The 70650-nt window shown below is 48.1% G+C and overlaps 2 protein-coding genes across 3 annotated transcripts in view; both read left to right on the forward strand.

Annotated features, from left to right (window-relative positions):
* The first annotated feature begins 2352 nt into the window (after positions 1 to 2352).
* Positions 2353 to 54038, forward strand: GRK2 (G protein-coupled receptor kinase 2). The gene is made up of 21 exons (XM_056850790.1): positions 2353 to 2465; positions 22388 to 22464; positions 26402 to 26475; positions 29022 to 29123; positions 30930 to 31004; positions 31479 to 31540; positions 32246 to 32297; positions 32972 to 33063; positions 35766 to 35865; positions 36766 to 36844; positions 37014 to 37144; positions 38872 to 38966; positions 39693 to 39800; positions 40022 to 40088; positions 44698 to 44798; positions 45465 to 45531; positions 48265 to 48360; positions 51011 to 51173; positions 51470 to 51606; positions 51817 to 51930; positions 53543 to 54038. Exons 1-21 carry the CDS (start codon positions 2353 to 2355, stop codon positions 53711 to 53713), a joined length of 2076 nt encoding a protein of 691 aa, XP_056706768.1. The 3' UTR covers positions 53714 to 54038.
* A 9701-nt stretch (positions 54039 to 63739) lies between these two features.
* Positions 63740 to 70650, forward strand: part of ANKRD13D (ankyrin repeat domain 13D) — a 21780-nt gene continuing 14869 nt past the window's right edge. Inside the window, exons 1-7 of one of the 2 annotated variants that reach the window (XM_056852241.1) lie at positions 63740 to 63905; positions 67074 to 67209; positions 67813 to 67937; positions 68599 to 68644; positions 69774 to 69917; positions 70024 to 70213; positions 70607 to 70650. The exon at positions 70607 to 70650 is cut by the window's right edge and continues 41 nt beyond it. In XM_056852241.1, the coding sequence (XP_056708219.1) occupies positions 63816 to 63905; positions 67074 to 67209; positions 67813 to 67937; positions 68599 to 68644; positions 69774 to 69917; positions 70024 to 70213; positions 70607 to 70650 (775 nt within the window). In that variant the 5' untranslated portion in view covers positions 63740 to 63815. The remainder of the gene's footprint in view (positions 63906 to 67073; positions 67210 to 67812; positions 67938 to 68598; positions 68645 to 69773; positions 69918 to 70023; positions 70214 to 70606) is intronic. The other variant, XM_056852242.1, reaches the window with a different exon arrangement.

Consider the following 70650-nt stretch of genomic DNA (forward strand, 5'->3'; position numbering starts at 1 on the left):
ACTTTACAGTGGCAATACAATTTATATTTACAATCTTACATATGCAAACGGTCCTTTTTCTGTATAAACCTTTAAGAATATTTCCATTCCCCCCCCCCCCCTGGAGATTCAGAAGCTGCGGGTGAGGCCTCTGTAAATCACACACATTTTGGTTCTGAGCTACTTGGGAACGTATAACATTACTTTTTTGTATAACATTACTTTTTTGTATCGGAAAGTGGAACTTCAGACTGGAAATTCCCTTGTATTAAATAACACCAGGGTATAAGACTGTATTAGTACTAACCACACATTGCTAGTTTAAAAATTAGAAATTACCTCCACATACGTCGGAGTGGATGTAGAACAGTAAAACAACTACGCTTAATTCATGCAAGGAAACCTTTACGAAGGTGGGATAAAGGAGCTGTCCAATACTTTCTCAGTCATGAAGCTGAACCTGACTGCATCCAGTACTTGGCAGAAACATAAAATGCTAACCAGACTTATTGTGTGGGCAGAAACATGCCGAATATTGTGGCACTTACCTTCCAAATGACTCAATCAAAATACCTTCTTTCTGCCTTGAGAACAAGATCTCAGAAGTCTGCAGCTGAATTTTAATTCTATAATATTATTTGAAGAGTTAAATACCAGACAGCAGACCTTTAGAGCATGTAAATATTACATCATGCTTTTTTGGATTATAAGGGAACGTGTCCTTTATTTGAAGCGTTCCTTAGCAGATTGCACTGGCGACTCGTTTCCCCAATCCCCACTATCCTCCTGGAAGTAGCCCTTTCCATTTGCCTTATTTTTTTATGGTTGCCAACTCTGGGTTGGGAGATTCCTGGAGATTTAGGGAGCAGAGCCCGGGCAGGCCATGGTTTGGGGAGAAACCTCAGCAGGGTATAATGTCCTTTCCAGAGGAACTGATTTCTGTAACCTGGAGGTCAGTTGTAATTCCAGATCTCCAACCACCACCAGGGGAGGCATATTCAATAAATATTTTCCTGAGAGAAAAATTATGGATGTATATGCGGATGGCCAAAATTGCAGTATCTTTACATGGTAAAGATACGGAGGAATTTAAATCTACATGGTCAAAGGCCGCTGCATATTGGGATAAATCGGCAAAAACGGATCTTAAAAGTCTAGTTAACGAATTACAGTACAATGTGATTTTAAGTAATGTATAATAAGTGAATTTTTTAAAATATTGCCACAACGTTCCCTCAGAAGTCCAATGGTGAAGGGCACTTTATTTATTTATATTATAGAACGCTTCAATTGTTCTGTAAGTGGGGGGTGGGATTTGGATTCAGGGCGCAATGGTATTTTTATATATGTATCCGCAGATAATTCATGCTCTGTATATGTATATGTATTTTTTCTTTTATATACTTTTTTTTTCTCTTTTCTTTTTTGTATTCTTTGTATGATTTATTATAAAAAAGAAATAAAAAAAATTTAAAATAAAAAAAATAAATATTTTCCTCTGTCACACGTGATGAAGAGACTGCATAACTTTCATTTAATATCTAGGACAAGCGGGTAAGTACCCCTTCGACCGACTCTCTGCTGCACTGAACCTGAAGCAGCCGCGAGCCCCAAGAGGCCGGTCAGGCCTCGGAGCGGGCCTCGATTTGAGCGCCCGCGGCAGCGCATCGCCTCAGGCCTCTCAACGGCCTCAACCCCGGCCTAGGCCGGGAGAAGCGCGGGTCCGCCCGCGGCCTCCAGGGGGCAGCACCAGGCGGCGAACTGGAGCGCGCAGCAGCAGCAACAGCCGCCGCGCGCGCTCGCGCCTCTGGTCGCTTGGAGCCCGAGTCGGAGGCAGCGAGGGGCGTCAAGCGTGCCGGGCGCGGGGCTCCTGGCGCCTGCAAGGGAGGGGGAAAACGCCGCACAAAGGGGCAGGGGGAGGCGGGAAGAGGGCGAGCGGCGGGTCCGCCACCCCCACACACAAAGCGAAAGCACTGACAGGTCAGGCAGCGACCGAGCTTAAACTCCCGCCCCCACCGACTCGGATCGGCGTTGACAGGCAGCGAGCGCGGCGGCGGCGGCAACCTCCCCCCCTCCCTCCTTGCGCACGCGCACACAGAGCCCCGGAGGAAGGGAAGCCGATCGCGGGGGGTGGGGGGGGCGGCGGCGGCGGTTTCTGTGCCCAGGCATCATGTGGGTCTGTTTGTGAGCGGGGTGGGGGGGGCCAGATCCCCTCTCCCTCACCCCCCCGTCAACACACACGCGCGCGCGCGCGCCCACACAGACGCGCGCGCGCACCCCGCGACGGGGAAGAGGAGCCGCCGCCGCCGCCGCGGGAATCCTGTCAGACTCGACTGCGAGGAGGGAAAGCAGAAGAAACCGTTCCCCGGCAAGATGGCCGACCTGGAGGCGGTGCTCGCCGACGTGAGCTACCTGATGGCGATGGAGAAGAGCAAGTCCACCCCGGCGGCCAGGGCGAGCAAGAAGATCGCGCTGCCCGAGCCGAGGTGAGGCGGTGAGGCGGTGAGGCGGGGGGGGGGCAGGCGCGGGGCCCCGCGGGAGAGGCGGCCTGCAGGCCGGGCGCGCGACCGGGGCGCGGGGGCGCGCGCAGCCCCCACCCCCACCCCGCCTCTCGCCTCCTGCAAGAAGGCCTCCTGACCCACCTGAGGTGCGGGGGGGGGGGGCGGGCGGGGAGGGGGCTCCAGCGACACCTGTGGCGGGGCGTCGCAGCGGGCAGGGGAAGGGCTTGCCAGGGTGCCCCGGCTCGGCTTCCGGACTCTTCCCTCGGCCGGGTGTTATTGATTTCCCTCACTCCTTAGGGCAGCAGCCCTGGCGCTTCTAGTCCTGGAGGAGCAGCCCCTCCCCAATATTACCCCGACGTCACAATCTCCCCCTTCCTCTGTCCCCACGTGCATGGTTATACCCCAGCGAAAAGTGAAGCAAAGGCATGAGGCTCTGTGTGCCAAGAGCACGTTTTCCTTTTCGGAGCTGTCCTGCATCAGTGCTGCGGTGAGTTACGAAGAGCCAAAGGACAGATCCCAGCTCGGGCAGTGCCTGAAGTCATCCTCGTGATGCCCTTAACCGCTCTCTCGGCGCAGTCTCCTGTTTTCAGTATCCCCTGTGCAGGGGGTGGGCCGTTCACTAGCACACAGAACAATCTTGCATCTCACTTCAGGCACCGAGCTAGGAGGGGAGGGGGAGACGTCGATCAGTATAACCATCCAGTGGTGGTGCAGACTGGCATTTCAGCTGCAAATAGCACTAAGGCCCTCGTTCGCCTTGTGGCCTCTGTGAACTCAGTGGAGAACGGGGGCTGCCCTCACAGCAACGCAAGTCTGTGTAAATGCAACGTGTAACCATTGAAGCACAGCTTTTCTCAAGGCAAATGAGGGGAAAATGCATACGGGCCAGGGCCACGGTCAAGGAAAGGCTCAAGAGAAAGGCAGGTTTCAGATCTCTTCCCTGCTCATCAAGAAAGGCAGGTTTCAGATCTCTTCCCTGCTCATCGAGTTGGGACAGATGGCCACACTTTAGTTAACTCTACTTCCCAGCAAGGGTTACCAAGGGCAACAGGGTTGGACCTAACAGGTATCATGCACTGTCAACAGGTGGGCAAAAGCAGGCCTCTTCTCCCTTTCCATGTGGCCTATCGTACTTACCCCCCCCCTTTCCAGCTTGGGGCCCTACCAATTGAAGAAGTCTGGTCAGAGAGAACCTCCCATTACTCCACCCCGTGGAAGGAAGGCTGTGTAGTTGCTGAGGAAGATCAAAAGGACCCGTGGTGCAAGCCCTGAACGCTGCCATTTCAGCGGCCGAAGTAGATCTGTTGCCATGACAAAAGCTAAACGTTCCAGTAGCCTTTGTGCTCTTCACATGAATGCTGTTTCAGTATGGAAGTACCCACATGAGGACTTTGCCCAAAGTTCCATAGCTTTTGGAGAGATGGGGGTAGCAGAATGAGGGCAGCCGCGTAACCGATTTGCTTCACTTGCTCTCTATCTCCAGGGCAGCCACCGTCACCTGACTCACTGTTTTAGGACTGTAGTATAATCATATTTGTCCTTCTTCATTGTGTTTCTGACTTGCTTGCCCCCCCCCCCCAATCTCTTGCTATGCCTAATCCTGGCAGAGTTTATGCTTTCGCTGGTGTGTCAAGTACTGGCTTGATGTTGCCCAGATTCCAAAGCAGGCCTTTGAGATTTGCCTGTGAAAGAGGGCTCTTGAACAGTGACAGCTTCTCTTTCCGGGAGTGATATGGTCAGTGGAGGAAAGCCAGGCTGTACCCTAGAAGTCAACTAGCAGTGGTTCTCAACTGGTGGGACTCGGAATTCTTATAACAGTTACTCAGAATTCATTCTCCCCTATTCCTCTGTCCATATGAAAGTATGACTTGCTGTCTCCTGCTGACTCTACCTGCCACAGATTATACATCTATGGCCTTTTGCCATGCTAGTCGTAACCATAGACACTCAGCGTTCTCATGATCCTACATTCCCCACTGCCACCAGCAAGTGTCTTTGATGTGCCGTGTCCTGCCAACCTTACCTGCCAGGGATTATCTGTTGTGCTTCTGCAATTTATGTCCTTAAAGGTTACCATAAATGATAAACCTAACAACAGGATGCCTTTAAACATATAGATGTCCTTCTTGGAAAAAATGGGCTTTTTGTTTGTAGCATGGCAGGACCCAAGAGTGATTGGTGAGGTGTTAAGATATGAAAGATTGAGAAGCACTGGACTGGGAAACATGAGGTCTGCAGTGAGATCTTGTCCCAGCAGATATGTCAGCAAGAATGGCGAGGATACCACAGGGATGTCCATGGGAATATGGCTTTGTTTGGGTCCAGAATATCTATCTGAAGCAGTTCCTGCAGGAAAATCTATATATCTATTTCCCAAGTGTAACCCCTATCTGCAAGTACCTAAATGTACAAATCGGGCCCACACTTATCCAAAACAGACTGTTTGCAGACTTGGGGAACCTTCTACGTCTGCAGAAAAATCTGAAAAGTTTAAAAAATAACATGGGGGGTTAAATCCCCCCCAAATTAAATATTGTTAAGAAGTTGGAGAGGGGCCCAGCAGGGGCTGCAGCGGTGGAGTCTAGGAGCTGCTCCAGGGTTGTCAGCAGCAGCAGACACCTGGAGCCGCTCTGGGCTTACAGCAGTTTACAGCTATTGCTGCTGCTATGGCCAGGCTCCAAGGTGAGTCAGGCCAGATGGTGATAGGAAGGGGAGATGGGATCCACCACCCCCACGAGTTCTTTCTATTTGATAGGGGGAAATTTGACGTGCTGCTTCTGCCCATTTTCCTTTGGGACCCCCTCTGAGTTTGACCCTGGATGCTTCATTCTGGAAGCCAGAAGAAAAAGAGAAAATGGCCAGAATTGGCTTGAGGGGACTCTGATGGACAGAGTCCTTTTAATGTGAACACACTGACCTAGCAGACTATTAATCAATGTCCATCCTGTATCTCATGAGCAAAGAAAACGGGTTAGAGGAGAGAGGTGATGAGCAGAACTGTATGCACAAATGTGTGAAATAAGCAAGTATCCATATATTTTGGATTTTGCATAGTTTATGGGAAGAAATACGTGTATGCACCATTTTTGTTCCTGACTTTGATCCATACTATTTTTGTGATCTTGGCACAAACAAAGCCTTGCTCTTGAGGATACAATGTAGTTGTTCTTGAAGACGGTACTGCTTACTCTCAGGCACACCACCAAATAGAGAGGCTTATGGGACCGCCATGCCACATGGCCCCAGCACACTCTGCCTTTCATCAACATTTCTTCATGGGCAGTTCCTGTTTTTCACCTGTATCTCAGAATTTAGGGGAATTTACCAAAAGTGCTGAAGCCAGGAAGAGGGCTGCAGACTCCCTGGGTAACCTTGTGCAAATGCATGTTCCAGGGCCATCCTTAGGCGACCATTCAAGGTTTGGACTACTAAAAAGACAAAGCTTCTAAGCAGGTGGAACATTAGCAAAAGGGCTGCACGGTATGTCTAAGGGATCTTCCTTTATTTATTTTACATTTGTTACTCTTAAGGAATTCAAAGACAGCATTTTATGCTTGCATATCCCTCTCCTTAAGATAGGTTAGGCCAACAGACAGAAAAACTCGATTTCAGCTGCTCGGTGAGTTTTGTAGTCAGGCAAGGATTTGAAGTGGAGTTTTTTGCGTGCCGGTTTGATGCTCAAGTCCACACACTACATTGTCTCTGTGTATTAAAGACTGGGACTGAGTGGCTCTGTCTGTACAGACACTGTGAGAGGGGGAGAACTTAAACAGAACTCGAGGCTGCTCCTCATCAGAACCGGTTATCCTCCCCTCTGCCAAGAGATCCAAGATGAAACCATACAGAGCAGAAACATGGGTCAGGAAAGGAAGCTCTCTGTAATTCCTATTATGGAGCTCCCTCTAAATGTGCTTCCTGCCCTTGCAACGCTCTGACTGGCTCCTTCATGCAGTGTAGCAGTGGTTTGTTTTTCCTTTGTCCCTCCCACCCCAGTCAGAGTGCGGCATCAAAGAAGAGCTGTGTGCGTGTGTATGTCTGCTGCTGTCAGGAAATGGTGTCACCTGTGGGTGTAAACCAGTTAGATGTGCTTTAATGTAAGCCACTGCAGCACAGAACATGAGAAGGGGCAACTCATGTCTCGACTTCAGTAGCTGCCGCTTTCTAACCTCCTTCTGCATATGTTAGAGCCAGAGTTGCCTGACACTTAAGAAAAGGCAGAATCCATTGGGGGGTGGGGGGAAGAGACTTCTAAACTGGTCAGTGTTACTGCAAATTGTTGTTGGTTGTCCTGTTAAGGAATTGAACTGCTTCCTGTGCGTTTCTTTCCTTTCTCTTTGCTTGGCTACGAAGGCAGCCAGTGTTCCCCAAAGTATTAGAGCCAGGCTCTGGAGACTTCCAATTCACAAGAGCTTTAAAAAAAGGGCCATCCAACCCTGTGCTCTGGTGCCCAAGGATGCTTGCAAGCAACTTCCACTTCCTCCCCATTGGCCTTTCAGCAAACAAGAGCATTGTCAACAGCTGGCTGATTATTTTTAGTAGTAACTGCCTTTCATTAAGTATCTGTACAAGAAGAGCTCGGCAGCCAACATTCTAGATAACCCACTGCTGTATCTAGTGTTATACATTACCGAGTGAAAAACTGAGGCAAGTATTAAGTAGCCACAATCAGTTTGCTTAAACCTTCAGGATCTAATCCTCCTCCAGAGTGGTAAATTGCAATACTGCAGTCCAAGCTCTGCTTACTACCTGAGTTCAATCTTGACAGAAGTCAGTTTCAGGTTACTGGCTTAAGGTTGACTCAGTCTTCCATCCTTCTGAGGTTGGTAAAATGAGTACTCAGCTTGCTGAGGTAAAGTGTAAGTGACTGGGGAAGGCAATGACATCCCACCCAATAACCAAAGTCTGCCTAATAAATGTCATGATGTGACATCACCCCATGGGTCATGTCGCATCATGACCCAGTGCTTGCACATCATGACCCGGTGCTTGCAATGACCCGGTGCTTGCACAGGAGACTACCTGTCAAGCAGCACTTACTTTTCCAATGTCTACAAGCAAAAGGACATGCGCAGTTGCTAAGAGCTAAATAAGCCAACCAAAGTTGTAATCCGTGTGATTTTTCTAGCATGCCTGAACAGGTAGTCCCCTTCATCTTATGAGAACCATCTTTTGACATGTTTCCTTGCCTGGTTGTATGGAGTAGATTCTTACCACAGGTGACCAGACAAGCTTTTCCCACTTGTGTTTTTTTGACATTGATTAATTCTCTTGAAGTTAGAAGACCCGGTTGGGTTCAGGCCTCTGTCCTGTAGTGACTGCCATCAAGGGAATAAGGCTTGTGGCTTGTCTACCTGACCACGATACTGTGAGGATACCCAGAGCATGAGCATTAAGCTTTTTTGCACACAGAACATTTTACGTAATAATATTACTATTAGATCTCCCCCCACCCCAGGGATGGTTGTCATGGAGATACTAGAATATTATTGCAGTCCCATAGCAGCACCAAGCACCAGAAATGCAGCTGGCTATCCTTCTTCCGTTGAAAACTCTGTCTTTCCTTGTACAAGAGAAATTGCTTCTGTTTTACCATCCCCTGAGAGAAAAGCTCTCAGACCAGCCTCCTGCTTTATCAGCAGACTGCAGAGATGAGGTTGTTGCCATCCACCCCCATTTTACAGCCTAGACTAAGCAGTGAAGTAAAGAACCCTTTCCCCCTAGCTCTCTAAGGACAATGCAGTTGCCTTCGTGTGCTAAGGCTGTAGCCCTCTTTGTATTTCGATCAGCATTTAAGGCCGAATGAGGGCCTGTTTGAACATTCAGGAAGAAGTGGTAAAGCCTTTTTTGGATTGTTCCTCTTCAAGCTGCATGGAAGACATTGCATGTTTGAATGCCTCCCTGCATATAGAAAACTAGCATGCATATCAGGGTGAACAACTGCATCTCCAACACACTCATTTTGTATGTGAAGGGATTTCCCTCTCCCCTGAAGCCCAACAATTCAACAACTCACCACTCAATTCTGAAAGTTGTGTAACTGTCCCCAAGGGTTTTTTTTTATGGCTGTTTCTATCACTAACAGAAAATACAGTAAGAAAAAAGAGACTAGCTAGCACAGTAGGTTGACATTACAGTCACTGCTCTTGTGCTACAATTGCTGTATCAGCCACACCGATTCCCCTCACTGCTGCAACTAGCAATAATCAGCATGAGGAACTGTACAATCAGGATGTGAACTGTGCATGTCAGAAGCACTGACTCAGCACAGTTGTATAGATATGGAGGGCATCGTGATTACAATCAATCACACATGGAAGGAAACCCCTTTAAAAACCAAAGGAATTCCTTTCAAGTAAACATGGTTGAAGTCAAGCTGTTGAAAAATACAAAAATGTTCCATTGCATTTTGTGTGATTTCTAAATAAATATGGCTAGAATTCAGGTCAGAGAGTGCTGAGGTATTTTTGAAAGGGTTTTCACAAGCAGAGCACAAGTGTTTGCACCTGAAAGCCCCTGAAAAGCCAAGCTGCCTGGGGGGAGGGCGCTAAACAGTTTCTCCATAAAAGCTGGCTGTGTGTGCACCACTTCATAAATTAATGTCTACTAGGGAAATCCAGTCATAGTCCAACTTGAAAAGAGGGCTGATGGTTTCAAGGCTGAGCCCCAGTCCTGCGTAATACATTAACCCAGGAAGACACTCTTAACAGTTAGACCACCTACTGCATTTTGCAAGCTGCCAACTTGGAATGTTGAAGCTCATCTTTGAGATAATTGGTGTACTTTTCAACCCCTGAAAAGGCAGGTTCATTCTTAAGCAAGAGTACTCTTATGTAGCTTCTCGCTTAGCATCTTGGGTCTTTCAGCATCACTTCCCTCCCCTAGATAAACATTACATTTACTAGAATGGATGGATTCAGAACAGCAGGTCCACAATTCCACATATTAGTCCTCTTACCTCAAGCCTAGGAGCCTACCCATTTACCCTTAACCAGACCTGCTCTTTCTTGCTGAAGAAAGAAAGGCCAGTATTGTCAGATGTCAGACTTCAGATGTCAGACTTCAGTACCCCAGTACCTCAGCAATAAACTTTACTCCAGACGTTGCAGAGAGTTTAAAGATTTATTAAGAAAAGCTAACGGGTCAGTAGGTCTAACGAACTTAAGGTCAGAATGCAGGTATGGGGAATACAGGGCATCTTTATAGGGAACATACAATACATTTGGTTACATCATTGGTAGGACATGAAAGGGTAAGTTACATCAAAGGAAGAGTATTTGTCACCTTGAGAACAGATAGCAATTTTACCATTGGAAGGCTTACTTTGAAGTGGAGATGGCTGCCTCTGGTCTTCACACCGATTCCTCAACTTCCCACGGGAAAGGAAGTGGCTTTGATACTAAACATATGCTTATCCGGGGCCCGAATGGATGCCCTGGCTGACACTCTGCCTCCCCAAAGATCCCTCCCCGGGATATCTCAGTTTGGCGGGGTAGTGCCGATGGAATTCCACTACCAGGGTGGGGGCTTGTACGTGCATAGCTGACACCCATTCATCGTGGCTAGAGTTCAGGTGTTTCCAATGCACGAGATACTCCAGCTGGCCCCTCCGCACCCGAGAATCTAATACCTTGGAAATCTCAAAGTGTTGTTCCCCCTGCACCATGATCGGGGTCGCAGCCGCGGGTTCAGGGTGCCATTCAGGTGCCGGTACAAAAGGTTTTAACAGACTTACATGGAATACCGGGTGTACCCGCTGTAAAGTTTTTGGCAGTTCCAGCTCCACTGTAACCTCATTGATAACTCGGAAGATTGTGAACGGCCCCACAAACTTCTGACTCAGTTTCTTGCACGGACGTAAAGATCTGAGATTCTTGGTGGAGAGGTACACCTTCCCTCCAACCTTTAATTCCCATTGGGGTGCCCTGTGTTTGTCTGCCTGCACCTTGTACCTTTCCTTCGCCTGCTCCAAATTTTTTACCAGCCAGGGCCAAGTGTTCCACACTGTGTTGGCCCATACTGATACTTCTGGGGGGATCGCCGCCCAGCGGAAGGGGTACAGCCCCTAAGGGTCCGAAGTCCATTCCGTAGATCGCTTTGAACGGACTTATAGCAGAGTGTACCGAGTTATTATAGGCATATTCTGCCAACGGCAGCAGGTCGACCCAATTGTCCTGGTGGTAATTCACAAAACAACGCATGTAACATTCTACCACCGCGTTAACCCTTTCGGTTTGCCCATCCGTCTGCAGATGATAGGCTGAAGACAAACCCTGTTGCACATCCACAAGTCCTAAAAACGCTTTCCAAAATTTTGACACGAACACGGACCCCCTGTCACTCACGACCTTCCGCGGAAAGCCGTGCAATCTGAAAATCTGGTGCACAAGTAAGCGAGCCAATTTGTGCACAGAGGGCATCCCCTCGCAGGGGACGAGATGAACTTGCTTCGAGAAGAAATCTGTAACCACCCACAGCACCGTCTTGCCCTGGCTAGATGGGAGGTCAGTTACAAAATCCATCCCGATTACCCTCCAGGGAACCTCCGGAGACTCTAGGGGCTTGAGTAATCCAGGGGATTTCCCCATTAAGCGTTTGCTCGTTGCACACACAGGGCAAGATTTTATGAACACATCGATGTCCTGGCGCATCCCTGGCCACCAGAACTGGTTTCTAACCAGGTGCAAGGTTTTCACAAACCCAAAATGTCCCCCCGTTTTGGAACTGCGGCTCCATCCCAACACCTCCCTCCGCAACTCCGTGGGGACGTAGTGTTTATCCTTGTGGGTGCCTTCCCCTAATAGTACCTGGGATGGGAGTGACTTCTCCCTCCGCTCTCGCTGAAGAGCCTCCCCCCCACCTACACTTGAACGCCTCTGGGAGCTCTTCCGGGATTGCTAAGGAGCGGGGGGTAGATGCAGGCAACCCCTGAGGGAGGACCAGGACCGACTCTACTGCCCTGTCTCCCCGCTCTCGTTGAGAGGACTCCCTCTCCCCCCCTGCGATAGTGCCCGGAGGATCCCCTGGGATCGCCGGGGATGGGGGAGCAGAGGCAGCCCTCACCTGAGAGGAGTCAGGGACAGACCCTCTCGCCGCTGCGCGGGATTGGGCTCTGGTCAGGACTCCCACGCTACTCCCCTCCATAGCCAAGCCCAGTGTTCCCGGGTAAAAAGGGAACCCACCGGCCGCTCGACTCGACATTCGTATTGTGGCATCCGGGACAGCCCGTCGTCCAGGCAGTTGTCCTTTCCGGGCATGTGTTTAATGGTGAAGTGGAAGTTGGAGAAAAAGTCTGCCCAGCGCAGCTGTTTGGCCGACAGCTTCCGCTGACCCAATATAGCCTCAAGATTTTGGTGGTCCGTCCAGACCTCAAAGGATTCTGCTGCCCCCTCCAGGAACTGCCGCCAGACCGTGAGGGCATGCTTAATAGCCATGGCTTCCTTATCCTTAATCGGCCAGTTTAGCTCTGGGCCGGAGAATTTTTTCGAAAAATAGGCACAGGGTTTAAGTACCCCTTGTTCATCCCTTTGAAGGAGCGCGCCTCCCATTGCCTTTTCCAAAGCATCTACTTGAAGGGTAAATGGCTTAGAACAATCTGGGTGAGCCAGAACGGGCTCGGAGGTAAAGCGATCCTTCAGAGTTTCGAATGCCGCCTGACACCGGTCGTTCCAAAGCAATTGGTAATCCGTCAAGGTGGCCTCCTGCCCCTTACCCTTGGTTTTGAGTAGATCGGTGATCGGTAAGGCTATTTCGGCAAAGTCCTGAATAAAACCTCTATAAAAATTTGCGAACCCCAAGAACTGTTGTACTTGCTTGCGAGTCCTGGGGGGTTCCCACTCCCGTACCGCCTGCACTTCTTCAGGATCCATAATCAAACCTTGGGGGGATATAACATATCCGAGAAAAGACAACTGGTTTTGGTTGAACACACACTTGGACAGCTTAGCATATAAATTATTATCCTTTAAGAAACGCAAAACCTCCCGCACCAAACCCCGCTGTTCCTCGGGGTCCCTGGAGTATATCAGAATATCGTCCAAATAAACGATTACCCCTTTAAACAGTAGATCATGGAGGATCTCATTAATTAATTGCATGAAACACGACGGTGCCCCAGAAAGACCAAACGGCATTACCATAAATTCAAACAATCCATAACAACAAGAAAAGGCCGTCTTTGCTTCATCCCCCTCTTTGATTCGGACCCGGTAGTAGGCTACTGCCAGGTCACGCTTCGAGAACACACAGCCCTCCTGGAGACCACTCAGGAGGTCCGTGTCAGCCCTTGGCCCACAGAACCAGAAAACACCACAAAGTCATATAGAGTCCAAACAGATGGCTTTTACTGGTCAATTAGGCATACAGTGCAAACGAATAAAATGACAGCTATGAGAGGCTCACTAGCTGGGAGATATTATAAGGCAGGAAAGGCGGGAGATTACACGTACAGGCTGAATACAGTTTCCCAGGAGCTGGGTTCCCAGGCCTAGGCATGCGACCTTGGGGGGCAGACAATACAACGCAGAGACAGAGGCAATAACGAAACCGAGATAGCAGCCTGACATTCTGCTCCCCTCAAGGCCCCCTCCCAGTTCGCAAGGGGGCTGGCCGATCTGGGTAAGCACTGTGAAAGGCGTCGACGAGGTCGGGGGCGGAGACATCCCGTGCGCGTACCCATTCGTCATAGGCAGGGGGGAAATGTTTCCAACGGACCAAATATTGCAGGTTGCCATGGTGAACACGGGAGTCAAGGATCTTGGAGACTTCGAAGTGTTCCTCCCCCCCCACCATGATGGGTTGCGCAGGAGGTGGGTCCGGATGCCACCGTGGAGAAGCAACATGGGGTTTGAGGAGGCTAATGTGGAAAACAGGATGCACACGCCTCAAGGATTTGGGGAGAGCCAGTTCCACTGTGACAGGGTTTATGACCCGGGTGATGGGGAAAGGGCCAATGTATTTAGCACTGAGCTTATGGCACGGTTGGGTGGAACGGAGATTTTTGGTGGAAAGGTAAACCAAAGTACCCACTTGCAGATCACCCCCGGGGGAGCGATGTTTGTCAGCTTGTGCTTTGTATTTACGTTTGGCTCGGTCGAGGTTGCTAACGAGCCAGGGCCAAGTGGTACGGAGGGCGTGTGCCCAGGAGGCAATGTCGGGGTTCCCCTCCCCCTCTATATCATCTGTAGGAGCGATGGGACTGAAATCTTGTCCATACACAGCAAAAAATGGGCTAAAGCCTGTGGATTGATGCATGGCATTATTGTAGGCATATTCTGCTAAAGGTAACAGTTCTACCCAGTTATCCTGGTGGTAGTTAACATAACAGCGTAAATAACATTCAAGTACAGCATTGACACGTTCAGTTTGACCATCAGTTTGAGGATGGTATGCACTAGACAACCCTTGTTCCACTCCCACCAACTTGAGGAAAGCTTTCCAAAACTTAGAAACGAAACCACTGCCGCGGTCACAAATTATCTTACGCGGAAACGAATGTAAACGAAAGATATGCGTCACGAAGAGGCGTGCCAGTTTCTGAGCAGAGGGGATCCCTGCGCATGGAATCAAATGTATTTGCTTAGAAAACAAATCAGTAACAACCCACAACACAGTTTTACCCCCACTGAGAGGGAGATCAGTCATGAAGTCCATAGCAATCACTTCCCAAGGTTTGCTGGGCGTTTCAAGAGGTTGTAGCAGTCCCGGGGGTTTGCCCTGCGATCGTTTCGCAGCGGCACAAACGGGACAGCTGCGGATGAAGGAGTCAATGTCGGAACGCATTCCCCCCCACCAGAACTGTCTGCGCAATAAGTGAAGGGTTTTCAGAAACCCAAAGTGCCCAGCTGTTTTGGCTCCATGGGCTAAATGTAAAACGTCCTTTCGGAGAGCCTTGGGGACATATAATTTTGAGTCCTTGTACCAGGATCCTCCTTGTTCCAAAACACCAGGAGGTAGGGTATGAGCGGAACGTTCTAAAAGGCACTGGTCCCGAAGGACAGTTAAAAAGGACTCGGAGATGGGGATTTTGGAGGGGGCCCCCCCGTCGGCCATGGAGATCTTAGAAACAGTTATGGGGCTAGTGCTTACGTGCGGCGGCGCGCAGACTGCAGGCGGCTGGGCGGTCGGAGGGGTAGGAAGGGCGGGAACTCCGGTTCGTTGCGGTGGCGGCTGGGCAGCCGGTTGGGCTGGCGGAGCTTGTACGTTGGGTAAGGTGTGCTGATGCTGGGATCGAGTTTGTACAGCCAGCATAGGTAGAGCCCCACGTTGCATAGGGGTGAACAGAGAGTTGGTGGGTCTTTCGAGTTTTACCGGATATTGTGGTAAACGGGAGAGGGCATCCGCAAGAACGTTCTGTTTCCCAGGGACGTGCTTCAGGGTGAAACGGAACTGCGCAAAGAACTCCGCCCACCGTTGTTGTTTCGCCGATAGCTTATGGGACCCCGTGAGGGCAGCTAGATTTTTGTGATCGGTCCAAACCTCAAAGGGGACTTTAGACCCTTCCAAGAATTGTCGCCATAGAGTCAGTGCATGATGAACTGCTGAGGCCTCTTTCTCCCAGATGGGCCAGTTTAATTGAGCGTGCGCAAATTTTTTTGAAAAGTAAGCGCAAGGGTGAAGAAGACCATCCGGTCCTTGCTGGAGGAGAGCCCCTCCCATGGCTACATCGGAAGCATCGACTTGCACAATGAACATTTGATTTGGGTCTGGGTGCTGTAGCACCGGCTCCGAAGTGAAGAGGCGTTTGAGGGCCAGAAAGGCGGCTTGGCATTGCTCAGTCCATAGGATTTTCGCGGAGGGCAAGGCAGCCGAGCTTACTTTTCCCTTAGTTTTCAGTAGGTCCGTAATGGGTAGAGCCACCTGGGCGAAGTTAGGGATGAATCCTCGATAGAAGTTTGCAAATCCCAGAAATTGCTGTACTTGCTTCCGGTTGGTGGGGGGAGTCCAATCGAGGACGGCTTGGACTTTGGCGGGGTCCATGCGAAGACCTTGGTGGGAGATGATGTATCCTAAAAACGTGAGTTTGCTTTGGTGAAATTCGCACTTAGCTAGTTTTGCGAAAAGTTGATGGTTACGCAGGCGTTGCAGAACTTCCCTGACCAGAGCCACATGCTCGTCCATAGTTTTCGAATAAATGAGAATGTCATCTAAGTAGACCACCACCCCACGATATAGAAGGTCATGTAGGATTTCATTGATGAGTTGCATGAAGACTCCCGGAGCCCCTTTTAATCCGAACGGCATCACAAGGAATTCATACATTCCGAAACAGCTAGAGAAGGCAGTGAGGTGCTCATCCCCTTCGCGGATACGGACTCGGTAGTAAGCTTCCACCAAGTCTAATTTAGAGAACACACGGCCTTCCTGTAATTGTCCCAAAATATCGGATATTAATGGGATAGGATAGGCATTGGTCTGGGTAACCGCATTGAGCTTTCTGAAGTCAATGCATAGGCGAAGGTCGCCCTCTTTTTTCCGGACGAAAAACGCGGGGGCCGAGTTTGGGGCATTCGAAGGGCGAATGAACCCTCTGGCGAGGTTTTTGTCCAAAAAGTCCCGGAGGACAGTGCGCTCGGAAGCGCTCATAGGGTAAATCTTACTCTTGGTTAATGTGCAGTCCTTTACCACTTCAATCGCACAGTCTGAGGCCCGGTGGGGGGGTAAGGCATCACATTCCTTAAGGTCGAAGACATCTTCAAAGTCCCGGTATACAGCGGGTAGAGCCGGTGGTGCTGGGGCAGTAGAGGTTAATGCTGGAACGGGCGGATATAGCAGAGCAAAGTTTTGCCGATGCTGGTCGCAGGTGGGACTAGCGAAGGAGATAGTGTTTGTTTCCCAATCAATACTGGGACTATGTCCTTTAATCCAGTTTATCCCCAAGACCACTTCAAATCGGATAGGGGCTATAGTGAAGTCTATTTGTTCCCAGTGGGAACCAATTCCCATTGCCACCCCTATGGTGCGGCGATCAACTGGACCCCCCTGAAAATGGCTTCCGTCCATTTGGGCAAATTGGACGGGGGCGGGTAAAGCCTCAGAGTCGGCCCTGAGTGCAGCAAAAGTGGTTTCGCTTATGAGAGTGCGACAGCAACCGGAGTCAATTAGTGCTTTGACGGGGATTTGTGGGCCACCGTTAAGTTGCTGTAAAACTGCATCCACGTAGACGGTGGAGTCCACGTCTTTAATTTTGGTAGGAGCATTCGGTTTGATAGGAAGATCCTGAGAGGTCTGTGGAGACGCTCCATTCACCACAGACCGGAGCCGTTTTTTGACAAGTCGAGGGGAGATTCCAGGTTTAGGGCTGGAGAAATCCAAGGATTTTCCTCATCCGAAGAGGGAAAATCGTCCCCCAATGGGGCACTTGTAATCCGAGACCCGGCGGGGTCGTTGGTAGTAGGCAGGGAGGCTGGGTCCCCGGCATGGAGTGCAGAGGGTGTGGGTCTTCCCGGAGCTGCGCTGCGGGTGGCCGCGGTGCCTCTGCGTGGTGGACGACCTCGGGCGCGGGTTGTCGTGCTGGGACGAAATATTTCCTGGCGGCGTGGGCAAACGGCTGCAAAGTGGCCCATTTCTCCGCAAGTAAGACAGGCACCCCTCTGAAATCGGGCTTCACGTTCCTGGGGCGGACGTGGGGGATTTCGTGGGACGAGCAGTGGTGCCTTGGGTTGAGGCTTTTGGGTGCCTTTTTCCTTGTGCTTTTGACGGACGAGAGAAATGAAGCGTCGGCGGCTTTCCACTTCCTCGGCTAATAGGATCCAGTCTTCGAGGGTATCGGGATCGCCTCGCATGTAAGACCAGTTCAGAATGTCAGGATGCAAGGCTTCCCTGAAATGATGGATCAGGGTGGTTTCGGGCCAACCTACAATTTTACTTGCCAGTCGTTGAAATTCATCGGCAAATTCTCGAACTGTAGCAGAGCCTTGTTTTAATTGTAAGAGTTCCGTTTTGGCTCTTTCCCCCAGGAAGGGGTCCTCAAACCTCCTTCTCAGGGCAGTCATGAAGTTGTTGAGGGAACGAATAGCACGAGAGCGGGTGTCAAACTGGAGGACCATCCAGTCAGCCGCTTTACCTGTCAGAAGGGAAGCTACGTAACGCACCCGGCTGTCTTCCGTGGGGAAAAGTTGTCCTTGTTCTCGCATATAACTGTCCACTTGATGCAAGAAACAAGGCAAAGTCTCGAGAGATCCGTCATACGTAGTCCTCAATTTGAGTTGCTTCCAAGGACCGGGCGCAGGTTGACCCGGTTGCACTGGTGGTCCGGGCGGAGGGACAACAGGAGCTCCAGGAGGCAAGGGTGGAGCAGGCACATTAGCGGGTGGTTGCACGGGTGGTCCGGGCGGAGGAGCAACAGGAGCTCCAGGAGGCAAGGGTGGAGCAGGCACATTAGCGGGTGGCTGTACGGGTACCCCCTGACCCGGTATCGGAACGGGCTGTCTCAGAGCTATCAGGGTTTGTTGTAATTGCCTGTTCTCCTGAAGCATACGTTCCATTACTTCCTGGAGTTGATCAACACGGTCGGAGAGCTCCCGATTCTGGGCTCTTAAGAGATGAGCCTCCTCACTTGGGCCACCAGTAAGATGAGGCTTACTGGTCCGGAAGCTTGTGGCCCATTGAGAGCTATCCCCATATAAATCCTCGTCTTCTGACTCTTCTGAGTCTCGACGTCGGTCAGCCAAACGGCGTGCGCGTTGGGTCGCGCGCGACGGGACAAACGCCGGGGAAAAGGACAGACCTGATAGCCCTAGTACATTGCCCTTAGGGCGCGTGTCCACGTTCGCCTGATTCCTAATCCTTGCTGCAGCCGCCCTGGCTGCTTCCGCAGCCTCTCTCTCTCTTGCGACCTTAGCCGCTTCGGCGGCTTGCTGATCCGCAAGAACTTTGGCGTTCTCAAGTCTCAGGGCAGTCTCTGCCGTAATGCGCGGCAAAAGTTCTGTCTCCAGGAGTGAGAGTATGGGGTCGGGTTCCCCGCCCAGCAGAGGTTGTACTCGAACCGCCAGTGCGGGTGCCTCGGCTCCGAAGGTCGAGGTCAAAACTTGAGCCAAGGTGGCTACCGGGGTGTCCTTTGTACATTCCACAAGGAGAAGAGCGGTGCTAATAGCGACTCGCTTGGCCTCAGCCTGACAGCTGGCTGCATCCGGGATCAGGGAAAAACCCTCCGGTGGGGCTCCCGCCATGGTAGAAAGAGTTTTTCGAGAAATAAGATTATCCAAAAGTCCAGTTAATATTTGTAAATCCTCAGTCGCCAATCGGGCATCGTCCAGTAATTGATCCAAGTCCTGAAGATCTAGACGAGCATCAGTATCCTCCGACGTTAACATCCAGAGACGTCCTTTAAGAGATTGCCACTGTTCCTGTACCAGTCCCCTCAAGCGGCAAACCTCTCGGGTCGTCCGGAAAAGTTCAGCGATTAAGTCTTGTAACAGAGTAGGATCCTCAGAGAAGGGCTCCAGGGTGTAGATCACCTGGAGAGCTGCACAGCTCCCATCCAAGTGGCAGGCGAACCCCCCTGGGCTCCAGCCTGGCTAGTAGAATGGTGAAGAGAAGGTGATAGCTGTCATAATGTCAGCCCTTGGCCCACAGAACCAGAAAACACCACAAAGTCATATAGAGTCCAAACAGATGGCTTTTACTGGTCAATTAGGCATACAGTGCAAACGAATAAAATGACAGCTATGAGAGGCTCACTAGCTGGGAGATATTATAAGGCAGGAAAGGCGGGAGATTACACGTACAGGCTGAATACAGTTTCCCAGGAGCTGGGTTCCCAGGCCTAGGCATGCGACCTTGGGGGGCAGACAATACAACGCAGAGACAGAGGCAATAACGAAACCGAGATAGCAGCCTGACATTCCGGAAGTAAAGGAATGGGGTAGGTGTTAGTCTCTGTAATTGCGTTAAGTCCCCTATAGTCTACACACAGTCTGAGATCAGAGGTCCCCTTTTTCTTCAGAAAGAAGCAGGGAGAAGAAAACTCAGCCTTGGATGGCCGTATGAAACCCCGCTCCAAGTTTTTGTCCAGGAATTCCCGCAGTACCGCCTTCTCTTGGGGGCTCATGGAATAAACTCGGGCTTTGGAAGGCTTAATGTCCTTAAGTAGTTCTATAGTACAGTTCGTCATGCGGTGAGGGGTAACAGATCACAGTCCATCCCCTCAAACACATCTGCAAAGTCACTATACTCCGGGGGCAGCACGTGGGTCTCAATCGCAGCGGCATCCCCCCCTTTGCCTCCGGGAATGTCATCCCGACCATGTCTCTCGCACTGGGGAGCCCCAAACACAACCCCCCTCTGTTCCCAATCGATGCTCGGGTTGTGCCCCGCCAGCCAGTTGCTGCCGAGAACTACTGGGTAGGAGATCTTAGGTACTACCATGAAGTGGATCTGTTCCCAGTGGTTTCCTACCCCCAACAACACCTTACGAGAGCGCAAATGGACCCCCCCCCCCGAAGATCGCTCCCATCCATTTGATGGAAATGCAAGGGCTTGTCCAGTTCTCGAGTTCCGACTTTCAGGCGCTCTACCACAGCCTGATCAATCAAGGTCTGGGAACACCCGGAGTCTAGGATAGCAACGACAGCCACAGGTTCCCCTCCCCGGGGGTTCCGTAACACAACGGGTAGCAGCAGCGTTTCTCCCTGGTCACTCACCCTAATCGGAGCCGGTTTGGTTTCTCCCGAGGGTGCCCTCCGTGCCGGCTCACTCACAGAAGGCTGTCCTCATTTTTTGCCGGCGAGGGCTCACTGTAAAGATCCAGAAGATTATGGTTGTCTGCCGGTTCCACTTGCAGAGCCGCCGTCCCGTGCCGGCCAGTAGTCCCCTCAGTCGTCTTACAATCCTGGGCCCGAGGTGGCGTAAACTCTCGTTCTCGGGTTGCTCGATTGCCAGACCCTTCTCCCGATGTCCCGGGACACTTCGCCGTGAAGTGACCCATCTTTCCGCACTGGAGACATGCTCCTTCCCTGAAGCGGCATGCCCTATCCAGGCTAAAAGTCCCTCGGTTTCTTCCATCTCGCCGCAGTTCCGCTGTGTTGCCCCCTTTGGTGGGAGCCGCGGGGGTTACCTTTGACGGGCGGTCCTTAGAGAACTGGAGGGTAAGCTTGCGATTCTCCACCAAGGCCGCCAATTTAATCCAGTCCTCTACCGTTTCCGGATCTCCCAGGGTCAAACAGCCGTCCAGCACTTCCCAACGCAGTCCTTCTCGGAAGTGTTGGACCTTAGTGGCCTCGCTCCATTCCCTTATCTTACAGGATAGGGATTGGAAGTCCTGCGCGTACTCACGGAGCGGGTTCCTTGCTTCAAACGATGCATGGCAATCTTAGTCTTTTCCTCAAAACGACGGCACAACGCAGACATAAATTCCGTCAGGGATTTCAAGGCCCTAGGCATAGTTTCGGCCGCCGTTACTGCCCATTCTACCGCTTCCCTCTCCAGTAGGCTGATCACGTATCTGACCCGGGCCTCCTCCGAAGGAAAGGTTTCCCCTTGATCCTTCATGAACCTGGACACTTGGAGCAGAAAGTGGGGTAGCTGAGTGTCAAAGGACACCTTCAGATCTCTGCTGGTAGGTCGCCTGGGGGAGGATGCCTCTCTACTGACGGGTGTTTCTGCGGCGGCCAGAGAGCCCACTGGGTGTTGCTGCGGGGACTGTCTGAGCTCTCTCACTTCCCCCAGAACAGTACCCAAGCCCCTCTGCAGTGCGTCCATTCGTGTCTGCAGGTCCCAATTCTGTAGAACCAACATCTGGTTCTGGCCGCGAAGCAGGGCAACTTCCTCCGAGGCGACGACAACTGGGGGGAGCGGGGAGCGGGGGAGCGAGGGCTCCTCCAACCATTCTGTAGGCACGGCCCCTCGGTTTCGTTCCCCCTCTTCACCGTACTGGGCGGTTAGTGACCCCCGGTAGAATCCACCGCTAGGGTCCGACGACGCCCGTTCGTTGGCCCCGACTCTCCATCGCTGCTCTGCTTGCGTGGGCAAGGAGGTCCACGTTGGCATCCCAGTAAGCCTGGATGGGCGCTGCTCGGGGGTCGCCGCCTCCTGACCAAAATCAATCAGGATTTCTTCCCCCGTGAGGAGCGAGTGCGTGGATCACATAGACATACTAATACTATTTCCTAAACACAAAAATAAAAAAGAAGGCTTGGAGATTCTGACCTACTGTTAGACTTCAGTACCCCATTGCGTCTCAGCAATAAACTTTACTCCAGACGTTGCAGAGAGTTTAAAGATTTATTAAGAAAAGCTAACGGGTCAGTAGGTCTAACAAACTTAAGGTCAGAATGCAGGTATGGGGAATATAGGGCATCTTTATAGGGAACATACAATACATTTGGTTACATCATTGGTAGGACATGAAAGGGTAAGTTACATCAAAGGAAGAGTATTTGTCACCTTGAGAACAGATAGCAGTTTTACCATTGGAAGGCTTACTTTGAAGTGGAGATGGCTGCCTCTGGTCTTCACACCGATTCCTCAACTTCCCACGTGAAAGGAAGTGGCTTTGATACTAAACATATGCTTATCCGGGGCCCGAATGGATGCCCTGACTGACACCAGAGGCTTTTTAATGGGCTTCTATTGCAAACCTCCCAGACACAAATTAAATTCTAGCTGACCTCTCCTTTAAGGCAAGAAACAAACCTCTTTTCACTCACCTACTGGGCTGAGAGACTGCCTTTCTTTTCTTCCTGCTCCTGGGCCCAATGTGGCCCTGGTAGAGTCAAGGCTCTTGTTTAAAGGCCTAGTTGCCTGTAACCCATGAATGAAACCAAGGCCTAGTGCTGGAGCCCACTCCCCCATGTGTTATCTTCATGGTCTACTCTGAAGATATTGTTCATGTTGATTCTCTGAGGGAAGAATCTGCAAAGCTAAAGAGGTGCTTTCCTGCTAATTTATGTATGTGCTTTGTCTCTTGGCAGCATCCGCAGTGTTATGCAGAAATACTTGGAAGACCGGGGTGAGGTGACCTTTGACAAGATATTTTCTCAGAAGATTGGTAAGAGACCCCTTTGTGAATAAGGGAACCCTTCACACAGATCATCAGCTAACAAGCTTTCTCTTGCATGATCAGGTGCAAAAGAGGCTAGGGTTTCTGTGCTTTTACTAGGAAGGGGACTTCTGCACAGTGCAGCTTGTCGTGTGTCAGTACTGCAACCTAAAGAAAAGGCGCACCAGTGAAATTCTGTCTCGGGGAAAAATAAAAGAGAGGGCATCCTATCTTTCTTTGCATCCCAGGCTGGCGATGTCCTGTTCTCAAGGAGATGAACTGAGAGCTACCCAGATGAATTGGGAAAGAGGGGGAATTGCTGAGGTTCATGCAGAAACTCTGCTTCCTCTTTGTGTGCTGCAGTGGTTCCTCTTGAAGGGTGTTGGGAGAAAGACTGGTAGTGGCAGAATTGCCTGACTTGATTATGGGTGGCAAATATTCTTCCTCCAGAGCCTCTGCTATTACGACCCTCAGTGGGCTCCTATGCACAAAAACTAGAATGTTCCTAGGTGCATTTCCCCCCATAATTGCAGTCACAGGAGAAGCTGCACCTGTTAGAATTTCCCCTTCTGCATAATTGCTTGGTTGAAAAGCATTTTTACTCTGCCTCCCCATATCAATGTCACCAAGATGGCTTTATGCAACTCTTATAGTTGAAGGAGCCTATCCAGCTTTACCTTTATGAGGTGGGGATGTCAGGGTTGTTGTTGTTGCCCCCCCCCCCAGTAGAGCTCCTGTACATGAGCAAAGGAAGTTGAGCAGCTGAAGCTTTTTCTCATGTATGGGGGCGGGGGCCTTTCCGCTGAATTTCTGTGTGTCATGTTTTTAAAGATATTGGAGCCCTGCTTGGGGTATGGGGACCCTGTTATACTCTCTGTGTTAGATAGTGGAGTAATGCTGGGTCCTTGTTATGATGGCAACTGTGGTCATGTATCTTGAGGAAAATTCAGGTTAGGGAGGAAGTATATGCTAGGTGACACTGGACTGTTGTCTACTCTGACCCTAGAGTTTGCTTGCAGTGCTGTTTCCCCCTTTCTGTTACTATACCCCGCCCAACAGGAAACACTGTTGCTTCCTCCTATACCCACAGCCACTTGTGGTTTCCGCATGAGATACCCTGCTTTCACCGCCCCCCGCCCCCAGTGTGTTCTCTCCTCTTTCCGTGGTTGCTTTCCCAACTGCCGCTGTGCCCCTCTTTCCCTCTCACCGGTGAATGGTACATGCCTAGCTTGGGGGGGGGAAAGACTTTAACATCAGGAGCCGTTTAGCCTCAAACTGGAGTGGAAGTTGTTCAATCAGGGAGGGAGGGAAGGCAGAGAAGTCAGTATATGCTCCCAAATGTGGGAAGCAGAACCTATTCAACTGCCCCTTTATGGTTGCTATAACTTCTATTGATGAGACTCGCATCTGCATTGTACACATTTGTTTTACTTCACACACATTTTAAAGGAACTAAAGGCTGCCTCACCCATTTTGAAAGTTGTAGTTACGTACATGAATATATGTGTTAGGAAGCTGTGGTCAAATGCATGTTATGGTCCAGAAACTGGGTTTCGTCAGGTCTTTCCATGGAAGTGCCTTTAGAGGAATTTTGTACCTCTGATGAGTCATAATTAGCTTTGACGGGGAACTCGATGACAAAAGTGTGCAATATGGCTGCCTCCCTCTTTTTACCAGCCCTGTTGTTGTGCTTTTTAACAGCAGAAATGCAAGAGGTGAAGCTTCACCTGGCATGGAGATGAACCGGTGGGATATGTTTCTGCTTTGTAATTTCTGTATGTTGGGCACCGGGGGTGGGGTGGAGAATGAGACAGACCTAGTGGGGAATTTGTGATCTCCAGCAGTCTTTTATGCTGCTTACAAAATTAAAATGGCCCTTGTAGAAGTAAAAAGATTTTAAAGGCTCTTGTTAGAAATTTCAGATTTTTTGGTCTAATGTTCAAGGCTCAAAGTTAAATTAGATGATAACAGTTGCCAGTTTTGTACACACTGGTGCTTTTTTGCCTCTAATAGTGGCCAGCTGATGCTTTCATCAATACAAAGATGCATGATGTTTAAAAAGTTTCACACTTGTTGATTTCTTTCCCTTATGCTGCTGTTAAAGACACCAAGCTTATGCCCGTAAAAACAGAATGTGTTAATGGCCACTGGTTTAGATGGCTTTTCCCGAAACTATTAGACACATTCATGGAAGATGAATGCCAGCTATTAGCCATGATAATAGAATGAAATCCCCACTTTTGGTAACAGAATACCTGAGTGCCGTATATGCACATGAGGATTTTTATTTTTTGCCATCAAGTCACAGTTGACTTATGGCAACTCCATAGAGCAGGAGTCCCCAACCTTTTGAGTCTGCGGACACATTTGGAATTCTGGCATGGCATGGTGGGTTGCAACAACAAAATGGCTGCTACAGAATGGCTGCTGTAGGAGGTGGAGCCAGCAACCCAAATTGATTGTCCACAGCTTAACTTTTAGTAACAGTATAGATTGTGCTGTGGTGGCATCTGCTGCCAAAGCAACATTTTAAAAAATCTGCTCAGCAATCAAATCTCCAATAGTAAATAAGAAGCCTTACTGGGCAAAAGCCCTACCTGGCCCCACCCACTTCCTCCACCACGTTGGGGACCCCTGCAGTAAGATTTTCAAAGCAAGAGACATTCAGAGGTGGTTTGTTGTTGCCTGTCTAGGTAGCAACCCTGGGCTTCCTTAGTGGTCTCTCATCCAAATACTAACCAGGGCCAAACCCTGCTTAGCTTCCTAGAACTGATGAGAGCGGGCTAGTGTGGGCTATCCAGGTCAGGGTGCTTATGAGGATAGCCGCATGTGAGTATAGCAATCACCAATCAGGTGTCAGCTTCATTGGCTACCATTTTGTTTGTGGGCATAAGTCAAACTGCTAGCGATAACCTTAAGCAACCTAGGACAAGGGTAGCTGAAGGATTGCCACCCCCACCTGGCTAGGGCCCCTGCTGTATAGTAATCAATCAAAGTAAGCAGAGTGGGTATCCTGAGTAGGGCTTTCTTGGCGACTGTTCCCAGACTATGGTATACTCATCCTCAAGGGAATCTCCTCATCTCCAGGTGACAAGTTCAGATGTTTCTACTTCAAAAGGTGTGTATGGGGGGTAGTGAATTTGGTTGGAACTGGAAGCTGCTCTGTAGTTGCCATTTTATTGTTTTATCATTTACTTTTGACTGGTATAACATGAATTTTTTTTAAGCTTTCTGAGTGTCCTTGGGCCAATCACACACCCTCAGCCTAACCTTTCTATGGAGGAGAAAGGATGGATGTAAGCCATGTTGGGTCCCCACTGGGGAGAAAGGCAGGGTATAAATGAAGAAAATAAATCATCTTCTTGTAGGGATGTTAAGGTGCAGTGTAAAGAAGTTGTGTATGCCTTTTAAAATATTCCAATGGAATGGAAGACAACACAGATGCAGTTTTTCCTGCTTGTTTTTCTTCTGTTCCCTTTCTTCACCTTCCTCCTTTGGCTGTTTGTAATCAAAACCAGAGATCTGTTTTTACTAACTCAAATAAAAGGACTAGAAGCTGCATTGTCTTCTGCTGCTTCAGTACTTATAAAGGTACATGTGTGCAGCACATCCAGGATTGGGAACAGCAACCCTATCGGCTAGTATACTTGGCAAGGTCAGGGTAACTGCTGGGCCAGTCTTGGAAACCAAGTGCTGGAGCAGAACATTGGTCTTATTCAGGAAGGCAAGTCTTCTGTTCTTAAGATGGCAACAACACAATAGGTTACCAGTGTTTTCAGCATGATCCTTCATGTCAGACAGATTTCCCTTGCAGGTTTTAAGGGTATGAGGAATAGAATATAGCATCAAGACTTTCCAGGAACTGCTGGCTCAGACTGGGGCAATTTGCTGTTGTGGAGGAGGATGCATCAGTTCCTAACTGCTGACAATTGTATGTATTTTTTAGGGTACTTGCTATTCCGAGACTTCTGCCTAAATCAGATGGAGGAGGCCAAGCCACTGGTAGAATTCTATGAAGAGGTGAGGCTCTGTGTGCATGTGCATGTATGAGCGAGAGAGAGAGATCTATCCCAGTTCCTTCGTTGTAGTTGCACCCAAATTGCCTTCTCTGCCTGGGAACACAAGAGGGTTGAATTCCCTCAGACACTGAGGCAAAAGAGCATTTGCCAAAACTAACTTGGGGTTGAGAATCCCTTTCCAGTAGCGAGGAGGCCTGATCCAGTAGGGGGAAAATAGACCTGGTTATAACTGCCTTGCATAGAGGGCACATCTTGGTTATTAGGATGAGGGTTGCTAGACTTGTCAGAGGTTCCCACTGTACCTTTAAATTGTTGACAGGGTTGAGAGATGAGGTAATCAAGGGTCCTTCTTGCCCATTTTCCTCCTTTTGACCCTGGAGTCCTGCATGTTACATCAGGTAAGGGAGAGGCCAACCAGTAGGAGCAGGGGGAGGGTAAGAGAAGACCGGCTAGCTTGTTTTCCTATTTGAGGGGGAATGTAAAGATACAAGGAAAAATTATGTGACTGAGTGACCCTAGTTACTATGTATAGCACTGTTACCTCTCAAAATCCTGGAAGACCTTGCCTTTTAGAGACAGGAAGTGGAGAAAACAAAAACAAAAATGTGTAAAAGTCTATATTGAAACAGAGGCTTGAAATGCTTGCTACACTCTATTTTCCTTACTGTGTAACTGTCTACATATATTTAGACATATGTTGTTCATTTTTATATCAATTCTAAAATAAAGATAGATATACCGTATATACTCGCGTATAAGCCGAGTTTTTCAGCCCAAAAAAAGGACTGAAAAAGCCGAACTCGGCTTATACGCGGGTCAATACGGTAGAGGGGGGAGGGGGAAGGAGGGAGGGGGGAACTTACCTCCTTCACCGCCGCCGCCGGGCCCAAGCGCCTTCCTCCGGCCGGCAGGGGCCTTCCTGCCCAGGCAGGAGGCCCCCACCGGACACGCCGCCGCCGCCCACGCGCCTGGGCGCCTTCCTCTGGCCGGCAGGGGCCTTCCCGCCCAGGCAGGAGGCCCCCGCCGGCCGCGCCGCCGCCGGCCGCGCCACCGCCGGCCGCGCGCCTGGGCGCCTTTGGCCGGCCGGCAGGGACCTTCCTGCCCAGGCAGGAGGCCCCCACCGGCCGCGCCACCGCCGCCCACGCGCCTTCCTCTGGCCGGCAGGGGCCTTCCCGCCCAGGCAGGAGGCCCCCGCCGGCCGCGCCGCCGCCGCCCACGCGCCTGGGCGCCTTCCTCTGGCCGGCAGGGGCCTTCCTGCCAGCCCAGGAAGGCCGCGCCGCCGCCGCCGCCACCGATTCGCCGCCTCTCCAGGTAAGGGGCTCTTCCCCCTCCCCCCCTTGAATGGCACTGGGGTCGGGGTGGGTTGGGAGGGCCCGGAGGCCGGCGGGAGGGCGACCTGGGGCAGGGGCCCTGCGCTCTAAAATGGCGGCCGCCATTTTAGAGCGCAGCATTGCCGGTAAAGGGAATTTCTTATTGACCCTCGGCTTATACGCGGGTCAGTAAGAAATTCCCTTTTCTGGCCTCAAATTTGGGGGGTCGGCTTATACTCAGGTCGGCTTATACTCGAGTATATACGGTAAAGTAAGAAAAATAAATGCTTGCTTTGTAGCTTCTGTGCATTGCACAGTCTCTTTGACTTTGCTTACACATTGTCCCCACCACCATTAGCCACTTCTGTTACCACCTCACTTGCTTTTTCCACATGGCAATGCTTTCCTGTGGAAGCCCCAGTGTTGCTGTAGCTGTTAATGCAGTATAGTTTCAGTGGGGCTGACATCTATGTGTTTTTTAAACAGTAATGAACGTACCCATAAACCTGCTTTATACTGAATCAGACCTTGGTCCATCAAAGTCAGTATTGTCTATCCAGACCGGCAGCGGCTTTCCAGGGTCTCAGGAAGAGGTCTTTCACATCACCTACTTGCCTAGTCCCTTTAACTGGAGATGCCGGAGACTGAACCTGGGGCCTTCTGCATACTAAGCAGATGCTCTACCACTGAGCCACGGCCCCTCCCATGTACCAATATATCAATATTGATATGCTGGATGCATTTTAAAAATCATTTAAAAACCCCTTAATGGCATGACGGCGGGGGGTGAGGGGGCCTGGCATGGGGACTGAAGTGGGAAAATGGCTGTTGTATGGGCAGGATTGGGACCATCCAGACTTTCCTACCCATGTGGCAGCCAGCTTAGCTTTGCTGAGATTTCCCCCAGAGCAAAGCAGGTTTGGGAAAGATCACAGAGGAAAACCCAGGGGGTGCATGGAAGCACCATGATGCTGTGAGGAAGCAGGAACAAAACCCACTTCCCAACAGCATCAAACCTGGTGCAAATCACCCACGTGGAAATGAACACAGTCCCTGCTGAAATCTGCTTCTCCCCCCACCACAAGCGAAAAAAAGTAGACAAACAAAACGTGTTTAAAAACTGATGCCAAACCCACCTTTTTAAGTTATTTGATTCAGGTCATGGTTGCTGGAAGATTCCGATTCCTGGATCCTGTCACCTTGCTTCTCTGACACTATCTTTGCCTATTCATTCCAGATCAAGAAGTATGAGAAGCTGGATTCTGAGGAGGAACGTGCGATTAAGAGCCGCCAGATCTTTGACACATATATCATGAAGGAGCTGCTGTCGTGCTCTCATGTGAGTGTCCTAAATATTTGGCTGCCCGTGGGAGAGCCTGAAAAGCCCTTAGGACTGGCATAGAAAATCTGCTTCATAATCACCTTGAGCACAATCCCTGAAACTACAGGCTGATGGAGCGGAGTTGGTCAACTAAGGAAGGGACTGTGGCTCTGTGACAGAGCACATGTGGAAAGCCCCTGGCATCTCCAATTTAAAAGAAAATTAGCAAGTGTTGAAAGCATCTTTCTCTTACCCAGACCTTGGAGAGCCACTGCCAGTCCAAGTAGACAGTGTTGATCTTCTAGATTAACTAAAATTCTGATTCACTATCAGGCAGCTTCATACATTCATACCATATATGTGGCATTATGTGTTCTCCAATAGGCTAAGTATTTTCTGTGGTTCACTACATGACACACATTTAGGTGTACTAATCCTGACTTTTAATCCTCTTTTCATGACCACCCGCCCTTTCTTCTACCACTGATGGCTATTGGGTTTATTTCCTGTTTGGGCCTTACTTTTGAGCAATTGTAGACAGCCACCTATCTTGATTTGAATAGCCCAGGCTAGTCCGATCTCATCAGATCTTGGAAGCGAAGCAGGGTCAGCCCTGGTCCGTGTTTGAATACCAAGGGCACTATGCAGAGGCAGGCAATGGCAGACCACCTCTGTTCATCTCTTGCCTTGAAAACCCTACAGGGTTGCCATAAGTTGGCTGTGACTTGACAGCAGAGGGGGAAAAGGCTGTATAGCTACCTGGAGCATCACTTTGCAGGAAGCAGTGAGTTGGAGCCAACCAACTTTTCCACTGGCAAAAAAGAGGAGGGAGTCCGGTTTAACTACCCAAAAAGGCTACACTGGGGGATTATGGGACCTGCATGGAACAGGGGCAGCAGTAAGGAGAAGAATTGGGTGAGATTGAGTGAAAAAGCTGGCTGGATCCAAACCAGTGTTCTTCCTCAGTAGCAGTCGTTCGGGTATAGAGAAAGGATAGCATACCATTTCAATATGTGCCTGTGGCCAGCCCCTTTCTGTTCTCTCAGCTGTCAAACCAGATTCAGACTTTTGGACCCATCTTTGATTTCTGTGGGTGGATTGGCTCTTGCATCCCCCAGCAAAACCCCAATCACAGCAGAATTGGAACTGGATGTCTCCCCAGGTTAATATTGTTATCGTAAGTATGGCTGCTTCCACATGGGGATTTTTCCCTGCACGGAAAGCAAGAAAGACTCCGGTTAAAGGGGAAACAACCATGTGAAGTTGTGCTCGGTCTGAGGCATGAGTTTTGGCATTCCTGCAGCTTTCCACCTTAATGAGAGGAAAAATCAGCCTGCTTTTCTCCAATTTAAAGGGGAATCTGGCAATTGAAGCATCTGGCAAGTGAAGCACCTGGGTGGACACTTCCTCATTTGCCACTGCTGGGAGGGGGTGAAGCTAAGCTCACTTTCCAGTATGGCAGCACTAAACTCCATGTCTTTAGGGAGCTTTCTTTCCTTTTCCTTACGGAACTGCCCTGCAGCATTGCTGGGTGGCTTGGTAGGAAAAGTAGAGGGATGGGTGGTAGTTTAGGGCTGCGGGGGGTGTCTCTACATGATTGCCATCACCCACACAGGGCCACAGGGTGTGGGTGGGTGCATGCGCAGGCAAGCAGCTGCAGTGAGCAGCGCTGGGGTTGAGGCTTGGACACTGTCCTTATGTCTCTTGCTGCTGCCGCCATACGGGGGGTGGGGCATGTTTTCATGAGCCCAAGTGGAAGCTGTCTGTAAGAGAGGCCAGAAAGCTATGTATTCAGGCTCATTTTACTTCTGCGTCCCCTAACAGCCATTCTCCAAGACTGCCACAGAGTATGTGCAGAGCCGCCTCAGCAAGAAGCAAGTACCACCTGATCTCTTTCAGGTATGTCCCTCTCAATAGCTTGGGAACTGAATTCACACATGCTGCAGTAAAGCACTTTTTGGCCCTTGTGCATGCATGTGAGAAAACAGAAAAACTGTTCTAAATGTGCTTGTACCAGATTTCTAACAATGACCATGCAGGAAAAAATATTTGTGGTCTCATTTCAAGCTTTCTGAGCTTTATAATGCAAATGTGATTTTGGTCTAAGTTATTGTGTACCTCGAGTCCGGAACCTCATTTGGCCCAGGGCCAACAAGACTAGCGTGTGCGGGACAAACCGTTTGTTAGGTCTGAGATATGCATGTTGTGGGTCAAATGTCACTGCAGCTGGTGACGGTCATGTGTGCTGGGGTTTTGGTGTAAGCATCAATAGGGCTGCAGGGGTCATGCTGGTAGAAAACAAAACCAGTGGGTGGAAGAATTAATGGAATAGGTTTGTGGTATTGATCTCTAGCTTGTTCACTCCTCTGACAGCCGTACATTGAAGAGATTTGTCAGTGCCTGCGTGGGGATATCTTCCAGAGATACTTTGAGAGGTGAGTGTCAAGGAGCATGGACTTTATGTGGTGTGTGTCTGTGACTTCATCGGAAAATTCTTGGCGAAGGATATCCAGTGGGAGAAAATGCCTAAGGAATGCTTAATGGATTTATCTGGGGGGATAATGGGGGGGGGGAAGGGAAGGAAAGATTAATCTGATATGAAGGGTCAACTTAATTTCATTGTGGAGTAACTGGGAATGGGAGACTTCTCCGAATGGGGAAAAATGGGCCATTACCTTTAAAGCTGCAAAATTACTTAGGAGTAAGCACCATGAACGCAGTAGGATTTACTCACGAGTAAATATGTATAGGATCAGGCTGTAATAAGGTTCAAGTCTTGTTGAACTCAGTGGACTTCTGACTGAACTGGGTGTAACATGGGAGACTGCTGATCAGGAAATCCCAGGTTTTTTTTTAACATTAAACTGGATTGTGGCCTGAGTACTGGGGTAGTTTAACTCTTTCCTCCTGTACCATTTACCCCATATAAATCCTCTTTCCTGCCCCAAGCTGCTTTTAGTTCCAAGCTGGGGGGGAAAACAGGTACAGTTGATGGGAAAGGTTACTAGACTCAAGGTGTCTAAATAAAGGGATTTCTTTGGGATTTCTTTTACAGGAATGATGTGTACATTGGAGATAGCTGTCAGTGAGTGTTTATTTGTTCGTTTCACTTCTGTTTTCCTTTTACCTTTCTGTTCTAGTGACAAGTTCACACGGTTCTGTCAGTGGAAGAATGTAGAGCTGAACATCCATGTGAGTGCCCTGATGGTGGGAGGGCATTCCTGAGAATTACAGTGATAAAGCAAAAGCTGTCAAAAGGCACTAAGCATAGACCTACCTCTGGGGACATTATTGTTTTTGTGCCGGAGTGTTATAGAATCCACAAAGCTCTGGTCATGCAGGGGAAGCTTTGAAGTCTTTGTAGCCACAGGGTGGGAGGATTTTTATTGTTTTAAACTTGGAGAATAATCCTAAACAGGCCTACTCGGATCCTACTGGGGTCTGTTGAATGAGGCTTACTTCCAGGAATATGTTCTTCGGATTGTGCTGTGTTAGTAAATGAATTGAGGGATTTGAAGAATCTGTATAGGTCTGAGAGATTAAGTGCCCCGTGCCCTAGAACAAATCTTTTCAACTCGCACATGACATAAGATGATCTTGAGTCAGGATCTAAAAATCAGACTGAGATAATCTCTCAAGAAGCCATGACTTGGCTGGGACAGGCGGGTGAAGGAGGAATGTGTGGAAAGCCATTCAGATCTGTGAGCAGTATGTCCCTAAAAGGATGAGAGTAACACGTGTGTTGCTTCTGAGACATTACAGGAGCAATATGGTGCTCATAGAATGCTGACATTCTTCCCTTCCTCTCCTTTCCTGTCTCCCTCTCCTCCATTTCTTTTTTCTCCCACCCTCTCTCACGGACCCAGCTGACCATGAATGACTTCAGCGTCCACCGCATCATCGGGCGTGGTGGCTTTGGCGAGGTCTACGGCTGCCGGAAAGCAGACACCGGCAAAATGTAATGTTTGGCATTGTTTTGAGGGTGTTGCAAGAATTCCCTGAAAGCAAAGCTTAGGTTATTAATTTAAAGATTGAGTTTCTGCTATTGAGATTTGCAAGACAGCTTACAACTAAGTTTGAATATCTGAGTCCAAACTACAGTTGCCCTTCCTCAGCAATGACAGTGGTGATTCTGCTGTCTTGGTCAGAGTGAGGGCACAATAGAAGATAGTGTCAGGGTTGGGGAGCTCAGAGCTCCTCCTGCCACACAGTTCTTCTCACAGATAACTGGCATGATAGCAGTCAGAATGTCAATAGGAGGGGGCTTGTGGGAATTGCCCTCCTCCCTCAACCATGGCTAGGGTAGTCTGATCTGGTCTGGCTTTGCTAACAGGAGGGTGTTCCTGCTAGTATGTTCACTTGCATGTGTCAGAAGAGGAGAATAAGTGTAGCTGCATCTAAGGGAACATTATTATTTTTTTAGCCATATATTGAATGGAGGTCTGAGAGAGCGTACGGAGTGAGGCCTTTTCATTGTTTCTCACCTTTACACCCCCTAGTACTGTGGAGAAGATAAATGAGATCATTGTACACTGAAAAGTAACGTAGAAATTGTCATTTCCCCAGAAATTTGCAGTGGCTATGGGAAAGCGTGATGTGCCACCCTATTCCCTCCCCCCAACTCTATGGCCAATTTTATTTCTCCTCAAGAGAGAGTGAATGGAAGCTCACACAGCATCTAGTCCCAGCTGCTTCAAGCTGCAAGCAAGCTTCTCGCGAGTCTTTTTCTCAGTTTGCCCCCAATTCGTGAGAACCCTACACAGTGCCTGTACTGAACCTAGAGTCCTCTAAGAAGGACTCTGTTCAGGGAAGTCATTGCTTTTGTAGAAACACAATATCCTATGAAAGTTACTCCTTCTAAGTCCATGGCGCTCTGCATAGGATTGAACTGTCCATCATCTCAGAATTGACTTCAGTTTCCCCACCCTTAGCCAAACAAATTTTCTTCTCTATTTGTAAAAAACCAAAAAAAGGCCTTTACTGAGGGTAGGAAAGAGAGCAGGGCAGGTTATGAGGGAGGTAATAGCACAACTACACGAAAAACAAAACGTAAACATGGTTTGAAACTACAAGGTATAATTCGGTACCTTCCAGAGCATCCTGAGGCCCTTCTTTTGTGGTAAAAATGACACCTGTGACAGTTGAGAGAACCCCCATTTTCTCTAAAACCACTCCACAGTTCCTCCTGTGTGGGTGGCAGCATAGTTATTTGATCTCCCCCCTTCCAGCTTCTGTTCTGCCAGGGCCAATAAAGCGCAACATGAAACTCAGGCAGTTTGTTCTTCCTTTAATATGCTGAGTGTTAATTGGAAAGGAAATTTATGAGATAAGAGAGACACTGGTTTAATCTAGTCCACGGGTCGCAAAAGCGCGGCTCCCGAGCCGCTTGCGGCTCTTTGAGCCCTTGAGTGCGGCTCTTTCCAGTTCCATCCAGCTGGCCGGCAGGGATTTGAAGCGCTTCCCGCCCCTTCCACCTTCCCCGAACTTCCAAGGGCCCTCCCGGTTTCCAGCCCCGCCCCTTTCCTCTCCGGCGGGTGGCCTGGTGTCCGTCCGGGCCCGTTTTCCCGCCGGCCGGCCGGCCCGAGAGCTACCTCCCTCCGGGGCCTCCTCTAGGTCGCCCCACTTTGGCTCCCCTCTCCCTTGTTGTAAGGGCCGCCTGGTGCTGGAGCCGTCAGCATCTGCGCACCGGCCCTCTGGGGCGTTGCCCTGCCCCACGTCGCTCCTGGTCTCGCCTCTCAGCCCTGGCATGCTGGCCGGGAGAATGCCTTTCCGGCCCGCCCTCCCGTCGGGGATGGCTGTCGGGGGCCCCGTCGCTCGCCCCTCCCTGGCAGGGACTTACAATTTAATTTTTATCAATAAAAAAGATCATTATTAAGTATGATATCAAGTTTTATTCAGTGTACCTATAGTTTAATTAAGACTTAAAACTTTAATTAAAGTTTATTAAGTTAATAAACAGTATACCTACCTATATAGTTTAAGTTTAACAAATTTGGCTCTCAAAAGAAATCTCAATCGTTGTACTGTTGATATTTGGCTCTTTTGACTAATGAGTTTGCCGACCCCTGATCTAGTCATTGGCAAACTGAGCCATTATTGTTTGATATGAAGAAGAAGAAGAGTTGGTTTTTATATGCTGACTTTCTCTACCACGTAAGGAAAAATCAAACCGGTTTACAATCACCTTTCCTACCCCTCCCTACAACAGACACCCTGTGAGATAGGTGGGGCTGAAAGAGCTCTAAGAGAGCTGTGACTAGCCCAAGGTTACACAGCTGGGTTCATGTGGAGGAGTGGGGAAACCAACCTGGTTCACCAGATCAGAGTGCACCGCTCCAAACCACCACTCTTAACAACTACACCATGCTGGCTCTGTGGGGCTATATGGGATCTATATGGGGAGACATCCAAGGAACATTCCCCTCCCCCCCCCCAAAAAAAACAACCCTTGATGTGTTTGTAGGAATTTGGTCTGGCTTAAAATTCTGACAGCATGCTGGAAGAAAATGTTCAGAAAGCACCAAGCCAAAGGATATCTTTGTGTGGTTCCTTGGGAGCCCCACTCTGGGGAGGTGTGTAGAGGGATCTCAGTAGGGATTATTCACTGGGTACTGGTAAGGACATAACAGCAGGTTTGTTTGCTCTTCTTGTTCCTGGCAGGTATGCTATGAAGTGTCTGGATAAGAAGAGAATTAAGATGAAACAGGGGGAGACACTGGCCCTGAATGAACGCATCATGCTGTCGCTTGTCAGCACCGGGGTGAGCTTGGCTATCCTAGTAGTATAGTACACAAGCCCCAGATCTTCCCAGTAGAGTACTTTTCTGCTGGCGAGGAGGAAGAGGGCTGTGACCTGTGTAGAGAGGGGGGCGCTTGAGGGCATGTGGCGTGCTTTCAGCCCAGGCTGTGATGTGGTGGTGTAGACACAGCAGGTGTTCTGATGAGCAAGCTGGTCATTATCAGAGGGGTATAAAATTTGCAGGAGATGCTGCAGAGCATGTGGCTGGGAGTGTGATGCCTGCAGTAAACTAGCAGCAGGGCTGGGATTTGTGTAGGCAGTGCAGTGTGTATCATGCACGTGAAAGGGGAGAAGAGGCAAGGCAATGTGTGCTGTAGCAGAAGGCGAGCATGAGACAGGCATGGATTGCACAGAGGAAAGAGGGGGAGGGGCGGGAGGGGGCTTTGTGTGCCAGATGATCAAGGGAGTCTGGAAGCACATGGAGATGTGTGTCCAGGATGCCAGGAAGCAGAAAGGTTGAGTGATGACTGTGCGGGAGCTGGCATCATTAAAACAATTAAAAACAGAGCTGAAATACACACAAAGACATATAAACAGCAATTAAAACATTGGTCAGATAATCTGTGAGGCAACAGACAGAGTGGCTTGTTGCACAGCCTAGTCCTGCAGGGTTGCCAGTTGTGTGCATGTACGTTTAAAGGAGAATGCAGTTCCTGGCACACACATGCAAGGGGTGTCCCTGAGAGTGCAGAATGTGGAGCAGGGAAGCAGGAATGTGAGAGTCATGAGGATGTGAGCCCAGATGTGTGTAACATAGAACAGGAGAAAGATTCATGTGAGTGTACTTGCATACTTAGTGGTTTTTTAAAAACTGTTGTTTTGCCTTTTTCTGTTGTGACTTTGTCCCTCGTGTCTCTGCCAGGATTGTCCCTTCATCGTGTGCATGTCGTATGCCTTCCAAACACCTGACAAGCTCAGCTTCATCCTGGACCTCATGAATGGTGAGAGCTAGAACCTTGCCTGTAGGAGCCCCTTCTCCATCTCCCCCTCCCCCTCCTCGTGTACCTCTCCAAAGGATCCCCTGACTGCAGGGCCCTGCCCCTTTGCTCCTTACCTCTGAAACTGGCCAGGATGTATGCCTCACATGGTGTTCTGCTCTGTTCCCTGCAGGGGGTGACCTACATTACCACCTGTCCCAGCATGGGGTCTTCTCTGAGGCTGAGATGCGTTTCTACGCAGCAGAGATCATTCTGGGGCTGGAACATATGCACAACCGCTTTGTGGTGTATCGTGACCTCAAGGTGAGCGTATGCATCCTCTCCAAACCACATTGTGCTTCACCCACATCTTCCCAGGCTTTTCTTTCCACAAAGATAACCATTGGCTGTCTTCTGCATAAGTGTCCTCAATGTCACCCTTCTACCCACAGTACATTTATGGGCTGCTCTGAGTAAAGTGTGAGTTCCTCTGTATACAGGTGGACCACTTCTTTCTTAGAAGTTGGCATTATGCTGTCTTCCATGACTCGTTTGGGGTAGCAGCACCCTTCTGTAGGAGACAATTTTTATTTTAAAGACAATTCGGGGGGGAAAGGAGAAGGGAAGGGGAAAATTAGGAAAAAGTAAAAAAGAATTATGAGCCCCATGGCAAGCTGCAGTACAAGTTTTGCTCATGACCTGAGTTCAATCCCAACGGAAGTTGGTTTCAGGTAGCCGGCTCAAGGTTGACTCAGCCTTCCCTCCTTCCAAGGTCGGTAAAACGAGTACCCATCTTGCTGGGGGTAAAGGGAAGATGACTAGGGAAGGCACTGGCAAACCACCCTGTAAACAAAGTCTGGCTCGTAAATGTCGGGATATGATGTCACCCCATGGGTCAGTAATGACCTGGTGCTTGCACAGTGGACCTTTACCTTTACCTTTTAAAAAAGAACTATATACAGTACATTCAAAATTTCTTCTTGTTTTTTGTTGTTGTTGTTTTCTTCCTTGGCACCCAGAATATATTGTAATAAACTCACTAATACATTATAAACTGCCTGTTAAAAATAATATTGGATGTTTTCAACATTTCTTGTCCTGCCTTCTTTTCTTATCTTCATTTCTTCTCTTCTTATTACACAAACTCAGTTATGACCCAAATTAGGTTGTGATAAACATAATAACATACTGAGACATATCTATATATGTAAAGTTGCAAGTGGATATTTACAATTTGGTTTAAGATATGACTTACTATATATATTACTGTATATTACTCTAAGCTCTAATATCATTTTAAGATAAACATAATGAAATCAATAATATTAATAGAACAGCTTCCATCTCTCTTGGAATAAATCAGAAGGTTCATCATCAAGTCTTTATTTGGTACATAACCAGCAAAGTTGCAAAATCAGAAGGTTTCATGTTTACTTGATTTGTAAGCTTGGCCATTAAAGCAAATTCATAAAGTTTGTCTTTCCACTCTGATTGTAGGAGACAAATTATGTCATCTACTTCTTCGGAAAACTTGAAGTTTGAAGAACCAGGCGATTTTAGTGAAGATCCAGAACCTATTCTTACTTTGTCCTTTAAAAAAAAAGTGCTGTGGATTATCTGCCTTGTTTGCCACAAAACATAGTCTGCCAGCGGAACACCAAACTGTTTTGCTGTGAGGCAAAATATTATGATAGAGAAGGCTTTGGGTAGGCTGCAGTAGTGAGTCCTCTTCTTTCCCACTGTGCCTTGAAAACCTTACGGGGTCGCCATAAGTCAGCTGTGACTTCTTGGCAAAAAAATCTTATCTATCTATTTTATCTGTCTTATCCTGTCTATCCTATCCCTTCTATCTATTCATCCTTTCCTATCTATCTCAATATCACCTTTCCCTGTAACTGGGCCAAGTTCACCCAGTGATCTTCTAGGGCAGAACGGGGATTCAAACCCAGTTGTCCCAGGTCTTAATCCAACACTTTAACCGCTGCATCACACCAGCTCCTGCTTTCCCTATAACTTTTGTTCATTTCTGCCCCCCCCCCCCATCTCTGTAGCCAGCCAATATCTTGCTGGATGAGTTTGGCCATGTCCGTATCTCAGACCTGGGTCTTGCCTGTGATTTCTCCAAGAAGAAACCTCATGCCAGCGTGTGAGTATCCAGAAAGGAGTCCATTCCTCCAGCCACTGAATCTGATCTTTACCGTGCTACCCACACCTGTTTCTATACATGACTGGGAGTGAGATCTCTTGAGCCTTTCCATGTACCTCCAGCATGTTTGCATGTGAGTCTATGTGCTCTGAACACAGCACATGATGTGTGGAGGCCAAAAATATGTCAACGATATGCCACAAAATCAGAGTGTGTATAGATTCAGTTTCAGGCCTCAGCGTGTTGAGTATTCCATACATAGCCCCTATGGAACTATGTGCCCAGGTGTTGGGCAGGCCAAGCTACTGTGATGCCAAAATCCTACCATGAACAGAACTGAAATCTATGTACAGGGCGTTTCCAAACAAAGAGTGAACATTTGCTATGGTGTCTACCCCACTGGGAGACAATGGAATTGCAGAGAGTAGCTGCCCCGTTTCCAATTGATTCTACTTCCATTAAGACTTCATAGGGAGAGTTTCTATAGGTCCTTCTTGTAAAAATGAATTGTGATAATGAATTAGATCCTCATTCTCGATAAAAGCCACATGTGCTCCCAAATTCTCAAGTGCAAATCCCTTCCATGTTAATGTTTGGATTTTTTTTGTCACATTCCTGTGGATTTAAAAAAAATGGATCTCTTTTGTATTGACGCTTGGTGCTCACAGCCTCTAGCCTTCCAGGTAGTATGCTTTCTTTGACTCGTTGTTTACTGCATATCTACAGGGGCACGCATGGATACATGGCACCAGAGGTTCTGCAGAAAGGCGTGGCCTATGATAGCAGTGCTGACTGGTTCTCTCTAGGCTGCATGCTCTTCAAACTACTGAGGGGGTAAGTGGGTATCGTGGGTGAGGGGGAAGAGCCTGAGATGGAGAAAGGGTTGCAGTTGATGGTGGTGAAGAAGTATGAATGACAGATGAATAGGATGTGGGGTGGCATGATGGAGGGGTTGACTTTTCTGAAACATGGATGCAAAGTCAAAAGAGAAAAACAGGTTTTAAGACATGGAGAGGCTACAGGAAGTCTGCTTTGACACTTTCTTCTTACCTCAGACACAGTCCCTTTCGGCAACACAAGACTAAAGACAAACATGAGATTGACCGCATGACGCTCACCATGGTAAGTGTTCTTTATGTATCAATCTCAAGTGTTGATCCTGAATCTACCTAGTGTTGAACTTGGCCACTCCCACTTCTTTGAGTCTTGAAAACCTTGGATTCCCTCCCTCCCCCACACCACTGTTGGAAGCTTCTGTCATTAGTTCACAAATATTTCTGTGCTTACTTACATCTGTTATTTACTAACTGAGATCACTTTTTAGAGTAGTCATTCCTCCCTCCCACCCTCCAACCTGGAAGCATTTTGACACAATATTCTCCTCCACTGAATCAATATCATTCTACGTGTTCTGGGTAATCCCTAGTTCTGTGCATTTCAGTGCCCTTTACTATCAGGTTAGTTGGAAGGCACATGGTGTGAATGCATTTATGAGGAGACACACGTGCTTCCCTCTAGTGGTCTGATAGATGTGAAGTTAAGCCATTGCCTTAACACTATGAATAGATCAGGGAATCCTCTATTTTTAGTAATGTATAAAGAATAAGAAAGGAATTCCCTTCCCCAGAGAGTTTGGAGACGGTAAGCAGAAGCAGCCTCAACTCAGGGATGAGTGGTTGACAGGGAAAGCTGTACAAGTGTTGCCAAAGGTGGCCAGGGGACTCTCAGGACAGATGAGCCCTCCAGAGGATTTGGTTGAAATCTGTTGTTCGGCATGTGATCATTTCTGTCCATTTGTTCTCTCTGCTCCTTAATACAACTGTAGTTTCTCTTCATGGCTTATTGGTGAATGCCATGCGTAATTTCTCTTAGTCTAACATATCTTCCTCATACCTTTAATATTTTCTCTCTGGCCCAGTTGACACAGCATACCTAAACAGGTAGAAGCCGTGTTTGATTGTAGTGGCTGAAGATTCTAACAGGGGCTACAGGCAACCAGAAAGTCTGATTGCCTCCCTTTGTCAGCACTGTCACCTGTCTACCTGCTCAACCTCTGATAACTCAGAGGCATTCTTCTTGAGAGGAAGAAATTACTGGGATGCGATGACTTTTTCTTGTCCTTCTTTGCTACTGCTGCAAAAAAAATCTAAGTGCTGTTAGAGGGTGAGTAGGTGAGAGGCAGCAGTATCCTCAACTGGGGTTTTGCTTTTGGCTAAAGGGTTTCCATGTTTCCTTTGTAGTCAGGGATTCTAATTGCTGCATTGGAAATCTCCCATTTTCTTCGTTCTTGTGCAAAGATTTGTACCACTGTTTATTTGTCTTCAGGATTGGGTTTTTTAGCTTTAGATGCTCATCATGCTGTTCAGGTAGAAGTTCTGACCACCTTATTTCAGAGTATAGCAAACAAAGCTAAAAATAGTCATTGGTATTGGGATAGCAGCCAGATGGCAATGCAGCTTGAATGGATGGGGACTCTTCCATAAAATAAGGGCTATCATTTAAGTGTGTAGTGAGTAGACTAGAAAAAGTGAACATGGAACATTTATGTACTTCTGTCTACTGATAGAATTCGAAAACATTAGGGGAATAAGAAAGAACAACAGGGTACTGGGTTGGATCCATCATCCATCAGTGGAGTGTACTAATGGTTGTAGATCTTTCCCACTTTTCTCCCCCCACAGACATCCCTTCCAACTCTATCAAACTTGATTCCTGGGGTTGTGGAGTAATAGCCATGCGGGTCAGTAGGGTGCAGTGAGGAGGGGAAAGAGCAAAATCACCCCTCATGCCTCTTCTGTCATTAGAACTGTGCTGAAGGAAGACTTGGAGGGGGGTTACCCTCTCCCTCACTGCACCCCATATGACTCTTGTGGCTGTTACTCCACATAAGGCTTGTGTCCTGAGGAATTAAATTTCCCAAGGTCATAAGGAAGGGGAAGAGTGGGGAAAAGCCACAACCCTGGTGTGACTGGATCACTAGATCCTGCTCACTGGGTTGCATAGCTGGTGTAGCATTCTGAATGATTATGGAGGTAAGGGGGGTGCCAACTCTAGGGGTATTTGAGAGGCTTTGCGAGGCTATTTTATTTGCCAGGACTTTTAATTGGGTGTGCACTTCAGGCATTGTGGGGGGAATGGTTATTGGAAGTTTTTGTTGTATTTTTTAATTTTCAGTTTGTAAGTTGCTTTGAGTCATGGAAAAAGATGAGATATAAACATTTTAATAAACCAACTCCCATTCCTTAATCTGCTAAAATATGAAAGTTACAGGGAGCAGAAGGCTCTCAGTTGCACATTTCTTGAGGCAACTGGTCGCTGTTGGAGACAGAATAAATAGATGAACCACTGAGCTGACCTAATAAAGATGTTGCTATGTGGTCGCTCTCTGCAGGTGTGCTTGTGTTCCTGTGCATCCAATGTATGTTGTAGAGTTTAACAACAGAGAATCTGCAGAATACCCCCAACCTCTGCAGGGTTACCTGTTCAGACTGGGCCTAGCCTTCACAGTCAAAGCAGTACTGTCTTCAGGGTTCCTAATCAGGATCATGACAGTGGTGAACTGTGAGCCAGTGGTGGGGAGTGGTAAACATGGTAGACTAGGTTCTGGGAAATCCAGCTTTAAATCCCCAGTGTCCTGAAGCATGCTGGGACCACATACACCGTATCCTAATCACAGGGTTCCTGTTAGGTAAATTGGTATCATTTGTTGAGGCCACACAAAACTATTGTGTTTGTGTGTGGCATTTCTCCTGGAGCTGGATGCAGCTTGAGATCATGGAATGAGGACTTGGCTAAAATGAGTGGGGCTGCAGATAATTCTGTCAGCTATTTATCCCACTCCACCTTCTGTCTCTCCTACTAGCAGCTGCCTTGGAGTTATGATCTGTAGGTTCTTCCCTAGTAGCAACCTGCCAGTGTGAATCCTGGAATTCTGATAGGAATTATTTTCCTGCCACCATGGCCAAACCATTTCTCCTTCCCCCCACTGTCATGGCTGCAGAGGGAGCATATGATCCTCTCTCTCCCTAGCCCAGGGCTCCATGACGGCTTATTGATTTTAAATCAGTACATTTGTTAAATTGCTTTGAAAGTGGGAAATAGTCTTAAATGTGACATGTCACAGGACACGGATTTAATTTTGACATGGGAACCTTAGGTTCAAATTCCAGTTCAGCCCCAAATGGGCTAATTGTCCTTGGGCAAGTCCCACATTCCCAGGTTCCTATATCTATCCAGCAGTATGCCAAATATGGCTCTTTTAAAAAAGGAAATCACATACCTGACTTAAGATACATTGGAGGGGTAAGTGGAAAGGCAAAATAACCAGGATGTGAAGGGAATGGCAGGCAAGGGTTTTCATGTGACTAAAGGGCTTCTTAGAGATGCTTTTACAGAAAGGGAAATGATAGAGGTGAACAGTTGCCAGTAATTCAAATGTAAAAAACATATGCAGATTTATGCCAGTGGGCTAAAACAATCACAAGGCTGATCCTGTGTTTGTTTATTACTTATTATGAGATATCATCTGTGCCACTTCCTAATGAAGGACTTGAAACAAGTAGTGTTTGGGCTGCAGAAACTTTATGTATTATTAATTGTGTCAGTTATCAGCAAAGTTAAGTTGTGTAGTTAGTTAACTGTCATGGTCTAATGGATTTGTCTAACACTTTTTAAAAAGTTTGGCCACTGGTATATCCTTTGTCAGGATTTATACTTTTATAAATTAACTGTGCTATGTGTAAAATACTTCCTTTTTTCTGTGTCTAGCCTATTACTAATCAATCTCATTTGGTGACCCAAAGTACTAACATTAGGAAGAGAGAGAAATCTCTCCTTACCCCAGAAAACTCTTCATTAGTTTATGCCCTTTGGATGGTTTTTGAGGGCTGCTTCTTCTAGAAAGTCATGGCTTTCATTTTTCTTCCAGGCTAATCAGTAGAGCTCCTGTATTGCGCTAGATTTCTTGAGGGTGTAAGTTCCCTTCTACAGTCCTTTCCTTGTACTCAGTAGAGCTGGATAATTCTGCCAATAAAAGGGAAGACTGATACGATTCCCATCATCATGATAGGCTTCGGTTGCAATGCCTCAACTGCCTAACTGTTTGACAGGCTTTTAGAGACATCATGATGAAGCTGAGGAAAGTGGGAGGGAGAGATGGGGTGAGGTGTAAAGGAGGGAAGTTTGGGATGTCTGCAACAAACTGCTGCCGCTGTCTGAAGCAAGTTATGGAGGAAATGTAACCATGCTTGCGTGCCGTCTGTTGAAGATCAAGGGTGTTGGCTGACCTCTCCACAGAAAGTGTGCACTTGTGAATGTTTTTTGGCTGAGGCTGATAGCAATTAAAACTCTTTCCCCCTGCTCACAATGATTAAGTATGTTTTTAGTCTGTGCCTCTCACCTCCCTCCTCTTCCTCCTTGGATTGTTCTTGCATAGCTATCATACACAAGTGTTCTGCAGCCTTTCCTAACAGAATCTCCTTGAGCTCAGAGAACTGGGATTCCTGTCCCTTCTGGCAGCCTGAATGAATAAATGGACCCAGTCGCTCGGCACAGCTTATACCCAGGAGGCAGAATCGTTGGAATAATGTTCCTAGCTCAAGGACGTCTCCATGCAGCACCCTGTTTAGTTTCCTAGAATATCCTGTACTAGTTTTCAGGTGGCATTGTCTCTTCCCCCCTCCCCACCTCTTCCAGTTCTCTTCTTCTGACCCTCCTCTGCTTGTTCCCACAGGCTGTGGAGCTGCCAGACTCCTTTTCACCTGAGCTGCGCTCACTGTTGGAGGGGCTACTTCAGAGAGATGTCAATCGTCGCCTGGGTTGTATGGGCCATGGGTGAGTTGGCTGGGCTGTAGGAGTGCCTGAGTGGGCTGGAGTTTTATGATTACCTAAGTTTTAACACAAGGAGTGGCTGACTACATATAAGCTGGGTTTGGACTTGGGCGTTTTGGCCACCCTTTATTGTTGTTGTTAAAAAAAAAAAAAGACCTGGAAAGATAGCTGTAGTTGCCACAACAAAAACAGCTTTGATATGTGTCTGCCCTAGATTTCTTGCTGATATTTTGCACTAACATAATGGGATCTATACAAATTCTGCTCCTTTTATGTACAGAAGTGACTTTTCAAAAATGCCCTCCAGAGTTCTGCTGCTAGTTTAGCTTTCCCAAGATTTGCACTTGCCCTACTCCTCAGATTCAGAGTTGAGCAACAATCGGATAACACAACTTAGATGACCTTGGAGCATGGATGTAGTGAGAGACCAGAAGGGTGCGTATGCATACTTCAGCAATGCATCGGTTTAACGGTGATTACTTCAAGCTAAATCTCAATGTGTTTTGAACTAAAAAAAAAGAAGGTAAAACAGTTAGGCAAATACAAAGGCAGAATTCTAGTTGTGTTTGCTATTCATGATGGAACAGTTACCTCCAAGCTTGTCTTCTCCTAGATAATTCAGAGATGAAAGGAGGGCTTCTTATTGTATGTTTACTATCTTTTTTACAGGGCAACTGAGGTGAAGGAAAGCCCTTTCTTCCAGGGCCTGGACTGGCAGATGGTTTTTCTCCAGAAGGTGAGTGTGGATCCCTGGGTGGCCAAGAGTGGGGGACACTGTTTTATTGCAAAAAATGGCAATAGACAAGTTGGGGGGGAAACAGCAACAATCTGTTGATTTATATGGCAAAGAAACAAACAAAAAAACAATAATTAATTAAAGCTTAAAACAATTAGCAGAAGAGATGGAGGTTTAACAGCCCTGAATGTTTGATTGGTTTTTTTGTTTTTTATTAATGGAACAGTTGTTATACATTAGTGTATAGATTTTATGCTAATTGCTTAAGTGAACCCCAGATGGACTTCAGCCACTACCAAACAATGTTATTTGAGGTACTAAACAGAATATATTACTATGGGTCAAAGACAGAGAAATTTTTCAAAATGATCACAGTTCCATCCTAATTTTCAGTATGGTTCCTTTCAAAGCTGGAAATTGTTTTGCTTAAACAAGTTTAAGGATTGGTTAGGGAAGGGGCCGTGGCTCAGTGGTAGAGCATCTGCTTGGCATGCAGAAGGTCCCTGGTTGTCCCCATCATCTCCAGTTAAAGGGACTAGGCATGTAGGTGATGTGCAAGACCTCTTCCTGAGACCCTGGAGAGCCGCTGCCAGTCTGAGTAGACAACACTGACTTTGATGGACCAAGGGTCTGATTCAGTATAAGGCAGATTCATGTGTTCCTGTGTTTGTGTGTTAGGGGATGATATAAACATATAATCCAAGAGAAGATGGGTGACCTTAAACCACCTCTTTAACATTTTCACATCTAGCAATTTCCTATTAAAATGGTTAAAGAAAGAGGAAGGGAAGGAATGTATTTTAAAGAAGCAACATTGTCTCAAATTAATCAAGTTTTGTGAAGATGGTATGCAATTGGGGGGGGCATGCCCGGAAGTGACAACTTTTTGGATGCAAATTGTGAATTTGGTTAAGGTGAAGCTATGTTTGGACCTCTGGTTCTTTTTATTGACTTCCATAACAGGCAAAGGGTCTGGGGACAAAGAATAACTTTTATTCCACAAGATAGTAGCTGCCAGAGTAGTATATGCTGGAAATGTAACAAAATTCCCAATCTGATTGAGTAGCATTGGAAATTGTGGGATTTAGCCAAAATAAACAAGATCTCCTGGAACAAATGGGGTTAGGAGGGAGAATAACAACAACATAAACCTCCAAATCTTAAGAAAATTGGAAATAGTTTAGAGAGTTTGGGAATGCTAAACAAGCAGCCCCTTTGCCCTGATATAAATGTTATTAAAATATTGTCGAAGGCTTTCACGGTCAGAGTTCATTGGTTCTTGTAGGTTATCTGAGCTGTGTGACCGTGGTCTTGGTATTTTCTTTCCTGACGTTTTGCCAGCAGCTGTGGCAGGCATCTTCAGAGGAGTAACACTGAAGGACAGTGTCTCTCAGTGTCAAGTGTGTAGGAAGAGTAATATATAGTCAGAAAGGGAGGGTTTGAGCTGAATCATTGTCCTGCAAAAAGTATCAAAGGTAATGTGCTAATCATTGTCCTGTAAGTATCAAGATAATGTGCTAATGAGGGTGTGGTATGTTAAGATGGAACCATTGTATCCTGAAGTGATCATATTAACCATATTAAGTGGTTAATATGTGAAATCCAAAACTAATCTGCATGGCTATTGTGGACTGTAGTCTTTGTTAGTCTGGAGGTTTTCAGGACAGGAAGCCAAGCCTTATTGATTCTTAAACTCTCTTCTGTTAAAGTTGTGCTGATGTTTATGAATTTCAATGGCTTCTCGGTGCAATCTGACAAAATAGTTGGTAGAATTGTCCAGTCTTTCAGTGTCTTGGAATAAGACCCTGTGTCCTGTTTGTGTCAGTCCATGTTCAGCCACTGCTGATTTCTCAGGTTGGCCAAGTCTGCAGTATCTTTCATGTTCTTTTATCCTTGTTTGTATGCTGCATTTTGTGGTCCCGATGTAAACTTGTCCACACCTGCAAGGTATACGATTTAACAGAAAAGAGTTTAAGAATGAATAAGGCTTGGTTTCCTGTCCTGAAAACCTCCAGACTAACAAAGACTACAGTCCACAATAGCCATGCAGATTAGTTTTGGATTTCACACATTAACAGATCACTTCAGGATACAATGGTTCCATCTTAACATACCACACCCTCATTAGCACATTATCTTGATACTTACAGGACAATGATTAGCACATTACCTTTGATACTTTTTGCAGGACAATGATTCAGCTCAAACCCTACAGAACCAATAAATGTTATTGGTTATTAGTAATTAATTGGCAATAGATAAACCTTTTTTCTCTTCTTTTTGTGTATGTGTTTGATAGTGTATTTTAATGTTTTACTAATGTATCTCAGGAACATTTAAAGTTCCAGTCTTCACTTAACGTTTTTGCGTGTTTTCTCAAATGGTTTTTGCATATCTTATCTTTTAATTTTTGTATTAACCTTGCTGGTGTTACCATTTACTATTGGTATCTATGTTTGTCCTTTTACTAATATCTAAAGTATATTTGTGGATGTGTTAACTGTTTTCCTTTTTTCATATTTTATTACTTTGATCAGTAAGATTTAAAAAAATATATTTTACTCATGCATTGTGAAGGAGGAAATTTTAGGGGAAAGGAAAGTAGGGACAAATCTCTTTTGCCGTTCTGAATTGCAATAAATTTTCCTCCAGTAATTTATCTTAATTATCTTATTTCCAAGAATGAATTGTCCTATTTTCAATAATCTTATTTCCAATAATTTATCTTAATAGTACCCACCACCCTTGATCCCACCACGTGGGGAAGTGAATGCAGCTGATGCTTTTGACATTGGTTCCTTTGACGAAGAGGACACAAAAGGAATCAAGGTACAGAGGGGATGATCATAATCTCCTTTCCTGGGATTACAGCACTCTCTGACAGGAAGCCACTGCTGCTGCTTCCGCTCACTACTCCAAGTGTACATGGTGGTTTTAAAATGGGTGTTATCTTTCCCCTCTAAAACAGGATCTCAGAGCAAGTTGAATTACGAATATCTTGTGCAGGGTCAGCAATTAAGAGACAGGAGTTCTAATGGGGGAACTGGTACTGAATATTTTGGGCTTGGAGGAGAGCAAGATGTTGATACTGTGGAATGGCCTAAACCAGGGGTCGGCAAACTCATTAGTCAAAAGAGCCAAATATCAACAGTACAACGATTGAGATTTCTTTTGAGAGCCAAATTTGTTAAACTTAAACTATATAGGTAGGTACACTGTTTATTAACTTAATAAACTTTAATTAAAGTTTTAAGTCTTAATTAAACTATAGGTACACTGAATAAAACTTGATATCATACTTAATAATGATCTTTTTTATTGATAAAAATTAAATTGTCCCTGCCATTCCCCCCTCCCCGTCCGGAGTCCTCGTCTGGAGGCCTGGTCTACAGCCATAAAAGCCTATTGGTGGACCTGGCCTCCGGCTGAGTCCCATTGGGAGACCAGGTCTACTCATTGGATTTCTTGGCAGTAGACTTGGCCTCCGGAGGCCCATAGAAGCCAATTGGTAGACCTGGCCTCTGAAGGGGGACTTTATTTTCCCCCTCCTCGGAGTCCAGGTCTACCGCCAAGAAAGCCAGTGGGTAGACATGGCCTCTGAGGAGGGAAAAAAGTAAGGCATCCATAAAATTAAATCATGACAATGACTGACAAACACTGTACATTTTCCCCATCTGCATTCTCAAAACTCTGCAGGGGGGCTTATTGTTGAGTTGTGCATCTGAGTGGCAAATCCAAGGCAAAACCTCCCATTCATAAATGGCCAATAACCCCCATGCAGAGTTTTGAGAATCTGGATGGGGAAAATGTGCATCTGAGTGGCAAATCCAATGCAAAACCTCCCATTCATAAATGGCCAATAGCCCCCATGCAGAGTTTTGAGAATCTGGATGGGGAAAATGTGCATCTGAGTGGCAAATCCAATGCAAAACCTCCCATTCACAAATGGCCAATAACCCCCATGCAGAGTTTTGAGAATCTGGATGGGGAAAATGTGCATCTGAGTGGCAAATCCAATGCAAAACCTCCCATTCACAAATGGCCAATAACCCCCATGCAGAGTTTTGAGAATCTGGATGGGGAAAATGTGCATCTGAGTGGCAAATCCAATGCAAAACCTCCCATTCATAAATGGCCAATAACCCCCATGCAGAGTTTTGAGAATCTGGATGGGGAAAATGTGCACCTGAGTGGCAAATCCAAGACCTCCTCCTCTTCGCCGCCGCCTGGGCTCCTTCCTACCTTCCCCCAAGACCCGACCCAGGACTGCCCCGGGCGGACACTGACGGGCACCACACCCCACTTACCTCTGAGCCCGGGGAACAGGCTGCGCAGCGCGGTGGGAGCGCAGGGTGGACGGAGCCAAGCTGCGGTGCCGGGCCAAGCAGGGAGGGGCGAGCGACAGGGCCCCCGACAGCCATCCCCGACGGGAGGGCGGGCCGGAAAGGCATTCTCCCGGCCAACAGGCCGGGGCTGAGAGGCAAGACCAGGAGCGACCTGGGGCAGGGCAACGCCCCAGCAGGCCGGCGCGCAGACCGACGGCTCCAGCACCAGACCGACGGCTCCAACTGATAGACCTATCCCACCATGAATTTGTTTAATCATTTATTAGAACTAGCTAAACGAGTAGCCCCTAACCCTGGCTTGTATTTGGATGGGAGACCTCCAAGATATATCAGGGTCATGACGTGAAGGCAGGCAATGGCTAACCACCTCCAAACATCTCTTGCCTTGAAACCCTATAGGTTTTCAAGCTGTGACTTGACAGCAAAAAACAAAGCTAGTAGCCAACTTCACATTTCATAGTAGTGAATTTCATATTAAATATTTGTTTATGTATGAGGGAACATATCCATGTGCTTGCTGCATCCCTTTAGATCTTCTGCTTCCTACTAGGACCTTCCACATGTAAGCCAGGAACCTTAGACTATCAGGAAGCAATACTCAGTTCTAGAAGCTTGCTAGCGTATAGTGAGTTATGTGCCTGGGGATTGCCATGCTAGCTCAGACCCAAAGTTCCACTGGCCAAGCACTTTAACTCTGGTTCACCGGGTGCCATAAAAAAAATAAAAGCAAGACTTGATAGCAGTAGCCATCCCATTAGCCAACTGCAGTTCAAGAGAAGCTTCCTCTGAAAATGATAGTATTTGTATTAGCTGAATTTTGTTGAAAGACTCGGGGATAGCCAAGAAGAACTTGAAGAGTGGGAAAAGGGAGATGGCAGTTGTGCCTGAACTGGTCAGGGGGGAGCTGTGAGAATATCCAGGGAGACAACTTGAGGTAGTTGTGGGGAAACGATAAGGGTTGGGGTTTGGAATGACTAAAAGAGGGTTGTGTAGGCTGGGTGAGAGAGGGACTAAGGAAAAAGAGGGGCAGAGATGGTGCAAATGACTTGATAGTTGTGTATTAAAGACAGAGAAGGGACATGGTGGGGCTTTCCCCAAAACTCTATAGTAACCTCACCTGCCTCTCTTCTCAGCTACTGGATAGTGACCAGGAGCTCTATCGTAACTTCCCCCTCACCATTTCGGAGCGCTGGCAGCAGGAGGTGACAGAGACCGTTTTTGACACAGTCAATGCAGAGACTGACAAGCTCGAAGCCCGCAAAAGAGCAAAGAACAAGCAGCTGGGCCACGAGGAAGGTGAGCCCTATGACTGAGAGACTTGATTGCCATTGGCACCTTGACTCAGGACAGCTGTCCTCCCTGCTAGGAGTCTCTTCTCCATTTGCTCAGCTTAACCTCTTAGAACCCATACTATCTACAGGGCATTTGTTGTGGGGAATGTTTTGCAGTAGCTTCTGATTCATTCACTATGGGGAGACACTGTGATTGGGTTAGCTGCCTATTGTCCCCTGCCCTGCTTCCAAGAGCCCCCCCCCCTTCTTGGTTTGCTGTACACTGACCATGACATTCTGTGCTTTTGCTGTCCTGTACAGATTATGCCCTAGGCAAAGACTGCATCATGCATGGCTACATGTCAAAACTGGGGAACCCTTTCCTTACTCAGTGGCAGAGGAGATACTTCTACCTCTTCCCAAACCGGTTGGAGTGGCGTGGAGAAGGAGAGTCCCCGGTAAGAGAAGAATCCTACTTCACTATGAGGAGGGGGAATGGCCATGTTGAGCAGGAGATGACTTGCCCTATATGTGCATTGTTTGGAATGTTTCTCAACTGGAGAATGGGCAGAGAACGCTGAATGCATGTTTAAACTGAAAGTGGGAAATGGGGTGTGTGTGTTGTCTCTCTCTCACACCACTGGTTCTTTGCATCCATCCTACAACAGCAATCTTTACTCACCATGGAAGAGATCCAGTCAGTAGAGGAGACACAGATAAAGGATAGAAAGTGTATCCTGCTGAAGATCCGGGGAGGCAAGCAGTTTGTCCTGCAGTGTGACGTGAGTTTTTCCCTCAGTCTGAAAAAGCCAAAACTTTGTCTGAAGGAGTACAAAGCCTCATGGAGCTCCTGCAGGCTAAGGGGCTAGGGGGTCTTCCTTAATCCAGTGAACAAGCAACTTGCTAAATTGATAAGGTCACTGCATGTGCCTGAAAAGGATAAATTGCTTTGCCAAATTTTTTTTTAATTTTGTTTTGGGTTTTGTTTTGCTCTGTCGTCAGAATAATCTGTGCATATTGGGAGGCAAGGAGCTGTGAGGCTACAATAGCAGGTTTCTGCTGGTCACTGAAAGTCCTGTCTGAACTCTCTCTGGCCTTTGATAGTTTGGCTTTCAGCTGCTCATTTTGAGGTTTCACCACAAGGCACAAATGCAATGGAAGTTTAGGACCTTGTGTGACTTGTTGATCTCAATAGGAGAGTTAAGCATGTAGTTAAAATCTTCTGTTGGGATCAGAGTGCTCAAGATGTTTACAAAAGATGATTTTAAATCCCAAAGTTGTGAAGCATGTTAGCATTAGCTCCATGATCTCTCCATTTAAAGGCTGTCAGCAAGCAGAGGTTGGGGAAGGAGCCTCTCCAATCCCAGTAGGCAGTTCTCAGCTAGATGGACCAGTGGTTTGACTTGGTATACTGTAGCTTCATGTATATGTTAGTAGATTCTCATTTAGAAACACTGTTGGTAGACAGTAGAAACCTAGAACAGGAAGGGATTGAATCTGAAGAAGTGAGTTGAAAGAACTGACAGGACAGCAGTTTGTTTGTCTTGAAGGCCATCTAATCCTGGTGACATGCTGAGGTAGTGGAAAGGAAATCTGTAAGTCTCATCTGAGAAAACCACAGCCACAGTGAAGACTTTAGCTTATCCCCTCTTAAGCATTTTGGGACATGAACACTAGGCAAACTCTATAGCCCTGGTTGGCAACTATTTCTTAAGAGGGCCACACTTTGAACAAGGAAGGGCTAAGGCCAGTAATCACTGGCTCCACAGTTCCATTCCCCCTCCCATGTGAGCCCAGATAAAGCCAAAAGGCTTTTATCCCCCTCTACCCCAGTGCAAACAGAAGCTTTGGCTGAGGCCTCTCTTCATCACGCAGTTTAGATCTGACTGCCACGCATGAGCCATTGCACAGGCAAGTGAGAGTGAGCTCTGGAAGTGCATAAGTAAAGAACTCTAGTAGAGCCTAGTTTGCCATTAAGGCTGGTCATGGCAGTGGATTAAACAGCTCTTTGCAACATCCCATATGATACAGAGAAAGCATGTAAGCTGAATAAGAAGAGGCTCCTTGGGATCGGCAGCTGTATAGGAGCCAGACTGAGAGTCCAGGCCTCTCATTCCCTATCCATACTTCGTAAGGAGAAGGTATTGGTGCCAGTTGGCTGGCACAGAGAGGCACCAATTAGAAATTAGAAGACACCTTTTTTTTTAAACCCAGGGATGTGGTTCAGAGCACCCCAGGAAGAAGGCAAGGTCTCCCATCCCTTGCAGTCTCCTGTGTGGTCTTGGTGTGACAATATGCTGATGAGCCTGGAACACCTGCCCCTACCCCAGCAAGGTCTGTGCTATGGCCTTGACGTGCACCTTCTCTGAATTCCCTCCTTGCCTTTTCTTGCAGAGTGATCCTGAGCTGGTGCAGTGGAAGAAGGAGCTGCGCGATGCCTACCAGGAAGCCCAGCAGCTGCTGCAGAGGGTGCCTAAGATGAAACACAAGCCACGCTCTCCTGTGGTGGAGCTGAGCAAGGTTCCACTCATCCAGCGCAGCAGCAGCAGCACCAACGGCCTCTGACCTTCCTCCACTTTCCCTCCCATCCTTAATTTATTTGGCTGGGTTTGTCCACCATCCCCATCCTCTCTCCTGTCTCTCTTGCTGATTGTTGTGATGTCCACCCCAGCCCTCTGGGGTATTGTAGTGAGGGGGTGGGGGCATCCAAAAAAATTGGGACAAGCTTCTCCATATCTCTCGCTTTCCCCAAAGCACATGGGGATTTATACCCATTTCAAGGGGAAGGAGCCCAGTTGGAAAGGTTGGTACAAGTCAACACATCCCTCACTAAGGAAGGCTGGGATTTAAGGCCTTGCATTTAAATAGGACCAATGGAGGAGAATGTTCTGGAGTGTACTATGTATCTTGAACACTCCCTTCTTCCTCCCTGTGGTGCCAAACATGTGCTAGTGTGCATTTGAGGAGCATCAGAGAGCCTGCTAGTTTAGGCTTTGGTCCCCATGGGGTGTTTGAGGGGGCACATCCTCTGAATTGAGCCCCCTTCTAGTAAGGATGCAAAGAAATCTAAATGACAGTCTGAATACCATCCCCTTTATCTTCCAGATCCAAGCTCTGACAAGAGTGGCACTGCTGATCCTGCACCAAGGGTGCTCTGTGGTTCTGGCAGGGAAAGTGCATGCTTTTCACTGCTATTTCCCCTTGCTCAGAGTATTAGTTAATCAGCCATTGTGCCATAACCATCTCTTTCAGGGTTGGCTGGGTTTCTACTCTAGGAGGGTGGTAAAGTTGCCTTGAAGCTACTTCCTAGAAGGACTTGCTAACAGATGAAGGCTTACCCCATTCTTTTCCTTCCTAGTCAACCCTGTGTTCCTGAGTCCATTCCTCAATCCTTACTTGCAACCTCTTTGCATCCCATTAGTTGCCATTCCACATCTGAGATCTCTGCACGGAGGCTGTTGTTGCGGCAGCCTTAGAATCATGATTCCTCTGCTTACACGATCCCAGGCCTGGACAAGTATTCTCTATCAATTGTGCCAAATTTCACAATGATTTTTCTCCCCATCCAGGTGGCCCAGTGGAGCACCTGCTTAGTCCTATTCCCTGTCACCCCAGGCCATACTGGACCAAGTTCCCTGCCACTTATGTGTCCCAGACTGTGCTACTGCCTCTTATTCTTCTCTTTGGAGTAGGATGAGAACTGTCTCTGCTCTGCTGTCTCCGCTGCCAAACGTATTCTGCTTTGCTGTGGAAAGAAGGAGGGGCAGCAGAGTTCATGCCAAAAGAGATTCAGAACTGCCTGTCCTCTGCTCAGGGCCTCTCTGGAGTGGGGCTGGAGTGGAGGAGGCAGTAGCTGGAAACTCAGCCTGAATGAGGCCCTGCCCCAACTCTGAGTGTCTGAAGGACTCTGTAAATATCTCTGTGCCAAGAGGCCAGGCTGGGTTTGAAAAACTGGGCCTGCTCTCTCCCTGTATTAATAATTTCCCTCCCCCACAGCAGTGTTATGATTTCTCTCACAGGCTGGGGAGAAATCTCAGGTTGAATTAAGCCTGTGCCCCTCCTCTTCCACTTGTGAAAAACAGAGGGGGTGGGGTATGGGTAGATTTTTTGGTAGGGGATCAGGTTCCCTCCCCCTGGTCTCACGGACCAAGTGCATGTGATTGCCTCTGCTGCATGCCTCCCCCTCCCCACCCTGATGATGAACTCTGCCTGTTCTTCCACCTCACTCCCATTTTCCTTCCAGGGTGATTTGCCCCAGAAGGAGAGAGGTGGAATGGAGCCCCTTTCCTTGCAGTGTCTGTAAATATTGATCTCTGGTTTGTCTCTCTGGGTTATTATTATGGATTTTTTGCTGATTTTTGAATGTGATTTTAATGAGTGGGTTAAAAAAGACTGTTTTTATAATAAAAAAAATTCAAAACCCACAAGACTAGGGCCTAAAGGCTGTTCTGTGGCCCTCAGAATGGAGAGAACAGGTCACTGACATAGATTTGGGCTTTTGAATGAATACCTTATCTGAATCTATCCATCTTGCCTAGTATTGTCTACTCTGGCAGACAGTAGTTCTCCATGGACATGGGCAGAGGTCTCTCCCATCCCTGCTATCTGAGCTGTGGACTCTTTATGGCTCCTTTTCCTTTCATCCTTTCCCAGAGACAGAATGGAGGATCTACCTAGGCTAGGATGAAGCATTTACAGATGGACACAGACATGTACATATACTAAGTATTTGCATTACTGTTAGTGGGAATGGAAAATATCAACATGGGGGTAGGAAGCAGTCAGCTCCATGTTTGTGGAGCATGTCTTGAAGAGTCTATACAGCTGAGGTTTTATCTTTATATAGCAGATGCTGCCCTGGGAAGTATCATTATCATCCACTGGCACTACCTCCAATATTACAGGCAACTTTCCCCACATCAGACAGAAAGGAGGCTTTGCGGCCAGTGTCAAGTACAGCCAGACTGCTAATGGGAGGGGACTGAGGAGGATTGGCAAAATGACAGGGAAGTAATCTCTGAGCCTTTGCATTCTGAAAGTAAAGCAGAGTACTCAGATACCCTTTAATGCTGTTATTCCTCTGCTTCTCAGAGTTGTGTAATTGTGCGTGGAGACTTCCTGCTGCGATGGGGAAGTGAAGGCTGTGGAGTTGCTGAGGGGGAACCTCTCACAGACCAGCTTCAGACTTTTTCTGCAAAAGTGGGGGAGATTCTGACAGGCGCAGAGGCCATTTGTTTATGATCACCGAAAGCATGACACAAGTGCATTTTACCTATTTCTTAATTGGAGTGGCACTAGCATAATACATGTCAGTACTTTACATATTTGGGGGGGGTTGTGCTGCTGTTTGTTGTTTTTTTAATGGAAAAGCAAAGTGGTATGGGGAGGGGAGATGAAATGTATTACTCAATGTCCTGAACAATATTACTGGATACCTGTAACATCAGTGGGAGGAAGAAGCCTATAGTTGGTTTGTGGTACAAGAAGTGTGTTTTAAGAGTCCCACTTTGATGCAAATGAATTCTACCCCACATCCTTCACCCTGTTGCAGAGAATCCTGCAAACATACTTTCTGGATACTTGCCTCAACCACCTATGTCAGTTATGCATCAGCATCTTCTGTGATGTCAGTGTGGTATGTTGGTTAGAATGCTGGAGTGGGATCTGGGAGGCCTGGGTTCAAATCCCCGTACTGCTATGAAGCTTACTGGGTGATCTTGATGCAATCATACACACTGTCTAACCTAGCACACAGAGTTGCTATGAAGATAATATGAGGAAGAGAGAGAACCACAAATGCTCCCCCTGCGCTTGAAGGGCAGGATCAAAATGCACTAGACAAATGTTCTGGTGAAAAATATCTTGATTCATGCAAGTGCTTCGGTGGCTGTGGAACTATGGGAACAGAGTTGTGCTTCAGCATTCTCTGATACTAGCATTCTCTGATACTAAATTGGACTTTATGTGTATGTTGCATACACAGCAACATTTGGGAAAGGGAGCATTTTTAGGAATCTATGCTGCTCCACTGGTGACTGCCCATGGGCACCATGGTGCCCAACTGACACTTTTCATGGCACCCTCCAAGTGTTTTTAGAAAGTGGGTGGGGCCAGGGGGGACTTTGTCCAGAAGAGCTTCTGGTTGGGCACTGCAGATCTGATTGGCTGTGCTTTTTAAAAAAAAAATCACTTGAATCTTCACAGTATATGACTGAAGATAAGCTGTGTGTATGCAAGAAAATGTTTTGAAACAATATGTTTATTTTAAAAGGCAACCTGTTAAACAGAGTCAAGGAGATACTATTTGAGTTACTATAACTCCTTGACTTTATGCAGTGGGCTCCACCTCTTGCAGCAATGTTTTGTGGCTGTGCCCACCACCGTTTCAAAATTCCAAAGGTGTCCCACAGGCTTGAAAAGGCTGAGGACTCCTGTGCTAGATGCTCATCCCAGAATTACTGTACCTCCAGGAAATCTGAGGCTTCCCCTTGGGGCTATCACTTTTACTAAAGGGTAAGTTATGCCCCTAAAAATATAGGGACAGAAAAATTAGTGGATCAGAAAAATAACTAGGAATACATCAAGTGAGGTTCATCACATAATCTGTAAGCACATACCTTGCAATTTCAGTAATGGAAAGAAAGAGATCCTCAGTAAAAGGGGCACCTAGGCAGCCCCTAATCTGAAATTTCTGTTTATCTGCAATACTGGATCATCCTATAGAACGGGCGGGGAACCATTTTTCCGCCAAGGGCCAGCTGGATATTTATAACATCATTTATGGGCCATACAAAATAACTTAAAAATTAGCCGACCAAGCCCCAAGCAGGCAGTTACCCCAGATGACCCCCCCCCCCGGCACGGGCAAGCAGGCAGGCAGGCAGGCATCGAACCTGTGGCGCACTCACCCACCTGGTGGCACAGGATGGTCTGTTGCACCAGCCAGGCGTAGCCATCCAGCCACCCACAGGAGTTGCTCCTGTTCCACATGGTTGGGGCCGGATTCTACAGCTGGCTCCTGCTACCCCCACCTGCAGGGATGAAATGAGGATACACTGGCTAAGCACTCCCCCCCCCCCTGCGCACGCATTCTGGCCCTGCCCCATTTAACCCCTTTATTGTCGCCACTTCCGTTCCCAGCCCTCTTGTAGAACAGAGGGAATACATTTCTCCATGGCCCAGGTGGGAAAGGGTTAACAGTTTCTTGAGCGGTCCTAGCAGCTCCCTAGCTAACCACTCTTCTGCAAGGGTGGGGAAAGGTTCATTTTCTGGCAAAACAAACTCACCTCTGCCTTGAATAGAGGCTATTCCTGTCCGCAGGAGGGGGCGGATCACCAGTCTTAGATCCTTCTGAGCTAGAGATCTGCCAGGACCCACGAAGGGCCAGACCAAATGATTTTGCAGGCCTTAAACGCCTCCGGGCCTGACTTTCCCCACCCCTGCTTATAGAACCACAAACTCAGAGACTTGGCCCTGGGCCATTTTCACATGGGGATTCTGCCCATGGCCAGCAGGATAATCCTTTGGGGGAGAACCGCCACATGATGTCATGCTCATTTTGACCATGACTCATGGTGCTCCTGTACTCTTCCCCTTTGAACTGGGGGTTGGGGGACACAAAACACCACTCTGACTTGAAGGGAAAACAAGTGGCTTCAAGCAGGCAATGCGAGAAGAGGAACACAGATAGGTTCCATGTGGTCCCCTTCCCAGCCCTTTACAGGGCTTTTTGCCTCAGCTGAGCTGCACTTCAGCTGTGAAGGGGAAACAGGCATTGCCAAGTACAGGGGAGCATGCAGTTGTTACCTCGGAGCTACGGAATCAAGGTGATGGACTGCAAAGGGGAGGGTGGGGAGAGTGCCACGAGGATCAGGCAGGCAGGCAGGCACAGTTCCCACATGCCTCCATCCTTACCGCTTCCATAGTGGAGTGACCTTGACCAAATACAAATGCTCCCTGTGTCCCCCTATCTTTTCAGACAACACTATTAACAGCATCTTAATCCAAGTAGGAATTCATCTGTCTACTCATCTTCTGATATAGCCACCAGATTCGTACAAAGTCCTTATGCTGTCTACATGGGACAAACTGCCCCATATCTATGCAAAAGAATAAACAGATAATGTGTGTGTGTGTTTTAAATTGCACCATTCAGAAACGGGGAGAACATTTCAGTCTCCTAGGAAAGTACTGCTGATTTCAAAGTCACAATCCAAAACATTTCCGAGAGCTCCAGCATAAAAATGCTGCACTAGAATTTCTCAGCAAATTTAAACCTATTCAGTTTAGATTTAGTCAGCACTATACATTTAATTCCTGCTACAGGTATTAAATTAGCATAGTACAGCAGAGCCGGAAAGATAATATCACCAGCAGCCACTGCAGTTGTGAATAGTTGCTGCTTTTCTTATCTCGTGTATTCGGGCTCCTACCAGATTTAACTTCTACCACTTTCATTTCATGGCCTTTGGGCCTCACTGTTTACATTTTTGCCGTATACATTTTTGTTTACATCTGCAAACTGATAACACTTTTGACAACATGGGCTCTAGACCAGGGCTTAAACTTTTTCCACTCACAACCCCTTTTTGCCCGAGAAATTTTTACGCGACCCCGGGTATATAGGTATACAAATCAAACATTCACTGATAATAAATCATAAAGAAATGTATTTTAAAACAATTCTTTGGTATTATTTATTTATTTATTCAATTTATAACCCGCCCTCCCCAGCCAAGACCAGGCTCAGGGTGGGGAACATCACACATATAATATTAACAGTGAAAGTAATAATTCTAAAATTAAAGAATAAAACCCAATTAAAAACCATTAAAAACTCCAGACAGTGCTTAATCTGGCTCATAGTGCCTGGAATAGGCAGTAGGTTGCCCCCACCCCCCAATTAGAGCAACACAGAACAAGGGGGGGATAGGGAGGCCAGCAGAGGATGATACCCGCAGCTGTCCTCAATTGTAGGCCTGGAGGAAAAGCTCTGTCTTGCAGGCCCTGCGGAACTCTTTAAGGTCCCGCAGGGTCCTGACTCTCGTGGAGGACAGCCGCACACTCTTAGGGCCAGGGACCACCAGTAAGTTATCAGATGACCGTAAAGATCTTCGGGGGTATACCAGGAGAAGCGGTCCTGAAGGTACGAGGGTCCTAGGCCGTGTAAGGCTTTAAAGGTCAAACCCAGCACCTTGAACCTGATCCGATATTCCAGCTGGAGCCAGTGCAGTTGGCAGACCACTGGCTTTATATGTTCTTAGGGTGGGACCCCTGTAAGGAGTTTCCGCCGAATTCTGTACCAGCTGGAGCCGCCGGATCAGTCTCGAGGGCAGCCCTATGTACGGCGAGTTACAGTACTCTAGCCTAGAGGTGACCATCGCATGGATCACCGTGGCTAGGTCAGGGCAGGAGAGATAGGGCACCAGCTGCTGGGCCCGGCGTAGATGGAAGAAAGCCGCCTTGACCACGGCTGTGACCTGGGCCTCCAAAGACAAGGAGGCATCCAGAATCACACCCAGTCTCTTGACGGTAGGTGCAGGTGTTAATGGCACACCTTCAAGAGCCGGGAGCTGGCATCCCACACCCAAGCCGCCCCAACCTAGCCACAGGACTTCATTGGATTCAGCTTCAGCCAACTTTTTCTCAACCAACCAGTCACAGCATCCAAACACCCGGCCAGTGTGTACGGGGCAGAGTCCGGATGGCCGTCCATAAGCAGATAAAGCTGGGTGTCATCAGCGTACTGATGACACCCCAGCCTGAAACTCCAAACCAGCTGGGCAAGAGGGCGCATGTAGATGTTAAATAACATAGGGGAGAGAATCGCTCCTTGCGGCACCCCACGCACCAAGGGGTGCCACTGCAACATCACCTCCCCCAGTGCCACTCTCTGTCACCAACCTTGGAGAAAGGAGTGCAGCCATTGAAGGGCTGTGCCCCGAAACCCCACGTCGGCGAGGCGGTGGTCTAAGAGCTTATGATCAACCATGTCGAAGGCTGCTGACAGATCTAGCAAAATCAGCAGCCCTGACCCACCTCAATCCAGCTGACGACGGAGATCGTCTGTCAGGGCCACCAGAGCCATCTCCATCCCATGGCCAGGTCAGAAGCCGGACTGGAAGGGATCCAGGGACGATGCGTCATCCAGAAACTGTTGTAGCTGCTCGGTGACCGCTCTCTCAACTACCTTACCCAGGTATGGAAGATTCGATACCGGGCGGTAGTTGGCAAGATCTTTTGGGTCTAAGGATGGTTTCTTTAAGAGCAGTCTTACTACTGCCTCCTTTAAATCCTCTGGGAATATCCCTGAATGAAGGGTATACATATAATTTTAACATTTATTTAAAAGAATTGTGACCCCCGCACATTGTTATGCGACCCCCATATGGAGTCGCGACCCACAGTTTAAGAAGCTTTGCTCTAGACCACAAAATCTTACGGCACAGCCTTTAAGGAGCCACCATATTTGGTTTTTTTATATATAAAGCAGTGCATATTGATAAATTAGACAAACTGGGCACGAGTAGAACTCAAACTTGACCTGGTGACTTGGTAGATATGTTGGTTGCAATCCTAGACACTTTTCTAGGAGTAAGCCCTGTTGAATAGCATGGGGCTTACTTCTGAGTAGATCTGCATAGGATTGCTCCCAGTACGGGAGAGAAGAGGGTTATGACCACCATCACTCCCTTTGACGGCAATTTGGGGCAGAAATTTAGCCGATTCCATCTGAAAGAATGACAGGAAATTTTCACAGTGGAATTTCTGCCCGTTGTGCAGTTCTAGACAGAAGTCATTCCCTGTCAAAAATGGAGAAAAATAGCCTTCCTAACAATATGTTTTAGGATATAAGATGGGGAAGAAGAGGGAAATTTCGTTAGCCCAAGAGCATATTTCACAACTTACCAAGGTAACAACTGGTCTGACCAGCCCGTCTATTAAGATCGGCAGTCTTCGTCCTTGTCCTCCCTTCCCTCCTCTTCACTTTCGGTGCTACATTTTTCTGGGCCTCCTCACGGCCTTGTTTAATAGACGCTTCTCTCTAGAGAAAACGAGTTTTGTACAGGTTAGCCGGGTGCCAGCTTTCCTATCCCACCAAATCAGAAATGCACCAGCCTTTGCCTCATAATAGCCCTCCCTGTTGGCCCGGCAAAGACTAAACAGACAGGCACGGGACGGCCCAGAACCGCTAGGGAATGGCAGCGAACAGGCCAAAGGACAAAGCAATGGCCTGAAAGCGGTCAATTACTGGAAAATTTAAGAGAAGCTCCCTCCCCCGTTAATTTTGGCTTGAAAGACACAAACCCACGAAGTCTTCTCGGATATCGTTGAGAAGTTGCGGCAGAAGACTTCATGGGAAGACAAGAGCAGGGAAATCACGAGTAGATGGAAGACCTATTTAGAGTGGATATCAGTGGAAGGAAGAAAAGACATTCGGTGCAAGATCCAGACTTTGTGCCCGTGGCTGGGGTTAAGAGACAAAAAAATAGAAGGAGTGGGGTTAGGGAGGGGGATGGGAGGGACGGAAGGAAGGAAGGAAATGTGAAAAGTACATGTTACAGTCAATGTATGTAGAATAAGAACTATATATTTGAAATTTGTATAAAAAGAAACAATAAAAAAAAAAAGACACAAACACAAAATACCAATAAAAAGGTGGGGGGATGATCCCAAACGGGAATCATAATCACAGGTTTTAATTTCTAGGGTGAGAACTGCCGGGACTCAAAGCGATCAGCAGGTGACGACTCGGCGGGGAAACAATATTACTCTGCACATGCTCACCAGCACGCCTTTCTTCACGTATCTGAGCGGAACCCTGACAACCCAAGCAGCTTTGGGGGGGGGGGGCCTAAGGGCAGGGTCCCATGAAATCCCCCAGCGCCCGTTCTGGCCGCTAGGCCAGGAGCCACAACCCTCCGGTGGACCGGCCAGGAGTTTTCGAAGGCGCTGTCCTAAAAACAGCCTCCGTAGGAAGGGGAGGCGCCGCGGCTGAGGGGCCGGGCAGCCGCTCGGCAGGCAGGAGGTCCCGCGTTCGGCCCCCGGCGGATGGACCGAGGGGGTCTGAGGCAGTAGCAGGCAGCGTCGTGCGTTCTAAAGGCCCGGCCAGGCCCCTCCCCCCTCCCCCCAACCGCCAACCCCCAACCGCCTCAACCGCCTCAACCGCCTCAGGAGAGCGCGGGCCCAAAAGGAGGCCGCGCGCAGCCCCCGGCCTTTACCGACAGCTCACAAAGCGGGCTGCGAAGGGCCTGCCTGCTCCTCCGCTCCCTCCCGCCGCTGGCGGCGACGCGAGGGGGTGTTGCCTCCCCGGGCCCCCGCCCCCGCCGGCCTCTCGGGTGAGCCGAAGGGGGCAGTCAGGCCGGGGGGGGGGCTTCCCGCCCCCTCCGTCCCCCCCTCCCCCCCTCCCCCGGCCGCTGTCTCCTCCCTGCGCTCCGCAGGCCCCGCCCCCTCCTCCGGCTCTGAGGGCCTCGGGAGCCGCAACGAACCCCCGGCCAGGCCGCGCGCCCCGCCGCCCGCCCGCCCGGCCCTCGCTCCCTGCCCGCCTCTCCTCCCGCCGCCGCCGCAGTGGGGCCGAGCCGAGGGCCGCCGCCGCCGCCCGAGAAGGCCTCGGACAGAGAGGGGACCGAAGCGGAGCCCCGGCCGGGCGTGGGGACATGGTGACGGGATGGCCCGCATCGCAGACGCCTTCCCGCTGCACCTGCTCGTCTGGCACAACCGGCACCAGGCGCTGGACAGCGAGCTGCGCAAGGGACAGGTACCCGGGGGGGGTCGTCGCGGGGGCGGTGGGGGGGGGATCCGCAAACCGCCCCCAGCATCACCCCCTTCCCCTGCTCCTCACTCCGGCCCACCCCGCAGCCCTGCACGGCTGGAGTTCCAGATGTGCAAGGGGGAGAGAGGGGGTGGGGTTCTTCTCCGATGATCCCCAAAGCCTTCGCTTCCCCCCCCCCCCCTGCAGGCCTTCAGAATGGGAAAGCAGCAAAGGGGCAGATATTGGCGCAGATCCTAACGTGACGGCTTCTGACCCTGCATCCTACTGGAACACCCCCCCTCCACCCACACATGCATTGCTGTGAGACCTGGAGGGGGAACCTCCTGTGACCCCAACTGGCATGTCCCCGCCGTTCTTTCCCCCTAGCTTCATCATGCAACTGATCCCACGTCTCCCTTCTTTCTCTGGTAGCTCCTAGTCTTTTCTCAGCCCAAGCTGAGAACATTGGCACAGACAGGTGAGCCTTTCAGGCCGGGAATTCCCAACCCCATTCTTTGTCAGGCTTGGCAGCAGAAGGGCTTCAAAGCAGAAGCCCTTCTCCTTTTGAGTCCATCTGCTTGGAGTCACATAGCCCAGCACATCTTCAGTTTTTATCCTATATAGCATCCGTACCAAGATTGGGCACGTGAAGACAAGCCGCGCCAAAGATTCCCGCCCCAGATGGTTTTCGGGGAACACGAATAGTGGTAATAACCGTAAGATCCTCTGATATTGAGGCCTAGCTTTCCCTCTCTCCATTGGTGGCTTATTCAGAGTACAGAGTGCATTGACTTCCACCATTTTAGAAAAGGGCAAAACAAATGTTAAGACCAGTGCAGATATGCACACATCAGACATGATTTTTTAAAATAGATTTTTTAGACTCTTGGCTGGCACTAACATGGGAACACAAAAAAGGGTCTCAGAATTCCCTCCGGGCCCACCTGTACAGAATAGCATTGAGCGCTACGTGGGCACCTGTGTTGTGGCATGGTGGAGATGGATAAGTACTGGAGCCCAGCTGATTGGACAGTTATTCCCAGTTTTAAATGTTGTGCCTTTGTGCTCCTTTCTGGAAGTGGAGGTGATAGAACGGAGCTATGAATGAGAGAATACTGACCTCTACTTTGGCAACTGATTCTGAACTCAGTGAGAAAATGGGGCTGGCGGAGTGGGTTAAAGAAGACTGGGGGAGATAGAGCAGGTGGCTTTAGAGGGGTTTTCCGCCCTTTTCTGTGGAGCAATTAAGTAGGGGTGGCTCTCAGGGGGACAGGAATTTAAGTGGGGATCTGTGACAACCATGAAGGTTGCATGTAGCCTACTGGGCTGGTAACTGTTGATAGATCCACCCTCCAAGAATGTGTCTAAATCTCTTAAAAAGTCACACAACCTGGTTGCCATCATCATTATACCTTGCAGCAGTGAGTTCCATATGCTAAGTATGTGTTTGGTATGCAGCATTTCTTTTCCAAGCTCCCTGAATCTGTTTTCCTTTTGTCTCTATAAACTGGAAAGATCTGGAGATGGGGTGGAAGGGACAGGAAGGTAACAATTTAGAGTGTAGTATGCTATGGCATAAGGCATGACAGCAAATATTGGGTCAGAAGTGGTTCTTTGGAAAAGAGAAAATGATTTGGGTTTTTGGTGTTTGCCCACTAAGTACAAAGTGGAGGTAGTTTGAGGTAATTTGTTCAGCTTCACTAGTTCGTTTTCTGTGAAATGGGTGTTACAGCAGTACATGTGGAGTCAAATGTGTAGTTTGGCGTCTGGGCTCAGCCCCCACCTCTGCCTTGTACTCTGGTCTTGGACAAGTCTCTTCGTTGCATCCAGCATTGTGTTTCCAACAATGCCAAGCACCGATGGAATGCTCACAAGCTAAGGTAACAGCATTCCCCTGGTGTTGTTCTTTTGTTCCTGCCATCTGGTATTCAAAGGTGTGCTTCCTCTCAGCACCTAGGTTCAATGTAGCTACCATAACTCATAGGAGGGGCTTGGGACTTGGTCGTGGAACTGGCTTGCACAGCTAGGATGAGCTTTGGGTAGGTGAAGCTGAGAGAAGACTAGATGGCAGTAGCTCAGCAGGTTCCATGAGGGAAGCACCTGCCTGCCTCTCCCCCCCCCCCCCAGACATCCCAGGGTGCTTAGCTACTTTGAGTCTGATTCCAGAGCATTCATGGAAGACATTAAAAAAGGCCTGGTAGTGTTCCAAGAAGAAATAGGGGTACAGTATGCCAAGTTATGGTACCAGGGTACTTGTCTTAAAGAGGCCAGTTTATACAAAGCTTAGTTTATACAAAGGCCTATGGAGATTCTTGCCTGTCTGGAAGCCATGCCACAAATCATAAATAATGTTTATGACAGCTTCACTTCCTTTAGCTCATGGAACATGAGCCATTGTCATTATCCACATGTCAGAAATATTTTTCACTGATTTTGTTTCTTAAGTGTTTTAGTTTAGGAGATGTGTGCTCAGTCAGTACTGCACTTAAGTATGCAATGTCTTCAATTAAAAATAAATTGTATAATTTTGCAGCACACCAAGGCCAATCCTGCCTTCATCCCTACTATAATGCAGGGGGAAAGGATGTTGGTGAGGATGGTCATTTATAGTAAACGATCTCAGAAGAAAATATTGCCATAGTAGGTGAAGTCCTTTTGTCTGGAAGCTAACTAAAATTCAAGGCCCAAGAATAAGTGAGTTGTTAATGGATTCTAGATCCAACCATCAGTGGGCTTCACCTTCAAGAAGCTGCAGAATATATTATATTACAATTCACTGTGAGATCAGTATGTCAGATATGTGGAATCTGTTCTTGGTAAAGGTAGTCCCCTGTGCAAGCACCGGGTCAATACTGTCCCATGGGGGTGACGTCATATTATGACTTTTACTAAGCAGACTATGTTTACGGGGTGGTTTGCCATTGTCTTCCCCAGGATCTGTTCTAGAACCCTATATAAAAATAGGAACTGCAGTATCTGGGAACAGTGCTGGGTGAATGATCACCTTTAGCAAGAAATAACAGTGACATTTGTATCCCAATTCATAGGGTGGACATCTGGCACAAAGAACAGGTTCCAGGGCTGAACATAGTAGCCCAAAGAAAACCCCAGCCCTGCCTCTCCCTAGAGGGAAGTGCCAGCCAGACATTTAATCCTGTGTGTCATTCTTTGCAGCATGATGTCGAGATGTTGGACCCACGTGGCCGGACGCCCCTGGAGCTGGCCGTGTCCCTGGGGAACCTGGAGTCTGCACGAGTGCTTCTACGGCACAGTGTCAATGTGGGCCGGGAGAATGCCCATGGCTGGACGGGTATGGAAGCTCTGTGGTGGTAGAGCACAGGCGACGCACAAAGAGGTCCCTGGCTTCAATCTCTGGCTTCTCCATTTAAATAAGACAGCTCTTTATATCCTAGACAGAAAGGAGAGCAGGAATGTGGAAGCAGTGATTGTGAAAGTGGGGCAAGGAAAGGCAGCTGTTGAGAAATATTTGTGACATCTGGGATGTGGTTGTGGGAAATAAGCAACATTACTGAAGACCTAGAATCCAGTACACATGTTTCTCACGTGTCCTGTCTGCTTTGGAGATAGAACAGTTATGTTCCCTTTCTTTTCTACAGTTTTGTTTTGGATACCTGCTTTTTCTGGCTTAGACTTCCAGAGACCTGCTTTGTGTGCTTTTTTTGTGTAGCAGATGTTTCTCCAGGAATTGAGCAACAGTTAGCAGGATTCCTGTGCCCTTGGCAATCACACATGCCCTTTTGGCAAATCAGTAGACTGTCTCTGCTCCTACCAGTTTTGAGTGAGGATAGAAGAGACACTGGTATGGACTTAAAGGAGGAGATGGTGGGGATAGGGAGTGGTCCCAGGAAATGAATTCTGATCATTTCTCTGTATCTTTTCCCATGTGCTTTAGTCCTGCAGGAGGCCGTGAGCACAGGAGACCCAGAGATGGTACAGCTGGTGCTCCAGTATCGTGATTACCAGCGTGCCACACAACGCTTAGCTGGCATCCCAGAACTTCTCAACAAACTACGTAGAGTATGTGCTGACATCTTCTAGCTAACTTTGATCTCTGAGCATTTTCTATCAGTGTCTATCCACCACGGGGTGTCCCTCCTGGACTCCTGTTAGAAACCTCAGTAGAGGTTGAGAAGGAGAAGCCTCGCCAAAGGTGTCCAACTTAATATATTATTGGAATCTCCCTCTCTCTGTCCTGAAGCTGTGGTTGCAGGTGCAATTTTTTTAAAAAAATTAACACTCAAGATTCTTCTCTTCAGCAGTAAATCTCTCACTTCTCTACAAATATATAGAACCATTGCAGTGTCACTGTCTGTGGTTCTCCAATGCATATTTCACATTTGGAAAAAAATCGTTATCTCTCCCATAGTTAGGGGCTTGGAAGATGCATTTGAAAAATACAGTTTCAAGATGACAGAAGTCATTACTCTGAATCCCAGGATGTCATTGCTGCCCTTTTAACTCTGGTTCCTAGGGGATGTTTGACTCCTTCTTGGGCTTTCTAGCAGTAACAATCTAATTTACCACTGAACTCCCATTGGAAGAATATGACTAATAGTGTTAGGGCTATGTCCTGTGATTGTACAAACAAACTATATGTAGAGAGGAGGGGGTTTGCTGTTCCTGCCCTTTTTGTTGTCTGTGTTGATCTGTCCCTTCCTCTGGTTTTCTGTCTTACCAGGCTCCTGATTTCTATGTGGAAATGAAATGGGAATTTACTAGCTGGGGTAAGTCAGTGCTTGAAATTCCACATTTTGGAAGTGAAGGGGAAAAGTTCACAAAAGTTAGAGCAGGTGACCAGCATTGACTGTCCAGGAAGAAGTTCTAAACAGATAGGAGCCTTAGGAGCTCAGGGAAGTATGGTACTGAGTGTAGTGATCAGAAATTTCAACAAAATACAAAGGGCAGAGCTCAGGGCCAATGAGCCTTTTCCTTGATTCAGTTCCCATCCCTGGTAGATTCGCAGCTGGTGGAGTCCCAAACCAGGGCACTGTCTTTCCTCGAGTGCAGTTTCAGACAATACATGGGCAGTATGCCTAGGGGTTTCTGATGATTTAACCTTTCTTTCTAATGCAAGGATAGTAGCCAAAAGGAAGTTTAATCCTGGCCAAAATTAGCTGGTTTCAGAAGGGATGGTGTACTGTCAGAAAGGTGAGTTGTAGGCCAAGTAGCACTCACCTATAGACTAAATTTTGCCTGCTGACTGCTGGTTGCACACCACTGGCATAGCATGGGATCATTTGGGTGGTACTGGATGCCTTCTTCATTCTCTGCAGTGAATGTAATGGCTTTATCATGAAACAGACTCTGTCCTAGGGAGAAACAATTGTTTTGGCCCAGGCATTGGGGGAAAAAATTGACCACCTGTGAAGTTACTGGTATGCCTGCAAACAATAGGCTGGGGGGAGAGGATTGTTGTACCTGTCCAGACACATTGGGAGTGAGCCAAGGGGCTAGCAGTGTTTCCAGTGCCTTAGGAACTTGCCTGTGCTTCTCTGGCAAAGAACTGGCTGGCTGTTGTTGAGCAAATTGGTTTGGGGTGCTGCATTTCAGCATATGTACTGGAGATTGCCTGTCCCTGGTCTGTCCAGTTGTGTGAGACACATTAAATCATTGCAGTACTCCGGGGATTAAAGCTGTTAGCTGGACAGACTCTTAGACAAATGGGGAAGGAGTACCCTTCAGCCATGAAACCCATTGCCTTTCTTCAGGCACATCGCTACCACACGCAGTTGTTGTGAGGCTAGAGTGCCTCCTTGGTCAATGATGGGGGAAATGCAAATGTGGCAACTCAGGAAAGGTTTGGGGAAAACTTCTACCTTGCTTTTCACTGTCTATCTCCCTGCCCATCTCCAGTGCCCCTGGTCTCTAAGATGTGCCCAAGTGATGTATACCGGGTGTGGAAGCGTGGCGAAAACCTACGGGTCGACACGACCTTGCTGGGTTTCGAGCACATGACTTGGCAGCGGGGCCGGCGCAGCTACATCTTTAAAGGCGAAGGTCAGAAAAAATCCTTTTTTGGAGGAAATCAGTGTGGTCCTTAGTGGGATTTTGGAGCTGCGATACTGATCTTTCTGTGTTGCTTTCCCTCCCTCCTGTTTACCAGATGAGAATGCTGTGGTGATGGAGGTGGATCATGACAAGCAAGTTGTGTACACTGAAACATTGTCACTAGCCTTGCATGAGCCTGAGCTGATGCTGGCTGCCATGCAGCCTTCAGAGGAGCACGTTGCCAGCCGGCTCACTTCACCCATCGTCTCCACCCACCTTGACACCAAGAACATTGCCTTTGAACGGTGAGTTGGGTTAGGGGGGAAAGGCTCTGGGAATGTGTATAGCCCCAGTGGGAACACTTGCTGGTACTGGAGAGCATGATGAGGCCTACGAATGAGCCAAACCGAGGGTGGGGGGGAAGCCCATCTAATTTGCCTAGGTTAGCAAGTAGTTTTGCCAGAAGACCACTTTGGGAAGATGGGTCAAGACCCCAACAGCCTGCCCCTGTATCCGCAGATGCCACACCTACACTCTCTAGATCTTTTAAGGACAGGTTGAAGAAGGAATAAGGCTGGTTAGGATTCTCAGTGTGTGTGCTTGCATGCAAAAGCAGCATTTGAAGAAGAAGTCTGTGTCTTTAAGCTATGGAAGGAAGCATCATATCTGAACTGGGGATTCTGTCGTGCCTGACTTAGGGCCTCCCTTCTCTGCAGGAACAAATCTGGCATCTGGGGCTGGC

Source organism: Euleptes europaea, chromosome 6, assembly GCF_029931775.1.
Source record: "Euleptes europaea isolate rEulEur1 chromosome 6, rEulEur1.hap1, whole genome shotgun sequence".
NCBI lineage: Eukaryota > Metazoa > Chordata > Lepidosauria > Squamata > Sphaerodactylidae > Euleptes > Euleptes europaea.

Excerpts from the sequence above, each read along its gene's own strand:
- GRK2 (XM_056850790.1), top strand. The coding sequence starts at position 2,353 with ATGGCCGACCTGGAGGCGGTGCTCGCCGACGTGAGCTACCTGATGGCG. Across the intron at positions 29,124-30,929 it reads AGCTGCTGTCGTGCTCTCAT|CCATTCTCCAAGACTGCCAC; the intron begins GTGAGTGTCCTA and ends GTCCCCTAACAG. Across the intron at positions 39,801-40,021 it reads CTCTTCAAACTACTGAGGGG|ACACAGTCCCTTTCGGCAAC; the intron begins GTAAGTGGGTAT and ends TTCTTACCTCAG.